At 44.0% G+C, this 72089-nt stretch overlaps 1 protein-coding gene across 1 annotated transcript; it reads left to right on the plus strand.

Moving 5' to 3' along the window:
- The first annotated feature begins 27127 nt into the window (after window positions 1-27127).
- Window positions 27128-54155, plus strand: LOC132583294 (vomeronasal type-2 receptor 26-like). Its single transcript, XM_060254958.1, has 6 exons — window positions 27128-27579; window positions 45240-45531; window positions 46677-46895; window positions 49723-49950; window positions 51298-51424; window positions 53245-54155. The coding sequence occupies exons 1-6, from the start codon at window positions 27128-27130 to the stop codon at window positions 54153-54155; spliced, it is 2229 nt and encodes a 742-aa protein (XP_060110941.1).
- Window positions 54156-72089: the final 17934 nt, after the last annotated feature.

The following is a 72089-nucleotide window of genomic DNA, read 5'->3' on the forward strand; positions in this document are numbered from 1 at the left end:
TAAAAACCTCCAGAGAACCTACCACCTCCCAATGATGCAGCCCTATCATGAAGTTCTTCCTAATATTTAGCCAAAAACTCTTTTGATTTAATTTTTATCAGTTGGTTTTGATCCAACTTTCTGGGGCAACAGAAAACAACTCTGCACTATCCTCGATATGACAGTCCTTCAAGTACTTGAAGATGGTGATCACATCACCTCTCAGTCATCTCCTCTCCAGGCTAAACATACTCAGCTCTTTCAGCCTTTCTTCATAATTGGTCTCCAGACCCCTCACCATCTTAAGTTGACCTCCTCTGGACATGTTCCACCTTGTCTATATTCTTATTTAATTGTGATGCCCAAAACATAACACAGCACTCTATGTGAGGTCTTACCAGAGTAGAGTAAAGTGATACCAGCACGTTGCATGAGCTTTGCCTGTTTAGCTACCACATCACACTGCTAACTCATATTCTGTGTATGGTTCACTAAGACTCTGATTTCCTTTATGCACATACTATTGCCAAGCTACATCTCCCCCTTCCTATAATTATACATTTGATTTTTCCTACCTAAATGTAGAACATAACATTTATCCTCATTAACATTCAATTTAGAATGAATATCAAATATAATAAGCATTCCCTCTATTTCTTCATCCACATCATTTATAAAGATTTTGAACAAAGATCCCAGTCAGATCCTTCAGGCAATCCACTACTGCAGTAGGATAAATCACCAGTCATATGGGTATTGCAGTCACAATCATTGAATCCATTTCTCCTGTGTACCTGGATGGCAGTTTCAAAGGATCAGAATTGATTTAGAAGTTTATGTTGCTTGGAGTAATAAAGTCGATATGCATAAAAAGTATACAAGAAAGGAGGGGGTTTATTAAGCATAAAAATGTGTTTTCTCATCCACTCTGATTAGCTCAGTTATGGATCCTTTCTCCCAGCACTGAGCGATAAAACGCAGTTCCCTCATTCTTTCCGGATGATTCCAAATGAAAATCTTCAACAGTATGGGATTGTTCAACTACTGAGTCACTTTGGGTGGAACTGGATTGGCCTCGTCACAACAGACGATGACAGTGGAGAAACATTCCTTCGAACCCTGAGACCAAGGCTGCTCCAGAGCAATATTTGTATTGCTTTGACACACATGATTTCAATACTATGGAGTCAAAGACTAACACAGCACATGACAGACATGACTGCTGTGGCTTTTAATCTCATAAAGAACAAAATCAGCGTGGTCATTGTCCATGGAGATCTTCAGTATATGCTGGGATTATCACTATTTCTACAGCATTTGGAAAATAATTCAACGAATCCATTTGAGAAAGTTTGGATCACAACTGCTCAGTTGGACATCACTTCTGCTTCTGCAAAACATAATCTGCCAATAAGATCCCTCAATGGCACTTTGTGCTTCACAACCCACAGAAAGGTAATGCCGGGATTCCAAAACTTTCTGGAGAACATCACTCCTATCCACTCTAAGTTTTATTGCATCCACTATTTGTGGTGCAGTGTTTTTAAGTGCTGTTTCCCTGAATACTGTTCATGTCGTTTCACCAAGCAAATGTGTACAGGAAAGGAGAAGCTGTGGACTCTCACTGAAAGTGAATTTGAAAAGAGAGCATACAGTAAGAGCTACCGCATCTACAATGCTGTCTATGCTGTAACGCACGCTCTCCAAGCCATGTATTCGTTAAGAGGGCCACTAAAAGCAACAGGGGATGGAGACAGATGGAATCTTCTGAATGCTCATCCATGGCAGGTAAGTCACAAGTCCACCATGATGGAGAGCTTAGAGTTTGTGGGTGCAAACCACAATCAACATCCATTCAAGTCTGTAGACCACAGTTTCTTTTAGAGAAAACAGCAATCCAAGAATATAAATAAAATGTGAAAATAATACAATATATTTACTTCATTAAAAGCATAAATTTACTTGAAATAAAATTTAAGTAGCAGTGGTGCTGTAAAAATGCACCCCCAAGATTGCTATCTCCTTGAGTTTGACTAAAACTGACATACTCATCTCCTGCAGAGTATATTCTGCACCCTACACTTTTGTAACTTTGGGGCCATGTTTGGGTCTGGAAACCAATCACTGTTTTCTGTGTTTCTGAGCAGAGTCCCAGCATTACGAATATCTGAGCTGCGTCTCTCTTCTCAACCACGTCCAAAAGCACTTCGGAAATAGCTGTGCCCCCACCCTCCCCCTCCAGCTTCAAACTCTGCTATGTTTCCTATGATAGTCACTAAAATATCATAGGAAAAATAGTTTGGCAGACACCGGGGGGGAAAGAGGTGCTGGAACTCTCAAGGGGATCCCCCAGTTTCTGCCAAACCATTTTTAAACTCTCAAGGGGGAAATGAAGGAGAAACACATTTCTCCATGGTGTACACCTTCCCTGCTATTTCCTCCTTCCATTTGCCTATGGAAGGCCCCGTAACCTGCCCCCTCTCCCTGCTTCCTTCTCTCCTTAACACCATGGAACAACCTGCCTTTATCTGCACTCCTTCCCCTTTCTCTCCTTCCTTCCTCTTGGCAGCTTCTCCCCAGTAAAAAATCTGGCCAATTGGATGGTGGTCCTCTGTGCCAGGCCAGGCTCAGTTGCCTGGTAGCTGCTGAAGCTGGACTAGAGTTTGTTGTGCAGTAGTCGCTACCACTAGTGTGGTGGCTGCCAATGAAGGGCAAAGCATTGTGTGTGCCATTACCACCAGACTGGGAGGGATATTCTTGTTGTTGCTTGTATTATGGCCACTTAAAGCAAATGGACTATTGTGGGGGGGAGGGGGGCTATGGTAGATCTCACCTGCGATGGTATATATATGATGGTGACAGACAGGACAGACAGGGAGCAGGAACATTCCACTTATTTCCTTGAATGTCCCCCAGAATCTGCCAAACCATTTTTAAACTTATGTTAGTTAATTTATATGTCTCCAGAATGGTTCTCAAAAGACTTTCCTGGAACAGTCTTCCTCAGGAGGTGGTGGGCTCTCCTTCCTTGGATGTTTTTGAACAGAGGCTAGATGACCATCTGACAGCAATGAGGATCCTGTGAATTTAGGGGGAGTTATTTGTGAGTGTGCTGCATTGTGTAGGGGCTTGAACTAGATGACCCTGGAGGTCCCTTCCACCTCTATGATTCTGTGATCTCGAAGTTTCTTTTGGGTGTGAACTCACAGATTACAGCTCCATGTTAAAAGTTTTTTCCAATAACCTGTAAAGTTCGCAAAGATATATGATGTTCTGAAGCTAAATTTTAGTGGTTATTTTATATACAATATTCCCCTATTGTTATCTTAAGTGTTACTCAAATGCTTTGTCAGTATTTTAGCTTTCTTTTTTAGCTTTCGTTAGCCTGTTCTGATTTGTGCTGGTCATCAACCGTATTAAAATTGAATGAACAAATGAACAAATGACTTCCAAGGCTGCTGGTAGCCCTTTGAACACAACCTATATATGTATACTGTAACAAAACTAATCTCTGGATGGCGGCTTCCACTAGTAGAAATAAGCAAGAGTCCAGTAGCACCTTAAAGACTGACAAAAAATGTGGAAGTCTATGAGCTTTTGTGAGTCTCTGCTCATGGAAGCAGGTAGCATTAAATAGCACACAAGAGAAGAGCATTGTGGAAAACCACTTACTGACTTAAAAAGGTAAAGGTAGTCCCCTGTGCAAGCACCAGTCATTTCCGACTCGGGGGTGACATCGCATCACAACGTTTTAATGGCAGACTTTTTACGGGGTGGTTTGCCATTGCTTTCCCCAGTAATCTACACTTTCACTCTCAGCAAGCTGGGTACTCATTTTACCATACTCAGAAGGATGGAAGGCTGAGTCAACCTCGAGCTGGCTACCTGAACCCACCTTCCATGGGGATCAGACTCAGGTCATGAGTAGAGAGCTTGGACTGCAGTACTGCAGCTTTACCACTCTGCGCCACAGGGCAGAGTGATTACCAGGCAATGAAATATGGTATTGGAAATTGCTGTGTTCTGCAACATCACTTCTGGCATCAACCTATCCCATCCCATGATGAGGTCAGCACCTCATCACAGCGTTCCAGGCTTTCACCAAAACTCTACAGCAAAACTATAGATTTGGGGTGGAATTCAAGGGTGTGGTGCAGGCAACGTGAATATCACTCCTGGATTCCTATTGAAAGTGATATTGCACCTTTCCTGTGACATCAGACCCTGTCCCCTTAAAGCCCTGCAGATAGCCAAGCGATCAACTGGTAACTCTAATGTTGCACCAAACAAAATCAGACAGGGGACCACAAGAGTTTCTGTAACAAATTCATATCAGGACACCTTAAAAAAATTCTAATGATGCTTATAGCTTGGAGTTGGTGCTGCCATACTGCATGATTGTCTTTCTCAAAGAAGGCAAGTTGGACACTTGCTGAGAGTTGCTCCAATACTTGAGGTTTGCTGCCAGGTTAAAGGCCAAAGGAACAGGCTACATACAATGATTGTCATCATGTGTCCCACTCTCTCAGATTACTCTTTTTTGTTCTCCACTTTAGCTTCACTCTTTTCTCAGACACATCCGCTTTAACAATACTGCTGGGGAAGAAATCTTTTTTGATGAAAATGGTGATCTGGCAGATAGCTATGATATCATGAATTTGGTTACATTCTCAGATAACTCCTTTGAAAGAGTCCAAGTCGGAAAAATAAAGCCCCAGGCCCACGTAGGCAAAGAATTCACCCTTAATACAAGTGCCATTGTGTGGAATCCCAAGTTTAAGCAGGTATGATGATTACTAAACTGTTGTTGTTCAGAACTTTGGGGATACCAAACAGAGATATTCCTTGAATTGCTGCCTTCTGTTCCATATGTGCTCTGAACAACAGAGGACTCTAATAACACAAACATTGCTCCAATACATCAACATTGTCTTTGGGGTGCTACTTCCAGCTTATTTATACATGACAAAGGAAAATAAAGTCTTCCTGCACACTGGTAGCAACAGTGTTGCATTATAGTCCAGGCAATATACTTCCTTCAGTGAGTGGCAGTGGTCTTGCCCAAGATCATCTTGTCAGTTCGTAAGGGAAAGGAAATTTGAATCAGGGTGTTTCCAGATCACACACACAGCGACTACAGGAAACCAGAATTCTTGATCACAAGAATCTCGCTAGGGTTTTAGGCTTTTGTTAAGTGACTGCTCAGAGTGTTTTTGAGCTAAGACAAACTAGCAAGGTGGAAAGCATTAGAAACTTTAGAAAATGAATTGTCCACTATTAACAGCATCTTATCTGGTTGCAGAGTCAGGAAATAAAACATTAAAGTAGCTTTGGAGTACCATAGGAGGCAGGGATTTTTCCCTCTAAAATTCAGTTCTTTAGATACAGCCTGTAGTGTATCACTAGGATGCCATTACGATATAACGCAATGACGCTAGACCAGGCAAACGCGGCCCTGTGCAGAGGCAACTGGGCTGCCCCCAGGCGACTCCGCACAGGGCGCGAAACACCCCGCCCATCACCAGCTGTGACGGGAAGTTTAACTGGCCAGGATTGGGCTGGCCAGCCAGGAAGGTTGTCCCGGGAATTGTTTATAAGCGGGACCCAGCCGCGTGTTCCCTCTCTTGTAACGTGCCTCCATTAAAGCATGTTGCCCTACCAACGTCTCCGGTGTCAGTATGTTACACAGCCATTGATTCCTCTGATTTGTTCCCCCATGCACATTTTTAAAGAGGGGTTTCTCTTTCCTTTCTACTTCATTTCTCTTTGAAGGGAAGTTCACACACCTTTTAATAGCTTCAGCAATAGTGTAGTGCTCTAGCCAGCAAACAGGAAGGTTTGCAAAGACAATTCCTGCCTTTTAGCTTCTAGAGTGAAATCCTAAACTCCCTTCCTGCACATTCCTTCCTGCACATTCTCCTTTTGAACGTCTCTTTGATCAAAATGGAACATATTTGAAACTGACTCCAAATTCCTCCAAAAAAGGAGAGTGGAGACAGACAGTTGGGTTCCAGGGAGAAATTGGGTCAATGGAAATTAAGAGAGTTTATCTTGACCACCAGGGGTTGTTTTATAGAAAAATAGGTGGTGGAGCTCATTATCATATGCTGCCCCCCCCCCCCCACCAACCAAAAGCAACCCAATGAACAACAGGCAAGCGAGGCCTGCTTGGGCTGCCTATAGATCCACCCAGCCCAAGCAGGACTTGCTCATCTGGGGCCCTCCTTGGCTTCCCCCCCCCCCACAGTCAAAAGGCCAGCAAGCCTCCCATCACCCAAAATCACATAAGTGGAGAAAGGGAAGTGCGGGCTTCTCCAGGGGTTAATGAGGGCTGCTGGGGGTGTGGCAAAGCGCCGGGTAGCTCTCCTAATCCAGGGATTGTTGTGCAGCTGTACCTACTATTCAGTGGACACTGTAGGTAGTTGAGGGGGGGGGGCATCAGAAAGATTCAGGAGCTGTGCTCCTGTGAGCTCCTGATGAATTCAAGGCCTGTTGACCACATGTCTTTGATGGAATGAGGAAAAAACAGCCCACGCTGTCCTCAGCACCTTCCTTTCTGGTCCTTATTAGAAAATCCCCCAATCCAGGTGTGTTGAGAGCTGCCTCCCAGGACAAAGCAGGGTTGCAAAGGAGGGGAAGGACATCTGTTGCTATGACTGTGCTCAGTGCCCCAAAGGGAGGATTTCAGACCAAATGGGTAAGTAGAAGGCTGTCAAATTACATGTGAGCCAACCACAATGGGCAGCAGGTCCTCAAAACAAACAGTAAAGGAACACAGACAATTTCAGGTCCAATAAAGTTATTGTCATGGCAGCAGTTTGGCAGCAGAGCCAGTTTGGTGTAGTGGTTAAGTGTGTGGACTCTTATCTGGGAGAACCGGGTTTGATTCCCCACTCCTCCACTTGCACCTGCTGGAATGGCCTTGGGTCAGCCATAGCTCTGGCAGAGGTTGTCCTTGAAAGGGCAGCTGCTGTCAGAGCCCTCTCAGCCCCACCCACCTCACAGGTTGTCTGTTGTGGGGGAGGAAGGTAAAGGAGATTGTGAGCCGCTCTGAGACTCTTCGGAGTGGAGGGCGGGATATAAATCCAATATCTTCTTCATCTTCTTCTTCTTCTTCAGAATGCCATATTCACTGGAGATAATTTCAGAGGAATCCTGCAATCTGTATTGTATCAGATTTTGTGTTTGGGCTGGGTTTATTCAACTGCGTCCCTTCACAATGTACGGTCTATAAGATTTTTTGCATACATATAAAGAAGATTTAAAATTACAACAGAATTCAAAGTCCCATTCTACTTTAACATATAAGATATTTCATTTGCCAATGAGATTTTACATGTTGTTATATGTTACCTTGTAAAGGGCTGTTATTTTTTATGGGAGTAAACCTGGTGTCCTGGGTTGGGAGGCGGGTTCTTCCTATGCCAAAAATGGCTCTTCAAAAAGGGACAGAGATACCAACAAACAGTCCTTTGCCAGGTGCACTTCCTCTCTTTTGCTCCCTCCCTCCTTCCCTATTCTTGAAGTACCAGACTTCAGCACATAAACAGCCTCATTCACTTGAAACACATCATGAGTGTTAACCAGAGATAAGTGGCCCCCTGCTTTTTGTTCCAAACCCACATGATCAGCTCTGGAACCTTTTCTGATACAAACACTATCTCTGCAGCTACACTCTGCTTTAAGTTTCCATCTCCCCACACTGACTCCAGGCTCAGGCAATGAGAATTAGGAAAAGGCTCATAACATAATTTATCTAAGTGAATGACTCAGAACAAAAGTGTTAATGAATAAAATGATGTGTAACTGAACAGAAATCTCATTTCTCTGTATAAAAAAATTACAGCAAGAAAACCACTTTATCCAATCATATAATATGTTTAGAATAGTAAGGACTGAAAAGTTATTGATATGTAGTAACCCCTTTTCTACGTTGTTTAATGTATCATGTCTAATACTGCAAGGTATGTTTCAGATTTCTGAAATCCTAGTCCTATTACATTATGTACAGGAAGTATCAATGTATGGATTATATAGAAAGAAACAGTTATATCTGCCTTGCATCATTGTGAGAAACACATACTATAAATAACATAAATAAAACCAAATAACTACATCTGGAGAATTTTTTTTGTTCAGGAATGATTGGCATATGCCTCATTTTTTTTTAGATGCGGGCCAATGTGAAAAGTGCCCAGAAGATCAGTATCCAAACCAGAAACAGATTCAATGCCTCCACAAAACCATCAGCTACTTGTCCTATGCAGAACCCTTGGGAGCAGTTCTGACTTCTTTGGCTCTTTTTCTCACAGTGATCTCCATTGTGGTGATGGGGTGTTTCCTTCTGCACTGGGACACTCCCATTGTTAAAGCCAACAATAGGAGCATCATCTGCATCCTTCTTGTCTCTCTGCTGCTTGGCTTCCTCTGCTGCTTCCTATTCATAGGAGAACCTGGGAAGGTGACCTGCCTTCTTCGGCAAACACTTTTCGCCATCACCTTCTCTCTCTCTGTTTCCTGTGTGTTGGGTAAAACTCTCACGGTGATTGTGGCTTTCATGGCTACCAAGCCAGGAAACAAGATGAGGGCATGGGTAAGAAAGAGGCTGGGAGTGGCAGTTACCATTCTCTGCTCCCTCATTCAAGCCGGCATATGTGCTATGTGGTTGGCAACTTCTCCCCCTTTCCCAGAGTCTGACATGCATTCCCAGGTTGCTGTCATCACAGTCCAATGTAACGAAGGCTCAGAAGTCATGTTCTACACTGTCCTGGGCTACATGGGCCTTCTGGCCACCGTCAGCTTCATTGTGGCTTTCTTGGCAAGAAGATTGCCCAGTAGTTTCAATGAGGCCAAGTTGATCACCTTCAGCATGTTGGTCTTCTGCATTGTCTGGGTGTCCTTCATTCCCACCTACTTAAGCACCAGAGGGAAATACATGGTGGCCGTGGAGATCTTCTCCATCTTGGCCTCCAATGCTTGCTTACTGGGGTTTATCTTCCTCCCCAAATGCTACATTATTATTCTGAGACCTGAACTCAACAAAAGAGAGCAGTTGATACAGAAAACTAGAAAGACTGAAAGTTGATCACTTGATTAGTTTGTCCCAAACTTGTGTGAATGGATGGAGAACGATTTCAAGATCTGTGAATAAATCTTATCTCTCTCTTTCCTCCAAGCATCATGGCTTTTCAATCTAAAAAGGATGTTTTCACATATATGCTTAAATTGTGATATTTTTTACTAACCATAGAAATAGATATGGTTTATCTAAAATTATAACAGTCCTGACCAACCTAATATCAGAAATGGGGCTACTCTCCAGCCCAAAGCCCCCTCCCCAATCTGCATCCCTAAACCCCAGGACCCTTCCTCCACCTTTGGTCTCCCACACAAGGACCACCCTTGCCCTGCCCCTTCACTGCTGGCTGCCTGGAATAGTACTGCTGTTACACCCTGTTCCTGGGAATCTCGAAGGCTCTGGAGCTGAGTCCTGACAGGCCTTTTGCTGTTTGTTGCCTGGTCAGCTGTGTGACTCCTGCCTAGCCTCCAATCCCCTTCCATGACCTGACATTTGTCCTGGGTCCCCCATGTCAACTCATTCATTGGGTGTCTCCCTTCTCTTTCATTTAAGTCCAACTGCTGGGGAACCCTTCGAAGGCAAAAAAGAGGAGAAGGAAATGAAGACCGTATTATGGGGAATTGCACTGCTGCATTTTTATTTATTAATTTATTTTTCGGGACTGTAAAAGTCTCCAGGCTCCACCTCCAAAGTCTTCCAGCTCCTACCCCAAAGTTCCCCGCTGACCATACCCCTCATTTTGAACACTGCAGCACCCCATCATTGTCCTAAAATTGGTGGCTAGTTTTGAAATGTGTACTTTCCTTTTTGTGTGTTATACCTTTCTCAGGCAATTCTTGCTTACAGGGTGCGTCTGTGTAGCAATAATATAGGATAAGATCTTACAAATCATTCCTATTGACTTCAATCAACAATGCAGGGGATAAGGTGTTATCAGGACTGATCGGGCTGGAAACCTCCAACTCCCTTCGCATTTGGCACTGTAACTCTCATGATCATCTCCATGTCAATGGACAATAATTAAGTTCCTAGTTACATTTTCAGTGAACTGGGAGACCAGTTTTGAGACATTGTCTAATGAGTTGTCCAGGCCAAGACAGAAGGACAGACACTTTTATTATTGCACATTTCACCACATTTTTGTTTTTAAAATTAACATTTGCATCCCATGGAGCAGCATAAGGGGGCAGAAGGGCAGTGGTGGGGCCCCTGACCAGAGCCTCTGTGGCACAATGCATCCCCACAAGGTCAATAATGCATCCCCACAAGGCCTGCATGTTCCCCCCACCTTATATAAAATTTCCCACTGATGCCCCCTTCCTGAAACAGCAATAGAGAAACCATGGAAGAATCCAAGCCTGATTAGGTGCATCTTGTTGCTCATCTTCTTGCTCAGTCTTTCTCAATAGGGGAGGAACCATACCTCAGCCAGCAAGGAGGAGCCAAAGTTGTGGCACACTATAAAGCAGGGGTGTCAAACATGTGGCCTGTAGGCCTAATCAGGCCCTTAGAGACCTCCAATGAGGCCCACTAGCATCTGGCCATTGTCTGCTTCCTTCTACCTTGCCTGTTTCTTTCAGTCACCATTTTGTGTTTTTCCTCTGAGATAAGCCAGCCAGCAAAGCAGCCTCTCCTATCTTTTCCCCTCTTCCCCCTCAGCCAATGAAGGAGCTTGGCTCTATAGCTCTGCTAGTTGATTAAGTTTGCCAGGCTCAATCAGTCACACTGCAGAGCTTCTGAGCCAAACTTCTCTTTCTTCTAGTGGCTAAGGCTTCTCCCCCTCATTGTCCTTTGGGGAACGAGCCAGAGCTTCCTTTGCCCAGTTCACTCCACCAGGAGAGATACAAAGAAAGTACTTTTAAGACTATCCCCGTTTTATTGAAGGCATGAGTTTTTTGCCTTGCTACAGAGAGAAAGAGTTTTGTTGGGCTGGTTAGGGGTACAACTGGGTTTCCCTTCTCTTTTTCACTGTATTCATGCCCTCCAGTCTTTCTCAATAGGAAAGCATGTGAACTATTTTGAAGAGAAATAACAAGAAGCCAGGGTTAGGCTGAGAGTGTGTTCCAGCCCAGGTTTACCCAGCAAATTTACCTTGATTTTTCTTTCACATTTTCCTTTGATTGGAGTTTTTGAACTTAGACTTCCCAATTAGTGACACTGACCACTGAACATGGCTGCCTCTCTGTTCTTGCACTGCCACATAGGAATTGTAGTTATTTTGGGGGGAAGACTATAGTTTTGCAGACAAGCACATAGCCCTCAGTCTGTGCCATAGTGCCTTCACATATTCTTGACCAGCACATGAACCAGCTTATATACAATGCCCAGCTGCTTCATGTTTTCCTCTGGGTCTTAGGCTCAAAGCAATTACCATGAGATCTCTGTAATGAATGTCAATAAATGAAAAGTAGATTTGCAACTTACAGATGTGCACACTTGGACTTGTATATTCAAGAATGGCACAGCACATACATTATTTGCAGTTTTTGATGCAATAATTCATAGAAAGAGATGACATTTATCAGAGACTATAAAACAAAATATTGCAAGCATGCTAATGTTTTAAGCATGATTTATTTTAAGTAAAAAATAATAATTGTGTTTGCACCCTTTATACAGTTTATATGTATGCTACCCGGCATTACATTTAATGACGCCCATGGTCCGACCCGACAAGGTCTCATTTATGTCAAATCTGGCCCTCATAACAAATGAGTTTGACATCTCTGCTCGAAGGGGTCAGCTTTGGGTTCTGCATCCCCAGACCTCAGAGTCCCTTGTGGGCTTCCTTTGAGGGATTGGTTTGAGCAACTCATGCGACAGGAATGGCATTAGGGGAGGCCAACCTGCCTGAGAGTGGCATACACCTGCCAATATGTGACACATGGGACTTTGTAGAGCTGAGAAATCCACAAAGGAATTCATTTCCTTTCCCTTTATCATTTAGGGAAAGGAAATTAATTCTGCTATGATTATCCAGTCCACTATAATTCACCTTTTGTCCTTGTGGGAGTTCCATGGAAAGCAAGAGGCAGCTGGAAAACCACAGGGCAAAAAAGCATCCCTTGTCCCTCAGTTCCCTGCACTTAGCCACATGCTGTCTATAGCTGTTCGTCATTAGTGTGTGTGTGTGTGTGTGTGCGGGGGGGGGGGGGTATCTAATGCTGCTCCTTGTTCTATTTAAAAGCGCGTCATCAAAATGAGCAGCAGAAATTGTGTGGAAAAGTGGGAGGTGCTGGTGTTATGGCTCCTTCTCCTCCTGCTCACTCCTGTTTGCAGCAAGGGTTGGAACTCCACCTGCACTCAGAAGCAAAAACCTCAGAGCTTTGCAAGCTCCAGGGCTGACATTATCGTTGGTGCTTTTGTATCCCTTGAGCTTAATATCGTGCAGTTATTGAACTTCACCGAAACACCATATGCCCTGCTGAACAAGTAAGTGGGTGTTTGTTTGCTTTAAGGGGCGCATGGTAATTCTGATGCTATTTCAATGATTCTGATGTAAATCTTGAAGATTAAAATGGAAGAGGGTTTCCAGGTCACTCGCAGCCCCTGTTCTCCACGTGGAGCCTCATCTTACTTTGGAGTCAGGGCTTGCCTGACTATGCTTTTTGGTTCAGAGAATACCCAAGAGCAGGACAAATCCCTTGAGATTAAGATGGTGTTCGCTAAGGTTTAACAAGGTGTTACAGGCAGGGCGGAGGTTATACATCAAAGCCAAAGTGCAGCAAAACTTGGCTTGCAGCATCCCCCCTCTGAAGACTGGGGAGCAGGGCTTTTTTTCATAGAAAAAGGCCAGCAGAAACTCATTTGCCTATTAGGTCACACCCCCTGATGTCACCATCGTTTGCACAGGGCTTTTTTCTAGCCGCATTGGGCCACCACCACCACCACCACCCCCCGACACCAAGGCAGCTGGAACTGTGTTCCTGTGGGTTCCTGCTCAAATAAAGCCCTACTGGGGAGCTCTGCGGTCCTCTTGAGATGTCATTCTGTGAGGTTACTTGCTGGTCTGAAGTCTGACGGTTCCCCATCAGCCAGTGAGATGAAAGACCTCTGGACTTTTAAAAAGGTGCTGATTCCTAATAGCAAACAAGTGTCTGCATCTGCTATGGAGTGAAGAACAAGAGGCAGGCTGTTGACTGCCAGCAGTATCTTTGAGTCTCCGCTCCTAGAGCTGGATAAAATTGGCTGGGAACTGATAGTGCAAGCCTTAAGGCTGGGGGAGAGTGAAGGAGGAATAACAGAAGACATGCAGGGCCATCTGTAAAGAGGTACTGTCTCCTCCCCATACAATTGACTTCCATGTGGAAATACACTACAGGTGTGTACAGATGTTCAGCCACAAGCCAGCAAGGCTCTGTGGGTCAAGTGAAAGGAGAAAAGAGAAGACAGCGTGTCTCAATAGCTGTTTTCCAGATCTATTTAAACCGAGAATACCTAGTTGAATCAAGAGAATTTTCATTTTCCAATCATACACCAATTTTCAGATGATCATTAAGTGTAACCTTTGGGACTTGGAACAGTATACTATAGCCCAACCTCATCAGGCCTCTTAACCGAAGCAGGGTTGGTACTTCAATAAGTCATCACCAAGGAAGACTTTGCCGAGGAAGGCAATGGCAAACCACCTCTGCTTAATCACTTGCCTTGAAAATCCTATAGCAGGGGTGGCCAACAGTAGCTCTCCAGATGTTTTTTTGCCCACAACTCCCATCAGCCCCAGTCAGCATGGCCAATGGCTGAGGCTGATGGAAGTTGTAGGCAAAAAAATCTGAAGAGCTACCGTTGGCCACCCCTGCCCTATAGGGTCTCCATCAGTCTGCTGTGACTTCACAACACTTTACACACACACCCCTGCAACTTGTACTTGGTTTTTTGAGAACCATCCTGTGGCTTTTCAGATAATGTATGTATTAAGTAGCCTACACTACAGTCCTGCACCCTGAACCAAACAAGGCACAGACTGGTTTCCCTAGAGTGCCCCACCCCCTACTAACGTTCTCTCTAAGCTGAGTTAGTGTGTGCTAGCTCACAATTTTTTAGCCTCCAGCTCACACATTTTTGTCTTAGCTCAGAAGAATGACCCCATAGAACAATAATTTATGCCAGTCGCTCACTGCAATACCAGTGGCTCACAAAGTAGAATTTTTGCTCACAAGACTTAGTGGGAATATAGCTCCTAAATTGCTGAGCTCAGAGTGTCCTTCAGTGCAGCCATGGATTTCATACCAAAGCAAAAGAACAAAAACTGTGCTTAACAATGTAATCCAACAACTCTGACAATGTTCAGCACTGTTCTTATTTGGTTTACGCTACAACAACAACAACAACAACAACAAATTTTATTTGTATCCCGCCCTCCCCGCCGGAGCAGGCTCAGGGCGGCTAACAACATGGTTCGGAGTTAACTTATACAAGTGAATAAAACTACATTAAACATTATCAGCATTTACTTAAAATCTGATTAAACATTAAAATTAAGTTAATTTTTAAAAGTGCTAGTGCTATGTTTACTTTTTCTGATGGCGGTTTCCTTCGCAATTTCCATTTCGATCAGGGAAAGCCAGTCTGAAGAGGAAGGTCTTGCAGGCCCTGCGGAACTGTTCTAGGTCCCGCAGGGCCCGCATTTCCTCTGGAAGTTGGTTCCAAAGGCTCGGGGCTACAGAGGAGAAGGCCCGGTTACGGGTGCTTTGCAGCTTCACCTCTCTCGGTCCAGGGACAGTCAGCAGGTTTTTCCCGGCTGACCTCAGTGCTCTCTGGGGTTCATATGGGGAGAGACGGTCCCTAAGGTAGACAGGTCCTCGACCATATAGGGCTTTAAAGGTAATGACCAGCACTTTGTAACGAACCCGGTATGTAACTGGCAGCCTACAACACAGTTACTTTCCTTTTTAATATATTAAAATTACAGGCAATGATACAACTATAATATAAATTCAGAGACTCAGTCCCACCCTCAAAACAGTAAATACAAAATTGGCAATCACATGAAACAAGAGAAAGGATTTACGCAAGGTTCCGCTGCAGCCGAAATATTCATTTCCAAAAGTCTCAAAAGATCTCCATAACACACTCGAGCCCTTTATGCCTGGAAAATGAGACAAAATTCACTTAGGTTGGCTCCTTTTCCGTCACTGTATCCCTCTGATGAGGCCTTCTGCAATCACTGAGGGCCTGCAGCTCAGAAATAAAAGTGGCAGTGGTTCAAAGATTTCCCCATGACACTGTGGGTGAACTGCTGTTGCACTACCTGAAGCTCAGGATGTATGTGAATTAAATGCACTTATTCTTTTATTTTATTTTTAAGAGCTCCCTGGCACAGAGTGGTAAAGCTGCAGTACTGCAGTCCTAAACTCTGCTCACAACCTGAGTTCGATCTCAGAGGAAGCTGGGTTCAGGTAGCCGGCTGCAGGTTGACTCAGCCTTCCATCCTTCTGAGGTCGCTAAAATGAGTACCCAGTAAAATGAGTACCCAGCTTGCTGGGGGGAAAGTGTAGATGACTGGGGAAGGCAATGGCAAATCACCCCGTAAAAAGTCTGCCGTGAAAACGCTGTGAAAGCAACGTCACCCCAGAGTCGGAAACGACTGGTGCTTGCACAGGGGACTACCTTTACCTTTTTATTATTATTATTATGAGGCCTCTACAAAGATGTAAGAGTACATGATATTCTCATTGCAGTATAAATATGGATAATTACATGCACATCCTCGCCTTTGGCTTTGCTGAAAAAGAGATCAACAAAACACCCAAACTCTTACCCAACCATACTCTGAGACTGGAGATCTACGACAACAATTTCCTTGAAACAAAGTCCTACTGGAACACTCTGAGTCTACTCTCCAGAAGACAGGGGTTTCTCCCCAACTATAGTTGTGACAAAAAGAGGAATGTTATGGCCATCATAGAGGGTAGCAGCTCACAAATCTCTATCGAAATGGCCAGGATTTCAATGACCTACAAGATCCCACAGGTATGAGTGTTCATATTAATGCACAGATGGCCATGTAGATACATTCCTACTGTAAGTTCCCTCAGGTCTTTTCTTTTGTAGCAGGAAATCTTTGCATATTACGCCACACACCCCTGATGTAGCCAATCCACCAAGAGCTTACAGGGCACTTAGTACAGGGCCTCTGTAAGCTCCAGGACTGGCTACATCAGGGGTGTGTGGCCTACTATGCAAAGGAGTTCCTGCTACCAAGAAAACCCTGGATCCCCTTCCAATACCCTTTTTTCAGGTCCCTCATAGTATGTCCATATAAGAGACACTAATCAGGGTCCTTTTTCTGACGTCTCACAACTCTTTTGTTACTAATTGCAACAATAACAAAACTGGGTACTTTTGAATCACCAAAAGTGTGAAATTACAACTCATTCCCTATATAAAAAGCGAATAATAAAAGAGATTGCATTCCATTTTGTCTGTAATGTTGATTACTCCAATCTGTGTGAGTGTGGTTGCAACTGTGTGGGGTTTTCACAGAATCAAGAAGTTGGAAGCAACCTCAAGGATCATCTCATCCAAACCCCTGCTCAGTGCAGGAAATTCACAAATACCTCCCCACACACGCAAAAAAGCCCCTCCAGAATCTCTGGCCAAACTAGCCTGGAGAAAATTGCTTCCTGATCCAGAATAGTGATTACCATTTCCCTAGGTTTGTAAGAAGGGGCCATGAGAACTAAGCACAGTTGTAACCCTTCCTGACCTCCTTCTCATGATCTGGCTAAGTTCATGATCTGGCTAAGTTCGTAGTTCTATTTAAAAACCTTCAAAGAAGGAGAACCCTCCACCTCCTGAGGAAGCCACTCCAACTGTCAGGAGGTTCTTCCTAATGTTTAGCTGAAAACTCTTTCAAATAGTTCAGGGGTGGCCAACGGTAGCTCTCCAGATGTTTTTTGCCTACATCTCCCATCAGCCCCAGCCAGCATGGCTGATGACTGTGGCTGATGGGAGTTGTAGGCAAAAAACATCTGGAGAGCTAGCGTCGGCCACTCCTGAAATAGTTGGTTCTGGTCCAACTGTCTGGCAACAGAAAACAACTCTTCACCATCCTACATAATGAAAGCCCTTCAAGTGCTTGCAGATGGTGGTCACATCACCTCTCAATCATTTCCTCTCCTGGCTAAACTACTTCTGTGGATTTAGCCCAAAATGACATTTGCTTTTTTAGCTACCACACCACACTGCTAACTCATATTCAGTATATGGTCCACTAAGATCCATAGATCCTTTTCACAAATACTACTGTCAAGACAAGTCTCCCCCATCCTACAATGATGCATTAGATTTTTCCTACCTAAATGCAGAACTTTACATTTCCCCCCGTTAAAATTAACTTTATTAGTTTTAGCCTGTTTTTCCCTCCTGTAAAGATCATGCTGTATCCTGATTCTGAGTTCTACTGTATCTGTTACCCCTCCCATTTTCGTATTATCTGCAAATCCAATAAGCATTCCCTCTATTCTTTCATTCAACTCATTTATAAAGATGTTGAACAAAACAAGTCCCAGGACAGATCTTGAGGCACTCTACTATCACGGTAGGATAAATCACCAATGATATGGCTATTCCAGCTTCATACATCGAATCCATTTCTCCTGTGTGCCAAGATGGCAGTTCCATCTCAAAGGATCAGAATTGATTTACAAATTTATGTTGCTTGGAAGAATAAAGTCTATAAGCATAAAAAGTAAACTGTGGTTATACAAGAAAGGAGGGGATTTGCTAAGCTTAAAAATGTGTCTTCTCACCCACTCACCCTGTTTAGCTCAGTTACGAATCCTTTCTCCCAGCACTGAGTGATAAAACACAGTTCCCTCATTTCTTCCGGATGATTCCCAATGAAAATCTTCAACAGGATGGGATTATTCATCTACTGAATCATTTGGGGTGGAATTGGATTGGCCTCATCATAGCAGATGATGACAGTGGAGAAACATTCCTTTGGACCCTGAGACCAAGGCTCCTCCAGAGCAATATCTGCATTGCTTTGACACACATGATTTCAACACTGTGGAGTCACAGAATAACACAGCACATGACAGACATGACTACTGTGGTTTTTAATCTCAAACAGAACAAAATCAATGTGGTCATTGTCCATGGAGATGCTCAGCATATGGTGGGATTAACACTATTTCTACAGCATTTGGAAAATAATTCAACACACTCTTTTGAGAGAGTTTGGATCACAACTGCTCAGTTGGACATCAATTCCGCTTCAGTAAGAGGTACTCCACCAATAAAATTGCTCAATGGCACTTTGTGCTTCTCAACCCACAGAAAGGTAATACCAGGATTCCTAAACTTTCTGGAGAATGTAACTCCTATCCACTCTGAATTTTATCGCTTCCGCTATTTCTGGTGCAGTATTTTTGAGTGCTGCTTCCCTGCATATTGCTCGTGTCATTTCACCAAGCAAATGTGTACAGGAAAGGAGAAGCTGTGGACTCGCACTGAAATGGAATTTGAAAAGAGAGCGTACAGCAAGAACTACCGCATCTACAATGCTGTCTATGCTATAGCACACTCTCTCCAAGCCATGTATTCATTAAGAGTACCTCAAAAAACCACAGGGGATGGAGAGAGATGGAATCTTCTGACTGCCCATCCATGGCAGGTAAGTCACAAGTCCACCATGATGGAAACTTTTGCCTTTGTGGATGCCAACCACAATCAACATCGGTTGAAGTCTATATGCCATGGTTGCTTTCAGAGAAAATATCAATCCAACTTTCAGAATACAAATAAAATGTGAAAGTGATACAATATGTTTATTGCATTAAAAGCATAAATTTGTTTGAAATAAAATTTAATGGTGGTCGTGGTAGTGGTGTAAAACTGCACTCCCAAGACTGATATCTCCTTGAGCTTGTCTAAAACCAGCCTTCTAGTCTCCTGCTGAGTATATTCTGCAGTCTACACTTTTGTATTTTTGAGCCCATGTTTGTGTCTGGAAACCAATCATTGTTTTCTGAGTTTCCAAGCAGAGCCCCAGCAAGCAGGTGGGCTTCTTATCCCTCCTCAGTCACAGCACTTGTAAGGTCCCCAAACCACTTTGGAAATAGCCATGCCCCCAACATTATCCCCCACCCACCCCCTACAGTTTCAAACTCTGCTATGTTTCCAGGGATAGTCTTCAAAATATAGTTGGGCCAGGAAGGGCTTTTTTTTCTTCTTCTAGAAAAAGGTGTCAGAACTCTCACAAGAAAAATGAAGGAGAAACATAAAGGTGTCCATTATTAGCTTTTAAACATTTCTTTTGAGAACATTGTTTCCACAAAGAGGTTCTGAACTCCATTCTGCTGCATTTCTCCAGAGAAAAAAACCCTGGATCCAGAATTGGATCCAGAATTGGAACTGGCAGAACTTTTTTTGAGCAGGAATACACAGGAACGCAGTTCTGGCTGGTTTTGCTTCACAGGGTATGGCCTATTATGCAAATGAGATCCTGCTGGGCTTTTTCTACCGAAAAAAGCCTTGGGGTAAGGAAAAAAAAGATATGTTTACCATTACATCTATTCATTTAGAAATCACAGAGACCAATTCTGAATCAGACCCAACAACTTCTGCATTACCATTTATTATTTTGTGCACTGAAACTTTTCTGTATCCTACAATCCATAAAGATCTTTACTAGACAACTGCCGACCTAAGTAACATTTTCAAATAAAACAAAATTAAAAGTATTCGGAATGAAAGCATAAATGGTAATAAAATGCAGTCCCAGAAAGAAAGCACCATGTCACACAAGATGGCCCTCTATCTAACCATTGGCAGACATTTCTGCATGCTGATGGTTGAAGCCATTGCTGCATTTTGGGAATCGTAATACCGATTTCAATCTCAGATAACAAGAGACAAGCAGAGGGAGGACCTACAAGGACCTGAGAGAGGCATCTCATTTTCCCCTGTGTACCCCTCCTCCACTATTTCCTCTTTCCATTGACCTACAGATGGCCCTGCCTTCTTTCCCAACTTCCTTGACACCACAAAACAAGATAACTTTATCTGCACCCTTCCCTCTTTCCTTCCCCCTGGAAGATTCTCCCCAGTAAAAATCAGGCCAACTGGATGGTGGCCACCAATGCAGGACCAAGCTCAGTTGCCTGGTAGCTGCTAGTGCCATACTGAGGTCTGTTGTGTGGTGGCTGCTACCACTGAATTGAATTGTGTGGTGGCTGCCAACAAAGGGCAAAGTTCTGTGTGGCCATTACTGTCAGACTGGGCATTATCATGCAAATGCTACTCTCTGCTGCGCTGGGCAGAGGTGTGTGGGTGCTGAGCCTTTGGTAGTCAATGCCAGACTTGTTTGAGGAGATCCCTCCTCCATCAGTGGACATGAGAGAGGAGCACAAGCAAGTTTCCTCAGGGATCTTTTAGCCTCCAAATCTACCCCTGCCCTTTAGGGATTTGTTTGTTTGTTTTTTAAGAAAGCATGGCTTGGAAGTCTCAGGAATATTTTTCTGGTTGCCTTCCAACCTCAACAATGGTCACTGAGAGTGGCAACAATGGTCACTGGGAGGAGGGTGATACCGTGGAATTCATCTGTGATGGTATATAAGATGATGACATATGGGACAGTCAGGCAGCAGGAACTTTCAACTTGCATCCTTATCAGTCCCCCATTGTCTGCCAAACCATTTTTAAACTTATGTTAGTTAATGTATATATCTCCATAATGATTCTCATAAGTCCCCTAAGGCAGCTGGCAGCCCTGGCATATGGAATCCTGGGAGCTGATTTGCAAGGTGCATGTATCCTAACCATTCTTCATTACATACAGTCATTGATTCCTCCTATTTGCTAAGGCAGAGTCTAAGGCAGTTAGCTTCAGAGGCCCTGAAGGTCAGGGTTTGCCACCTTGGCCCCATAAGCCACAGGCATGGCTGCAGCCTGGGGGAGGCACCTCTGCCATGCCAAAAACATGTGGAAGGTGTTATGGGTGGAAGGCCAGGATGGAAAGGGGCCATCATGACACTGGTCAACCCACGGGGGAAATGGAGTACAAGGTAGGCTTCAGTAGCCATCCCTGCCACCAGATGGTGCTATAGGCAGCTGCCTACCTAGCCAACTTGGTCACACAAGCCTTGGGTATGAGCTTTTGTAGGTAGTGTTAAATAGCACACAAGAGAAGAACTAGGTGGAAAGTCATTGACTGACTACCAGGGGGTGAAACATGGTACTGGAAATTGCCAGGTTATGTAGTGTCACTTCTGGCATGAATGTATCCCACCCCACAATGATGTCAGAACATCTTCACAGGTTTCTAGGGTTCCACCAAAACTCTACAGTCAAACCCAGGGGTCATTTTGTAGAAAAATAGGTGGTAGAGCTCATCCAGGAATTGTTATGCAGCTGCACCCACTATTGGGTGGGTGCAAGGTGGGGAGAAGGAGGGGGAACCCTCAGAAAGGTTCAGGAGCTACGCTCCTGTGAGCTCCTGCTCAATCCGAGGCAGAGTCATACCATAGATGTTGGGTAGAATTCAAGGGTGTGGTGCAGACAATGTGAATGTCACTCCTGGATTTCTATCAGAAGTGATGTTGCACTTTTCCTGTGACATCTATTTGGATGATCCTGTCCCCTGAAAGTAGGGTTGCCAAGTCCAATTCAAGAAATATCTGGGGACTTTGGGGGTGGAGCCAGGAGACTTTGGGGGTGGAGCCAAGATCAAGGCTGTGACAAGCATAATTGAACTCCAAAGGGAGTTCTGGCCATCACATTTAAAGGGACGGCATACCTTTTCAATTCCTTCCTTCCATAGAAAATAATGGATAGGGGCACCTTCTTTTAGGGCTCATAGAATTGGACCCCCTGGTCCAATCTTTTTGAAACGTGGGGGGCATTTTGGGGAGAGGCACTAGATGCTATACTGAAAATATGGTGTCTCTACTCCAAAAAACAGCCCCCCCAGAGCCCCAGATACCCGCAGATCAATTTTCCATGATTTTCTATGGGAATAAATCTCCATAGGGAATAATAGAGTTCCCAGTAGACATTTCCCTCCCCTCTCCCCGCTTTCTGATGACCCTGAAGCGGGGGGAGGGTCTCCAAACCGGGGGATCCCCTGCCCCTACCGGAGGATTGGCAACCCTACCTGAAAGTCCACTGGGTGGTCAAGCAATAAGATAGCAATTCTTACAGTGCACCAAACGTAACCAGAGAGGGGGACCACAAAGGTTTCAGTAACATATTTAGGTCAGAAAACACATTGGAAAAGTCCTGATAATACTTGTAGTTGATGTGGCCATACACCATGAGTGTTTCACCAAAACAAGGCAAGTTGGACTCTTGTTGACAACTGTTCCAATACTTGAGGTCTCCTGCCAGCTTAAAGTTCAGAGGAATGGACTACATGCAATGATCATTCTCATCTGTCCATCGCTCTCAAGTAACTCTTTTTTGTTCTCCACTTTAGCTTCACTCTTTTCTCAGACGCATCCATTTTAACAATACTTCTGGGGAAGACATCTCTTTTGATGAAAATGGTGATCTGGTAGCTGGCTATGATATCATGAACCTGGTTATATTCTCATATACATCCTTCCAAAGAGTCCAAGTGGGAAGAATGGGCCTCAAGGCCCCTGTGGGCGAAAAGTTCACCCTTAATACAAGTGCCATTCTGTGGAATCCCATGTTTAAGCAGGTGCGAGGATTATTACCCTCCAGGAGAATGTCGTTCTTCATATCCTTGGGGATCCCAAACCAAGATACTCCTTGAATAGCCTTCTTGATTACATACAGTCAGGGGTCGCTTTGTAGAAAAATAGGTGGTGGAGCTCATCCAGGGATTGCTACGCAGCTGCACCTACTATTCAGTGGACAAGGTGGGGAGGAGGATGGGAAACCCTCAGAAACATTCAGGAGCTGTGCTCCTGCGAGCTTCTCCTGGATCTGAGGCCTGCGTACAGTCATTGATTCCTTCTATTTGCCTTTTTCACTTTTTTATAGAAAGATTGCTTAATCCTTTCTGCTTCGTTTCTCTTTGAAGGGAAATCTACACGCCCTTTTGTAGCTTCCACTGGTCAAAAAAGAGGAAGGCTCGCAAAGATATTTTCCCCACCTTTTAGCTTCTAGAGTGAAATCTTCCATATGTTCCAGAACCTTCTTTCCTTCCCCTTCTCTCTTTGAACAACTCTTTGATCAAAATGGAATAGATTCAAAACTGGCCCCCAAATTCCTCCAAAAAAGAGAGTGGGGACAGATCCTTGGATTTCAGGGAGAAACTGGGTCAATGGAAATCAGAGAGTTAGCTTAACCAGAAATCAATTCCTATGGAGTGAGGAGAAAGCAGCCCATTCCATCATCAGCACCTTTCTTTTTGGATCCTCAACAGGAAATCCCCCAGTCCAGGTGTGTTGAGAGCTGCCTCCCCGGGCAAAGCAGGATTGCAAAGAAAGGGAAAGACGTCTGTTGCTACGCTTGTGCTCAGTGCCCCAAGGGGAGGGTTTCAGACCAAATGGGTAAGTGGAAGAATGTAAAGTTACACACAAATCAAACACAGTGGGTAGCAGGTCCTCAAAACAAACACCAAAAGAGCACAGACAATTCCAGGTCTGATATACTGGTTGTCATGGCTGCAAAAGGCCATATTTACTGGAGATAATTCCAGAGTAATCCTACAATGTGAATTGCATCAGATTTTGTGTTTGGACTGGGCTTATTCAACCACCTCCCTTCCCAATGTCTGGCCTACATCATAGTTTTTTTATGTCAATCTAAAAAAGATTTAAAATTACAACAGAATTCAAAGTCCCATTCCACTTTAACGTATAAGGTATTAATAGCACAATCCAGAGGGGGAGGGCGGAAAGTCTTTTGGGAGCAGAAGAGCCGCTACGTGAGCGCAGGAAAGGTTTGCGCCGATGTACGATGGGCGCCGGCACAGTGGAGGGGAGTTATATGGGTGGAGGGCTGCCTGAGCACCGCTCCACTCGAGGTCAGTGGCGCCTGAGGGCTGCGCCCAAGCATGGGCAGAAGTGAGGTGGAGCGTGGCGTTCAAGCAGAGGAGGGGGTGGAGTTGGGGGTGTGGCCAGGCTTAAGCGGCTTCCTGAACAGTTTGGCCCATGACACACCCTCCCCAGAAGGCGCAACGTTATGCCTGCAAAAATAGCAGCGTGGCCCATAGGCACTCGTTGAAACAAAAAATGAAGGTCACCTCTACCACTGCGGAAGCTCACAAACCACTTAGGTAGCGGCGTGATTGCCTCACCAATCCCCTCGCACCTCGGCCTGGCGAGCCCCCTCCCTGGCGCCCAATCGTCTCCCCCCCCCTTTGAAATACTTTCACTCTCCCTCACGGAATTTAGTTGTTAGGGACGGATTCGTGCAGCAGGAAGCTCTACCGGCGAACTCCCAGCCATACAGACTTAGAGTGAGGGACAGGCAGATACGCTGGTGACAGGTTTTGCACCACGCAATTGCTTTGACAGTATCTTTGACCTGCGAGGGGGAGAGAGAGGTCTTTCCCCTGGGGCTAACTGTTCTTGTTTCCAGGTCTCCACAGGTTCCAGGCTCCCGGAGGCTCTGCATGAGAGGACTGTTGCCTATGGCTGGGTAAGTTCCACTGTTCCCCCCCCCATCCTCCCCCTCCCCTTGCTCTTGACTGCTCAGTGTGCAAGCGTCTCTGGCACTTGAACCTGGCAGTGGGCTCCAGCAGGGGGCATTTGCTGAGCCCACTCCCCTGTGCTGCTGCCTGCTTCCTTCCCTCCGTCTGCCCTCTGCCGCATTCCCAACCCCTGGAAGGGCATGGGGGGGGGGGGTTGTGGCAGCTGCCCCGATGTGGGGAGGTGGGCCAGACACTGTCCCTTTAAGAGAGCGCCTGGCTGAAATGCAGCCTGCTCTTCCAGCTGCCGCCCCTGTAAGGTGTTCTTGATGTCTGTCTCAGTTTTGCAGGTGGGACTCCAACACAGAGGCTTTCCCGTGTGTTGCTCCATTGCCCCCCACTCCCTTAGCTGCTTCTGCCTGCCGCTCTGAATGGAGCCCCGCCCACAGCGAGACTGCCCAGCACGCACCAGGAAAACTGTTGCATTCTGTTCCGGAAAAATAAAGTCTGAGCTGTGCCCTTTGTTGTCTTTCCTGCTTGGCATCTGCTGCATGTTTCCAGGGCAACCCCCCCTCTGTCAGTGGCCTCTCTGAGGGAATGCCTGGGAGGGTGGGCAGACTTGGTTCTTAGGGGGAAAATGGTCTATGAGCTGCCACACTGCCCTTCACGGGGCTGGACAGGGGAGGGGGGATGCAGCCCCTCAGCCTGCCCGGGCTGACGACCTACCCGACCGCACAGGGCTGTTTTGCGCTGGGCACTTAGGGGGGCTGCTGAAATGGATGCATGCCCAGCGGCTCGCAGTCTGAGTTCTGCGCCCCCCCCCAGGGGAGGTGTTCCATGCACATAGCATTGGGTGGCAGCAGGGCAATACCGGGGGGGGGGGCTCCAGGGGGTGTCTTTCGAACTTCATCTGGCTTCTCCCAGACACACATTCCAGCCACTGTCTAGGACAGCAAACTCCTGCACTTGGCACTTCCTGCTTGTCTGCACATGCCTCTGCCCACCTGTCTGCCATTGGCAGAGTCTCTGACAGCGGAAGGAAGTGGAGGGATTGACGGCCTCTCAGGCACAGGCTTTCCAACCCCTTGCCCGGTCATGTGCAATGGGCTGGGCAATCCCATAGTTCCATGCAAGCCTGCGCCTCCCCCACCACCACCTCGACAGTGAGTCAATGGTGTGCACTATGGCGACTGGTTCTCTCTCACTCGGGCCGCTCTTCCCCCTTCAAGTGTGGCATAACGTCTTCCCTTTGGAAGCCAACAAGCGGTGCCATAAATTCACCCATGCCCAAGCGGCCACCCACCACGTATGTCTGGATTGGGCTGCCCGTTTACCAACGAGATTTTTTTCATGTTGTTATATGTTACCTTCTAAAGGGCTATTATTTTCTATGCAAGTAAACCTGACTTCTTGGGTTAGGAGGCAGGATCTTCCTATACAAAATAATGGCTTTTCAAAAGGGGCCAGAGATGCCCACCATCTGTTTTTGACATCTTGTTTGTTGGACAGTTCTTCCACTTGCTTGCTTTAGATGATGCCTTTATGAGCAGTAGCTGGTTTTCAAATCTTGTTGACTTTCATAAATGCGGCCCTTCATGCAGTCCTCTTCTAGCTGTTTGCAGTGCTCATCCCAGTAAACTTCATTGTCTTTCTTTCCTGCCCTCTGGAAATCTGCATTCAGTCTTCTTGCTTCTTCCCATTTTTTTGTGCTTTTTGGCTGTTTTTCTTCACTCTGCTATTTTCATTGTTCTGTCTGAGAGTCACTTGCACTTTTCTCTGGCTTCTTGTATGGCAGGGGTGGCCAATGGTAGCTTTCCAGATGTTTTTTGCCTACAATTCCCATCAGCCTCAGCCATCAGCCATGCTGGCTGGGGCTGATGGGAGTTTTAGGTAAAAAAGCATCTGGAGAGCTACCGTTTGCCACCCCTGGTGAATGATATATATTCAGCTGCTATTTTGACAAATCAGATGAATTTCCTACAATCCTAGTCCTATTATATCGTTTATTAAATGTCACATCCTATGGATTGTATAGGTGGACACTAAACTTTGCCTTGCATCTTTATAAGAAAGGCAAACTATAAATAACATCAATTAAACCAAATGGAGAATGTTTTTGTTCTAGAGTAATTGTCATGTACACATTCATTTTAGATGCAGACCAATGTGAAAAGTGCCCAGAAGATCAATATCCAAACCAGAAACAGATTCAATGCATCCAGAAAACCATCAGTTTCTTATCCTATGCAAAACCCTTAGGAGCAGTTCTGGCTGCATTCGCTCTTTTTCTCTCACTGATCTCCATTCTGGTGATGGGACTCTTCATTCTGCACTGGGACACTCCCATCATCAAAGCCAACAATAGAAGCATCACTTGCACCCTTCTCACCTCTCTGCTGTTTGGCTTCCTCTGCTGCTTCCTATTCACTGGGGAACCTGGGAAGGTGACCTGCCTTCTTCGGCAAATGTTGTTTGTCATCACCTTCTCTCTTTCAGTTTCATGTGTGTTGGGCAAAACTATGACAGTGGTTGTGGCTTTCATGGCCACCAAGCCAGGAAGCAAGATGAGGACATGGGTAGGGAAAAGACTGGGAGTGTCAGGCATCATTCTCTGTTCCTTCATTCAAGTGGGCATCTGTGCTGTGTGGCTGGCAACTTCTCCCCCATTCCCAGAGACTGACATGCTCTCCCAGGTTGCTCTCATCACAGTCCAATGTAACGAAGGCTCAGAAGTCATGTTCTATGCTGCCCTGGGCTACATGGGCCTTCTTGCCACCATCAGCTTCATTGTGGCTTTCTTGGCAAGAAAATTGCCCAGTAGTTTCAATGAGGCCAAATTGATAACCTTCAGCATGTTGGTCTTCTGCATTGTTTGGGTGTCCTTCATCCCCACCTACTTGAGCACCAGCGGGAAATACATAGTGGCTGTGGAGATCTTCTCCATCTTGGCCTCTAACGCTTGCTTATTGGGGTTTATCTTCTTCCCCAAATGCTACATTATTATACTGAGACCTGAACTCAACAACAGAGAGCAGCTAGTAAGGAAAACCAGGGAAATGAGCAAAATTTGTCACTAGAGTAGTCTAGATCAAACCAGCCTATCTTAAATCCAACCAATCATTTGTGAATGGTGGTCGACAATTTGTAGGTCTGTCAACAAATTTTATCATTTTTAAAATCCTTTCTTACAATTTATGCAATAACTTCATTATTTTTCTAAAATTTGTGTTTATAGATACACTTAAGTAATTATTAAGCATATTGGGCTTTGTTGCAAGCCACTACCTATAAAAATAAATTTGCTTTATCTAAAGTTATACTAAGATGTGTCTTTCTCTCTGTCACACTATGGCATGCATAACTCCTCAGAAAATGGTGAAGATTCTCAAAAGGAGCCAGCAGCTTTATAATGGTCTTTGGATTTACAATGCCAAACTTAAAGGAATCAGAACATCGTAGGCCACATAACCACCAGATACCACAAATTTCCCCTTCCTTTTAGCTACAGAAGACTTTGTTGTCTCTGAAAAGCAAAGCTCATCAGAAAATAAAGCTTGTTGTTTAAAAAGTGACCATGATGATGGTGGTGGTGGTAAGTGACACTGCCCCGCCCTATGAGTTGAGGGATGTGGGGCCTGTGCCAGTGGGAAGGTTGCCTTCACTGGCCACCAGAAATACTTATGTGATTATTTTTATGCAATTATTTTTACAAGTGTAACTTTCCAGCAGTTCTGGGGAGCATTCACAGGCTGGAAAAGTTTATGGACATGAATAACACACTTTCTGGAAGGTGGTCCCACTGGGGCTGCTATGGCATTTATGCACATTGTGGCAGTGCCCAGGTACTAAGCTGGTGAGTCTCTAGATGATGTCAGTGTTTCTTAGAGATATGCCAATGTATCAGTCAATTGCCTTCCTAAGTGCCCTTCCCTCCAGCAGATTATATTGTTGGGTCATTCACTACATGAAAGAAAAAGAGGAGATTCAGTTCAGGTTTCCTTCAATTTATTCTATAACTCTACTGTTATATAACTCTACTATTATATAGTGAGTTCAGCTTGAGGTAAGCAAGAACATTTATTGAACGAGAGCAGAACTGAACACATATTGTTATTTTTATTTCTTTTTATTACTTTAGATTTCTATCCCGCCCTCTCTACAAGTGGACTCAGGGTGGCTAACAATTATTAAAACAACAAATTTGTGTTACAATTTAAAAACAATAAAACTTAATTAAAACTACATTTATGATGCTACTCGGAAATTTTTGATATAGGTGGGATCACAACTTTCTTCAATCAGCAGTCCGTTTAATTAATGTCAAGGCCACCTCACTCTTTATATCCATTTGGCCTGAGTTAAACATCCCACCTTATATGGGCAGCAATCCACCTTATTGGTCTCTCCAGGAGATTTCATTGGAATTTCCTGAGAGAAGTTCCTCATATCCCGATTGGCTGGTTCTAAAAGAACAGCCAATTGGAATATAGGGATCAGGGTTCTGGGGAGCAATGAAGTATGCTTCAGGGTCAACTGACAGACGTAACAAAGCAGCAGTCAAAACAACCAATACACAACATCTGCATTCAGTATTGGTCTAGATAAGATACTCACCCCTGAAAATCAACGCATTTAGAGGCTTTTGTGCCAGCATGCATATTGAAGGCCATCTTAGTAATTTCTTGTCCTGCTGACCAGTGTTCTCATGCAGGCACACAGATACAATTTCCAGGCATCAAAATACAGTTCCAAGGTTCACGCACAAAGCAGACAACACTCACAGCTACAAATCTGGCAGGCAAACTGAGAGCATGAATCCTAAGGTACAGGCCTTGGTCAGAGATGCAAAGGACAATCTAGAGCAGGGGCAGCAAGATAAGTAGCTATTGGACAAGCTTCTTGCACACAACCACTCCCTTCTGTGTTGATTTAAAGCACAATGCTGCTCTGCAGCCTGTATTGTGTCGTGTATCTGCTGGCTGCCTCAGTCCTGCTCCTGCAAGCACTCATCCTCGGTGTTGGTGCTGGGCAGGTGCTGTGCTGCCATGCGAGTATTATGCCTCCTGTCTTGCAGGTCTCTCTTCACCTTCCTCCTACAACATTCCCAAAGCTCTGGTGATGGGGGAGTGAACTGGTCAGCAGTTGGCTCTCTGCTGCCAGCTCAAGGCTGGGGGGCTGAGAGGCTAGGTCACAGGTTTCTGGCTGAGGCTCTAAGTCTGGCCTCTCAGAGACTGCCTTCTCCTGCAAAACCTCTGCCACTGTCTGAGGGTTGGAGTCAGATTTGCTGGCTGACTTCCTCAAAGGACTCTTCAGCATCTCTCTGCTCTACTGGGCTTGACTGGGCCACAACATTTCTGCCACTCTGCCTGTGAGGTGACAAAAAGGAAATATAAATGGATTTGTAGCCCTGGCTGTATCTCTTACTTCATCAAAGTCCACTTTCTTACTTTGTTTTTCTGTTCCCTTAATCAGGGCTTTTTTTAGCAGGAATGCACAGGAACACAGTTTTAACTGGCTTGGTATCAGGGGGCATGGTCTATTATGCAATGAGTTCTTGCTGGGCTTTCTGTACAGAAAAGTCCTGTGTGAAACAATGGTGATGTCAGGGGGTGTGGCCTGATATGCAAATAAGTCCCTGCTGGACCTTTTTCTACAAAAAAACCCAAACACCTGCCCATCATTCATAATCCTAGAGATACCTAGTTGGAAACTCAGGCCTCATAGCCTCTGTACCCAATGTTCCCCAGGGAGTGAACTGAACCACATCAAGACCCCAAAGCTGCTCTTGGCTGCATCATCATTCCCAAACATGTCTCTTTTCCCTTGCTGAGCAGTGGCTTGGGAATTAGGAAAAGCAATTACTTGCTTTACAGTTATCCAATTCACTATGATTGAGCATTTGTTCTTGAGGAAGTCTCCTGGCCAGCAAGAAGCAGCTTGCAAGTTACAGGGCGAAAACATCCCTTCTCACCTCATTTGCATGTGCTGTGCTTCAAAGTCTATAAAACTGCTTATGATTTCTGTCAGGGGGCGCATTCTCTGTAACACTGCTCCTCGTCACATTGGAGAGCTTGTCATACACACAAGCAGATGGAACTGTGGACAAGATTGGGAGGCCTTCTTGTTATGGCTCCTTATCTTGCTCCTGTTACCACTTGTTTGCAGCAATAGTTTGAACTCTGCATGCCGATGGAAGCCAAAACCTCAACGTGACTCCGTGCACTCCAAGGATGACATTATCATTGGTGGTTTTGTATCCTTCTTCTTTGATTCTGTACACTTTTTGAACTTTACTAAATAACCAGACACTGTGCCACAAAAGTAAGTAGGCCTTCATTTATACAAAGAATGTCATGGCGGGAGAGGGGGTCGGGGGGGCGTCGTGCCAATAGGAATGGACACCTGAAAAGTGAACTCTTCCCCAAACTGCCAGAAAATACTCAATAAAACAAACATTCCCAGTACTGTATGGGAAAGACAGCAAAAAGAAGACCCTCTGCATCTAAGGCACCTAAAGCTGACTTGAAAAGCCAAGTGGTAAGCCTTTATTTTTCTAAACAACAACAGAGAGAGAGGGTGGAGAAAGGACCTTTTAGTGATCTTAAAATGGCTGCCAGCTCAATGGACGTACCTGTAGAAGATGCAGCAGTAACAAAGGCTGACTTAAACAAGCTAGAATATAACCTATTGTCACAAATAAAAACGTTGCTGGAACCTATACAAAGTCAGTTGCAGGAATTAACTTCCTCTCTATCTGAAGTAAAAATAATAGCAGACTCAGCAAAAAGTGTGGCTGAAGTACTACAAGAGGAAGCTTTTACAATGCAAAAAGACTCTGAAATTATGGCATCAAAACTACTTGCTTTAGAAATGGACCAGAGACAGAATAATCTTAAATTGAAAGGATTTTTGGAGGACTTACCTGAAATGAGTGATCTGCAAGCTTTTATGGCTGCTTGGTTGGCAAAACAACTTCATCTAGAGGACGATGTTGTACCCATAATAACTAAAGCATATAGATTTGGCTCTCCAATTAATCCCAGAAGGAAAGGTCCAAGAGACATTGTACTGACATTTCTTGACTTCAGAGTCAAAACTAAAATACTTTTAGAGGCAAGGAAACGGGGCTCGTTTTAATACAAGGATACAAAAATTGAAATATTTCCAGATTTGCCCCCAGAGGCTATTTCCAAGCGACGAGAACTCAAACCAGTGACTCAGCAACTACAAAAGGCCCAACAGAAATATAGATGGGTTGGACCAGCTACTCTACAAATAGTGCATAATGGCAACAGATTGCAAGCACAAGATATAGAGACAGGACTTAATATGCTAAAAAAAACTAGGCCTAAAAGAGCCAATTGACTTAACAAAGAAGAATACTAAAAAAAAAAGTTGTTCCAACAATCTACTCCACCGAAGACAAAAACTAGTAAAATTCCAGTACTTGCTTCTCCTGGACAGACTGAAATAAGAGGGACTAGATAAAAGTTGGTATAAATAAGTGAAATGGAAGTACATATATGATATGTTTTTATTAATAATATTTTAAAGGCAGTACGGGGGAGAAGATATAAATTGGGCTAAAAAGAATACAATCTTTTTTTGTATTTTTTTTAATAATTTACTAATAAAACAGTATTGTGTTATTAACAAACCCCCAATTTCTACTCACCCAGGATTGGTAGTGGCATTGAGTTCACTTTCCTATTATTAGGAGCCAAAGGGTAGTTTAAATTTGTTGACTAGAGTTATTATATAGGTTAGAGAAATAGATAAATAGTTTAATAGATTTTAGGATAGTATAAGAGTAGGTTTAGATAATTTTGCAGAACATAAACAGTGATATATCAGTTAATAAATATAATCATAGGTTTAGATTGGTTGTTGTTAAAATAAGTAGCAGTTAGGAAGTTATTAATTTAGATTAGGTAAATTGATAAGGTAATTGTATTTTTTTGTGACCATCTTAGTTAGTGCTATATTTAGTGAAGAATTATTATTTTTGTCTTGATTTATTAAGTCTCATCATTTGAAAGTTTATTCTCTGAATGTAAGAGGCTTGAATAATTGTGTTAAATGAAAACGTATATATTCTAATTTACTATCTCTGCATCCAGATGTTCTTTTTCTGCAGGAAACCCATTTGAAGGATAAAGGCAAATTAATTTTTAAAACTAATTGGTTTAATACACAAATACAGGCAAATGGATCATCTAAGTCCAGAGGAGTGGCTGTCATGGGTGCTGGGGACCCTGCAGAAGAAGCTGAGCCTGCAGAAGAAACTGTGCCCTTGCCACCTGCACCAGTGCCCCTGCCTCCTACTGGAGAAGATCCAAGCACCCCTGCCTCACCCTCTCGGATGGCTCGTGTGCGTGACCGCCTTCGTCAGGACCTCAGGGATCGGAGGAGGGTGGCACGCTCACAAGCAAGACACTCCCTGTAACCATATTGTAACCATATGTTATTAATAAATTGTTGAAACCTGAGACTTCTAATTTGTGCCTGTCTCTCCTGCCCTGCACGTGGAACAGGTAGCACTTCTGAGAAGGCTACCTTGGAGGTCCTGGCCTTAAGTCTCCCGCCTAGCAGCCTAAATTTTTCCTCCAGGACTTCATGACTGCATTTCCCCACATCGTTGGTGCCAACATGCACCACAACCACAGGCTCCTCCCCAGCACTATCAGCCTATCTACTACTCGCGTAATGTCCGCTACCTTTGCACCAGGCAGGCAAGTCACCATACGGTCAGTACGCGGTTTTGCCACCCAGCTGTCTACTTGCCTAAGGATAGAATTACCAATTACCAACCCCCCCCATCTCCCCCTGCCCAGGGATGTTCCTTGGCGCAAAAGGATTCCCGCTCACCAACCGAAGAAGAGGTCCCTTCTGAGGGCGCATTCCCCTTATCCTCAGCACGGTGCCCTGTTCCCTCTTGACCCTCACGCTCTCTGGCAGCAACGGGGCTGCTACGTTCAGAGCGGGGCTCATCTAATATGCCCCCGAGAGTCTTTCCCAAGTGTCTAACTGACCGTCTCTGCTTCTCCAGGGCAGTCACCTCGGCCTCAAGGGTACGAACCCTGAGGACCAGGAGCTCCTTGCATCGAGCACACACCCAAGACTTCTGTCCTTTGGGCAGATAGTCGTACATGTGACACTCAGTGCAAAACGCTGGAAAGCCCCCAACCCCCTGCTGGCATTCTATCTTCATGATATAGATATATTAAAATATACAGTCCTCTTTAAATGCTGTTTGTTTAAGTGGCTCCCCTTCTGGAGGGTCAACTTACCTTATTGGGAGAACAAGGAAATCACGGATCTGGGTTCCTGGTCCTTAGGGAGCCCCCAGGCGAAGAGCCACAGGCCAAGAGCCCTTTAGCTCTCGCCCTTTGGCTCACGCCTTTGGCAAGGCGCAGCTTAAAATGCAAAGAAGGTGGAGCAGAGGCACTCCTCAGCAATCAGGAGCAATCACTCTCAATCACTCTCAATCTCTTTCTCCTTTAGCCCACTCAACCAAACAAAGAGCAAACAAAGACCAAACAAACAGCAGTTCCCCAGCTATCACACCTCAGAATTGTAGGCAGCCCCACAAACCTCAGAATGAAGTCTTTCAAAACTCAAAAATTCTCAGCAACTTCTCCAGCTGTCTCAGCTATGAGAGCTGCTCTGCTCTGTTCTGCTCCTCTCAGACCTTTCTCTTCAACCTCCTTGACTCTGTTTTTAACCATACCTAGTTCATCTTTAAAATCTTCAACTTCTTTTCTAAGATTTCCAATATCCTTTTTAAGTTCTTTTTTACTGGCTGTTATCATTTTCTCCACACCCTTCATAATCCTGGCTTCCATGGTATCAAATTGGCTTTGCATTTTGTCTAAAGAATGGGACCTTGCACGAGTTAATCTTCCTTCTGACATAAAGAACCCCCAAAAAACTCAAAGGTCTCCAAATCTAAATTCAGCACCAAGTCCAGTAGCTTAGAACTTGCAGTTTAAAATAAGACTAATTTCATTTTTCTCCTACCTTCCTGGGCTGAGATATTGATTTTTAACAATTTTTGGCAATTTTCCGTCTTTCAAAATGGCGATCGTACTTTCTCTATGGTTAAAAATTCCTAGCAAGGACCTCCTTCTTGGTCTTCTCTCCTTCAACTTTTGCTTCCTGGTTCACGTTCTCCAACTATCGCGATCTTTGTAATCCTTGTTACATTGGCTGTCAATGCACCATCAGCTTTCACTTCCTGGATCACTAAGCTCAGCTCTCATTCTCCAAATATCGCAGTCTTTGAATGCTTGTTATGTTGATTGCAAGTACAGAGCCAAAACACAGAAGCCTACGTCACTGACCACAGGTATTCACAACAATTTCCTTCTTTCCCAAATTCTATCAATGCCTTTAAATTAACAGAGTCCAAATTAGACAGTCTCTCCTCTCCCTCTTACTTTCGTTCCTGATCAGGCTTTTCCAGCTTCTACTGTTATTTAAATTAGCTTAGAAATGTCCTGGAATGGTAGATAATAATCAAAGTACCTTAGCGGCTATGTTCTTTAACCTTCGGTCTTCCTGGTCTTTCAAATGCATATCTGTCCCAAAAGAGAGTGAGATCCAAGCATGCTAAGCCAGTTGAATGGCTCTTAATCCTTTGTATATGCTGAACGACGCTCCTCTTCCTTGCCGGCTCTACAAAGCCTCAGAAAGGCAACCTCCATTATCAATCATTAGCTGAGATCAACGGCTCCAAGAATTTCTGGCGTCATCTTGGGCAAATCTCTAACTGAGAAATGCCGGCAGAGAGCCCGAAAAGGCTCTTTACTACCCTGAACAAAGGATTAAGTTCCCCCCTTATTCAGAGGGCGGCAGCTCTGTTGAAAACTCACACCGGAAGTCCCGTATCCAGGTGATTTTATGAATCATTTTGTACAGTGCTGCCCTATTGCCTGCATGGAAAAGCCCTCTTGAATAACACCCCTTGCCCGGCCCTCTCTCGCTTCAAAGGGAGCCAGCTGCCTCCTTCTTTCTTACATATATGGGACCCCCTGAGCCTTGTATGCACAAGGGAGAGTGATCTTAAAAATTAATTTATAAATAAATAAATAATATAAACATCACCCAGGCAGCTTCTATAGCTGAGGTGGGATATGAGTCGATTGTCCCTAAATCCTAGCTACTACATTGGCTGGGATAGCTCATCCCCCTTTGTTTTCTATAGGAAAGGACATGGCCCATGATCCTTGCACTGCCTTTATCTCCAATGGGGACTCCAAGCAGCTTACATCATTTTCATCTAATGCATTTGTGATGAAAGCAGCCCAATGTGACTTACAGACCCAGTTCTATCAGCCCCTTTCTGGGCTTGAGCCACTTCTTGGAGGTGCTATCCCACTTCTTTCCACTAGGGTATGTTGCCACCACTGTCCTTTTGGAGGTCTTCTTACCAGGAGGGACAGCTTCTCAGTTCTGAGGTCCTTCTTCTGGTCTCCTGTTCCCCAACACCAGGTTAACACAGGGACTAAATGCCTTCCTCCCAAAGAAGAAAGTGGAGAAGGGTGGGGTTTCTGGAGATTATGCAAGCCAGCATCCTTCAGTGTCCATCAGAGCCAGTTTGGTGTAGTGGTGAAGTATGCAGACTCTTATCTGGGAGAACCAGGTTTGATTCCCCACTCCTCCACTTGCACCTGCTAGCATGGCCTTGGGTCAGCCATAGCTCTGGCAGAGGTTGTCCTTGAAAGGGCAGCTTCTGTGAGAGCCCTCTCCAGCCCCACCCACCTCACAGGGTGTCTGTTGTGGGGGAGGAAGGTAAAGGAGATTGTGAGCCGCTCTGAGACTCTTCAGAGCGGAGGGCGGGATATAAATCCAATATCTTCTTCCTTTGTGTCTGACATTTCAACTCCCAGATTCATCTCAAAATCGTCCTAAAGCCCATGGTCACTGTGGAGACACTTTGCTTTACTTCTGGAGGAATTACCCCTGATGCAGCCAATCCTCCTGGAGCTTACCGTAGGTTCTGTACTAAGAGCTCTGTAAGCTCTTGGAGGATTGGCTACATCAGGAAGCATGTGGCCTAAAATGCAAAGGAGTTCCTGCTACAAAAAAGGTCCTGCTATCCCACAATCATTCTGAAGCCCATGCCCACTGTGGAGACACTTTGCTATAGTTCTGGAGGAATTACGCCTACCACAGACCTACAAGTAGCATTGTGGGCATTGTGGCTATAAACTAGCTCATGGTGTTTTGATTCTGTTCATCTTGGGCCCTGCAACTCCCAACTTTATTCTGAAGCTAGTGGCCAATTTTGAGCTTCCTAGCTTGAAGACCTTTGGATGAGTTATGCCTCCTAGCATAAACTGTGACTTCCAATGAAAAATGTATGGAGCCAGGATATTCCAGGTCGCTTCCTGTATAGCACTGCAGCTCCCACAGCCATCATGCATGCCACAGATGGACAGATCCTTTTGTGGACAGTTGCTGAATGACTGTGAGCCAGTCACACCCCCTCAGTCGGACCTACCTCACAGGATTGTTCTGAGCATAAAAAGGATATGGGAGAACAATGAATGCTGAATTTTTTTTTGGGGGGGGGGGTCAATGGCAGCGTATGACATTTGTTGTGAACCAAATGTGGGCTACAATTTGTAAACAAAAATTATTGTTCTTGCTGTTGTTTCTTCTGATCTTACAGCAGCTTAAATGAAGGTTGAAATGTAGCACAAGACATCACCGCTGGATCTAGGCTAACACACAGCCCATCAGAGGTCATGACAAAAAAGCTTATGAGTAAGTTTAGGTTTCCTCAAATAGGCATATATCATGTGCTGTTGACTCAGTGCCGGGGACGGTGGTGCCAGGAATTTGCCTTGCCTAGGATGACGGACAGTCTTGGGCTGGCTCTGGGGGGAGGGTTTGATTGCTTTTAGATGTTAAAGAAGGAAATCTGGAACCTGTCTGGGTGCTCTTTCCTGCACAGCCTTTAGTATTTTAGTGACAAATAAGCTTACACCTTTTCATTGCAGAAGTGACAGCCACATGATCTCTCTCAATAGTTGTAAAGTCCTGTCTGTAGAACAAAACAACTGCACTATTATGACATACTATTTATTGAATATAGTTATACAAAGTTTCTCACATTCATGTTGCCGGTTCACCTGAAACCTACTTGACAGTCTGACTGGCCCATTGCCCTCTGAAAGTGAAATCAAACTGTTTCTATGTTTTGAATTAAAGTCAGCCTCTCGTGTGCCATTATCCGCCCTATACCGATGAAGGGGTTGATGGTTCCTCAGCATCCAAGGCCGGGTCAAAATATATCAGGAGATGTTTGTCTAATTAGTGGGGACAGACAGAGAAACAAAGAAGAAGAGAAAAAGGACTGCTGAGCAAAGAAAAAGAAGTGAGGGATCATTATACAGGCATAGTTAAATGAATGTTTCTGAAGAAGAGTTGTGGTGAAGTGATTTATCAATCAGCACAGAAATACTTAGTAGAGCAGCAGGGTTCTTTTTATGCCCTAATCTATTTTACTGATAGGAAGAAACTTTTTAACCTGCTTCATGTTGTTTTTAAAGTGCAGGCTGGAAAGAATTAGCCTGGAATCTTCTCAAGAAAGCTGTTAGGATCTGTTCTAAAGTGAATTTTAAGCCAGAATTTAAACACTGCAATCCAGGCTTTTGTCTCCACCAAAGACTGACCCACTTCAGAGCAAAGAGCAAAGTAGGACACACATTTTGGCAAACCAAGAATTTGTCTAAAGATTGAGGCTTGAATGCCCTCCACATTCCTGGTAAAAGCTGGGATCCATATAGGGATACCATAGAGAATTTGGGCAAGCGTTTTGGCTTTGAACACTTTAATTGCTGCTGGAACTAATTGGTTGCCCCTTGCAAAGAAAAACTGTTTAATTTGAGCAGCTGAACATTTAGCCAAGTTGACGGTGTTGTTACGATGTGAAACCCAGCTTAACTTGTGATTAAAAGTGATCCCCAAGTATTTAAAAAAATTTGTTTGCTCAATTGTTGAGTTGCCAATAAACCATCTCTGTGGGCACCAGCAATTTGAAAAAACAACTACTTTAGATTTGGCATAATTGATAGAAAGTGAATTACAATTACAGTAGTCGTAAAAGGCATTCAGATACCTTTGCAGGCCCACTCTAGTACAAGAGAGGATGGTAGTGCCATCGTCATAAAGTAATAAGGGGACCACTCGGCCTGCAAGTTTAGGCGGATGACCATTAATAGGGTTCAGAAATTGAGCCAGATCAGTTAAAAATAAATTTAAAAGATGAGGGGCCAGCACGCAACCTTGTTTAACCCCCTTTAACACTGGGATTTTACTAGTCAAGTCACCGCTAGAAGAAAATTTCACTTGGCAAAAGGTATTAGAATGAAGTTTCCTCAAGAGAAACAGCAGATGAGGGTCCATTCCCAGGTAACCTAGCTTGATCCATAGTTGGGCTCTATCTATTGAATCAAAAGCACCCTTCAAATCGAAGAAGGCAGCGTATAAATTTTTTTGACCCGGTATGCATATATTTTTCAGCAAGGAAGGCCAGAGTGCAGCAGTGATCCATAGCAGATTTGCCTTTGGAAAAGCCAATCTGTTCAGGACCTATGATGTAGCCTAGGTGCATCCAGTCAGTTGAGGGCGATCTGGCTGCAACGTCTGTCACCCCATTGATCGCCAGGGTTGATTCGGCTGATCTGGCTGGCTAGGCGGGTGTCCCCTACCTTCCTCACCGCTCCATGTGCGTCCCTCCCGAAGCTGCGCGCTCAGTGGAAGAGGACGACCATCCCAGATAGAAGGAGTGTACCATTCTTCATGTTCTATCTTGTCCTGGGCTACATGGGATCTCTGGCCATCATCAGTTTCACTGCAGCTTTCCTCGCCAGAAAGTTGCCCGATACTTTTAACAAGGCCAACCTTCAGCATGTTATTGTTCTGCAGTGTTTTAGTGTCCTTTGTCCCTACCTACCTGAGCACCAAAGGGAAATACATGGTGGCCGTGGAAATCTTCTCCATCCTGGCCTCGAGCACTGGCTCCAGCTCAAGCACCTGGATCAAGGCAGCTCAGCAATACTGATGTTGTTAGACCTATCGGCAGCATTCAATACAGTCGACCACCGGTTGCTGACCTGCTGTCTCGCCAACGCGGGGATTCAGGGATTGGCCTTACAATGGCTTTCCTTTTTCCTTGATGGCCAGGGACAAAGGGTGGCAATTGGGGATGAACTGTCCTGGAGACATACGCTTGACTGCAGGGTGCCTCAGGGGGCGGTGCTCTCCCCAATGTTGTTTCACATCTACATGCGCCCCCTTGCCCAGATTGCCCAGAGGTATGGGCTGGGTTGTCACCAGTACTCTGATGACACTCAGCTCTATCTGCTGATGGATGGCCAGCCTGACTGAATCCCAGAAAATCTGGACCTGGCGCTGCAAGCCGTGGCTGGATGGCTTAGGCTGAGTAGACTGAAGCTAAATCCAGCGAAGACAGAGGTCCTTTGCCTGGGTCGTGGTGGTCTGGGAAGGGAAATCCCCCTACCGGCCTTTGACAGGGTCAGGAGATTGGGGGTACTACTGGAGCCTGCCTTGACAATGGAGGCCCAGATCCGCATTTGTTCATCTTAGGCGGGCAAAGCAGTTGGTTCCCTTCCTAGAGCACGGCAACCTGGCAACAGTGATCCATGCAACAGTCACCTCGAGGTTGGACTACTGTAATGCCTCTACATGGGGCTGCCCCTGTGTCAAACCCGGAAGTTGCAGCTAGTGCAGAACACAGCGGCCCAGCTGTTATTAGGGCTTCCCAGGTGAGAGCACATTCAGACGGGACTCCAGGAACTGCACTGGCTGCCAATAGTATACCAGGTTCATTATAAGATGCTGGTTATCACATTTAAAGCCCTATATGGCCTAGGACCTACCTACCTTAGGGACCGTCTCTCCCCACATGTTCCCCAGAGAGTACTTAGATCTGGATCACAAAATCTACTAGTAATCCCCGGGCCGAAGGAGGCCCAACTAAAATCAACCAGAGATAGGGCCTTTTCAATCACAGCCCCCCTGCTGGTGGAACCAGTTACTGGATGAAGTGAGGGCCTTGCGAAACCTTGGACAGTTCTGCAAGGCCTGCAAGACTGTCCTCTTCCAGTTGTTATACAACTGACTGGCATTTAAAAACTTTGGAGGAAGGCCATCACCATCAGATTAGCATCAGATTAATAGACTGTCTCTGCTTCTTCTGTTTAAATTGTTTTAACTACTGTAAATTATTGAATATGTATTTAATGTTTATTAATTTTATTGTTCTGTGATTTTATGTTGTAAACCACCCTGAGCCCGCCTTGGTGCGGAGGGCAGGATATAAATCAAATAAATAAATAAATAATTTCCCCTTTATCTTGGACAAGACAATAAAACTATTTGATGATCATGTGTTTGTCTCCCTTCCATCTCACTCTCCACAAAGATTTAGTGCACCAAACTGGGAACCATGTACACAATGGACAAAAGACCCTTTTTGCTCCATAATATATTTATTAGGTTTTGAAATATGCTGTCACATGACATAACTGGCATGTGAACTGATTTGAGAAACATATTTAGAAATGTATTACAATAAAATGAAACTTTTATATTATACCGAAGATTGGATGGTTCATAGTCAAGGACAGAATGAGTAGGCACATTGATGAACACGGGTTATTGAGGAAGACTCAGCATGGGTTCTGTAAGGGAAGATCTTGCCTCAGCAAACCTGTTACATTTCTTTGAGGGGGTGAACAAACATGTGGACAAAGGAGACCCGATAGATGTTGTTTACCTTGACTTCCAGAAAGCTTTTGATAAAGTTCCTCATCAAAGGCTCCTTAGAAAGCTTGAGAGTCAAGGAGTAAAAGGACAGGTCCTCTTGTGGATCAAAAACTGGCTGAGTAATAGGAAGCAGAGAGTGAGTATAAATGGGCAGTCTTTGCAGTGGAGGATGGTAAGCAGTGGGGTGCCGCAGGGCTCGGTACTGGGTCCCAGGCTCTTTAACTTGTTCATAAATGATTTAGAGTTGGGAGTGAGCAGTGAAGTGGCCAAGTTTGCGGATGACACTAAATTGTTCAGGGTGGTGAGAACCAGAGAGGATTGTGAGGAACTCCAAAGGTCTGTTGAGGCTGGGTGAGTGGGCGTCAACGTGGCAGATGCGGTTCAATGTGGCCAAGTGCAAAGTAATGCACATTGGGGCCAAGAATCCCAGCTACAAATACAAGTTGATGGGGTGTGAACTGGCAGAGACTGACCAAGAGAGAGATCTTGGGGTTGTGGTAGATAACTCACTGAAAATGTCAAGACAGTGTGCGTTTGCAATAAAAAAGGCCAACGCCATGCTGGGAATTATTAGGAAGGGAATTGAAAACAAATCAGCCAGTATCATAATGCCCCTGTATAAATCGATGGTGCGGTCTCATTTGGAGTACTGTGTGCAGTTCTGGTCGCCGCACCTCAAAAAGGATATTATAGCATTGGAGAAAGTCCAGAGAAGGGCAACTAGAATGATTAAAGGGCTGGAACACTTTCCCTTTGAAGAAAGGTTGAAACGCTTGGGACTCTTTAGCTTGGAGAAATGTCGACTGTGGGGTGACATGATAGAGGTTTACAAGATAATGCATGGGATGGAGAAAGTAGAGAAAGAAGTACTTTTCTCCCTTTCTCACAATACAAGAACTCGTGGGCATTCGATGAAATTGCTGAGCAGACAGGTTAAAACGGAGAAAAGGAAGTACTTCTTCACCCAAAGGGTGATTAACATGTGGGATTCACTGCCTTAGGAGATGGTGGCGGCCACAAGCATAGCCACCTTCAAGAGGGGTTTAGATAAAAATATGGAGCAGAGGTCCATCAGTGGCTATTAGCCACAGTATATATATATATACATTTTGCCACTGTGTGACACAGAGTGTTGGACTGGATGGGCCATTGGCCTGATCTAACATGGCTTCTCTTAAGTTCTTATAGTCACCTTCTGGAACAAGTTTTGTTTTAAATGTATATGAATATTGCATTTCATTCCTCTGGCAAATGAACTTCAAGTTGGCAGTGGATACAATAGAGATCCAGACCAGCCATTCATGCCATTTTATCATGTCAAAACTGGATGCACTGCTCCCGCTACATTAAGGTAGATGGACTCAAAGTGGGGTCAACTAATTAATGTGATTCCTAATTGAATAGATGGTTGTGATGAATCTATAGAGATTTCTCAACCTGTTCTGGAGTCCAGACTCAATATATACAGTACTAAGATTTTTATGAACTGTAAATTGTATGAAATGACTTTTATAGTATATCTGTTTTTAATTTTTATGTTGTTTTAACTGTTGTTAGCTGCCTTGAGCCCATTTGGGGAGGGCAGAGTCTAAATATGATAAAATAAATATGACAATTTAGGAAATGGAATTAACTCCTATGCTTCTCATTCAAGCCTGCCCATTGGATGAGTACCAACTTAGCATGATTAGGAGAGCCAGTTTGGTTAAGTGTGAGGACTATTATCTGAGAGAACTGGGTTTGATACCCCACTCCTCCACTTGCACCTGTTGGAATGGCCTTGGGTTAGCCATCGACCTGGCAAAGGTTGTTCTTGAAAGGGCAGCTGCTAAGAGAGCCCTCAGAGCCCCACCCACCTCACAGGGTGCCTGTTGTGGGGGGAGAAGATATAGGAGATTGTAAGCCACTCTGAGTCTCTGATTCAGGGAGAAGGTGGGGGTATAAATCTGCGATTATTATTATTATTGTTATTATTCCTCATATCCATTGGAAATCTATGGGCTGGCAAATTGACATCCTTGAATCTATAATAGCCATTAATGGTATCCCTTAAAAGAACAAGATGAAGCATTTTTTATAACATGCAACTGTTTCTAATCAGTAGCGGATGATCAGTTTGGGGGTCCACTCCTGTGCCAAGATTTGTTCTGTCTCTATGATACAACAGAGGGTAGCGTTTGGGTGTGCATGTGTGAAACAAAGGACCACAGTAGAAAGGAAATTTTCTTCATATTGCATATCCCTAAACTTCTGAGCTCCCAGTAGCACATTAAATCCCTAAGTAAAGTCACTTCAGGTTTCCAAATTGGCTCATAATCTGTCGATAAAAAAGAATGGTGCCACTGTTCTCACTGGGGGGGGAGGGGGGGATATTGGCTAAGGTGTTATCACTCCAGCAAGTTGTCTTGGGCTATGCAAGAATTTGTGGCTTTGGGGGACTTGATGGCAAACCCTATAATTATGACAATGACTGTGATTTTGCTCAATTTCTTCCTGAATCCTACAAGCAGCAGTGGCCTGCTGAAAACAATTCAATCACTCAAAGTGGTTAAATATCAATGGAGGACTAGATGTGGTAGATTACATCAAATAAAAAGGCATGTAAAAGCTCTATCCAGTGCATGAGGATTAAGAGAAACAAAGTTCTGCCAGCCTCAGCTCTCATCTCTTGGCCCAGATGATCCAGGATAGAACAGAAGCTGGGGTGCAGTCTGCTCAGTCTTCGTGACTCTTGGGGATGGTTGCCTGTGGTTCCTTTCAAGATTGATGTTGCCAGTCAAAGCACTGAGGTCTGTGTTGGTGGCGATGCAGGCATTTTGAAGGAGGTGGGCTCCAGAGTTTCAGACACTTAAGCCCATGTTGCTGCTGCTTTTCTTTTGGGTGCTGCCTCCTTCTTTCTGTTTGCATTTGCATTCTTCCTTGAATACTTTCCATGGTATGGATGAACTGCAATCATATGGAACTGCAGATGATATCATACTTGGGGAATTTGTGTCCCTTCTGAATCTTGAACAACCTTCATTCACCTTTACAAAAACTCCACCTTTCTCCAGAATCAATGGGTGAGACATGTTTTAATAGATGAACTCTTTACACCACTCTTATGATTACAATGGAAACATAATGAATGAATGCAGGGTGGAACCTGAGCAGGCACACAGTTCATGCTTGCAGCAAAAACTCCTCACGAAAGAGAGTGAATGGAAGTGTTTCTAGGAGTGACAATATTCACCGACGAAGGTGAAAATCACAAAAGCATTGTGATGTACCAATATCAGCAAGAGCAGCCATACAGTTTATGAAGGCTTTGTGCATAGATATTGTCCTGGTATCATTAAGGTATTAAAGATGGTACCTTAGAAATCTCACTGGTAAACTGACAGTGAAATCCTAAGAGCTAACACCCTTTCAAATGCGCCTCAGTCAATGGGCATACAAGGGTAAAAATCTGCCTAGAATTGTACTGTAAAAGAATCACCAAAATCTTCCACTAGTCATTTAATTATTTGTGCCTTTCTTCTTCCCCTTTCCAGGGAGCTTGGTTCTCCACTCCTCCACCCCTCCAGTGATCCAAATCCTAAGTAGGCAGGACTAGCAGACTGTGACTGCCCCCAACATATTCCATTGAGTTTCACAGTATTTGTGATTTGAACATAAATTTTCCTAGTTCGACTCGAACTCTTGAATCACTACACCACACTGACATGCATTTTGTTATCATAAATACTCATTTTAATCTACTTTTTCTCAGTTGTTTAATATGTTTTCATTCTTAAAACTTTCCCCTAGCTTGAACAATTCACCATCTTTTCCATTATTTACTCATTGCAGCCCAGTCCTCAAAAACTACCAGCATGTATTAGCTTTCCTGTTTGCCATTGATGAGATTAACAAGAATTCCATGCTGCTACCCAACACTACACTGCAATCCAAGATCTATGATAATGTTTTTGATCCAGTTGCAACCAGTAGGAACACTCTGTCTCTGCTCTACAGGAAATTGGAGAAACTCCCCAAATACTGTGGAATCAGAAATAATAAGGTATTAGCTATCATTGGTGGCCTTACTTCTGAAAACTCCATTCAGATGGCGAACATCTTTAATATCTTCAAGCTTCCCCAGGTATGACTGTTGCATGTGTTCAAGTTTGTCTCTAAAACAAAACAAAAATTCGGATAACTCTAATGGTTTAGGTTCAGAGTGTGTAGCTCAGTTTATTGAAGGCTGCTACTTCAATATTTGGAAACAGGGATCCACTACATTGCTCCACCAAATTAAACATTTTCATCCAAACAAGGCTTTTAAACCCAGGGACTTAGCTTCTCCATCTTCCTGTCCAGAATTCTAAGAATGACCATGACGATTGAAAGTTATTAGGGTTTGTAGAATCTTTCGGGATCAAGTGCCGTGTTCTACTGGAGAAAGTTTTCCTTCCTTATTGAAAGTTTTCCTTCCTTATTGAAAGTTACTTTACTTGGACTTATTGCAATATTGTGTGTCCTAGATTGTCCTAATACGAGGGTCAAATAGAATGAAATATTGAGATAGGACAACGGTGTGGAAAATTTACTTTCAATTTCTGTGCAAAGGATTCTTTTTTCCCCTCTTCTCTAAAAGCATTTTGTATCTCCTGTTAGTTTGGTTATGGATCCTTTGACCCATTGTTGAGCAACCGAATACAGTTCCCATCATTTTATCGAATGGTGGCAAGTGAAAATGTTCAGTATGTTGGGATTATTGGTCTCCTGAAGCATTTTGGATGGACCTGGATTGGCCTTCTTGTGTCAGATAATGAGAGTGGAGAAACGTTTCTGAGGACCCTCATTCCTCTTCTCGCCCAGAGCAACATTTGTGTTGCGTTTCTGGAGAAGACTCCAGCACAGGGTGTACTATCCAAGTATGCTGAGGAATTCATGAGTATACTTACACCAATACTTCGTGCTCTCTGCTTCTCCACAGCCAAAGTAGTTATTAACTATGAAGATGCTGATTTTGTTGTGCTCTTACAAAGGTTAATGGAAAATAACCAGATGTCTCAAACGTTATGCGGAGAAAAGGTCTGGATCAGAACACTTCGGTGGGATTTTAATAATGTAGTTTCAGACCATAAAGTCCCCTTGAAATCCTTGAATGGCACCTTGTCTTTCACTCTCCATGCAAATGTGGTGCTGGGATTCCAAGACTTTCTTCAGAAAATAAATCCCAACAAGCCCATGTTTTCTTTCCTCAGTGGTTTCTGGCAGTCAACATTTCGATGTCGTTTTCAGAGTAATAATGATCAGACGCCGAAATGCACCGGGGAGGAAAAGCTGGAGAGCGTCCCTGGTTTTGTGTTCGAAACACAAATATCTGTCCAGAGCTATGGTATCTATAATGCTGTCCAAGCTGTAGCACATACTCTCCATGCCATGCATTCATTCAGAACCAAACAGAAAGTTATGGAAAATGGAGCCGAGGAAAAGCTTCCTAACATTCACCCCTGGCAGGTAGGATCTTTTATTAGCTATAACCTAACAAATTGTCTCACACATATGCAGACTAAGACCACTGGTTGGCTTCACATTTCCTTGTCATTTCCATCAAGGAACTTATAGATTTAAAAATCTTCAGTTTAATATCAACTTCTGGATTTGTCTATGTCAAATTAACTTAATTTTTAAAAAAACTTAACTTAAAAAGAGTCTTTTACACCAGTGGTAGAAGAAGAAGAGATTGGAATTATACCCTGCACTTCATTCAGAGTCTCAGAGCCACTTACAAACTTCTTTCCCTTCCCCTCCCCACAACAGACATCCTGTGAGGTAGGTGGGACTGAGACAGCTCTCCATGGACTGCTCATGCAAAAACAGCTCTGTGAGTGTTATAACTGACCCAAGGTAACCCCAGCAGGTACATGTGGAGGAGTCAGGAATCAAATCCGGTACTCCCAGTTTATAGTTGCACACTAAACAACCACAACACTTCTTGCTTAGGTTTATCACTTAAAATGTCTGTCAATATGTGCATTTCAGCTGTTTCTAATTTTTTTTTTTTTCAGTTCTTCTATAGCTGGTATTTCTCTCTTCTTCCAGTGTTTGGCTAAGATTATTCCAGCTGCAGTTACAATATGTATTGTCAAATGTTTACAATTCTTATTGGTTATTTGTGGCATGATATTTAACAAAAATAATTCAGGCTTAAAGGGCACAGTCATCTTTAAAACTTTCTATAAAAGTTCCTGTACTTTGCCCGATAAGTCTGCAGTGTTTTGCATGACCACCACATATGATAAAAACTACCCACATGCTTTTTCACATTTCCAACATTCATATGAAACCTCAGTATATATTTTTGACAATTTTTCTGGTGATATATACCATCGATAAAACATTTTATACAAATTTTCTTTAAAAGATACAGATTTTGTAATTTGAACATTCATTTTGCACAATTGCAACCAATGTTCTAATTCAATATTATGGCCCAAGTTTTGTGCCCGTATAGCCATAGATTCTTTTATGATTTCTTCTTCCATTCTAATTTGCAACAAATATATATTTCAGATATGTTCTCATCCCTCCTTCCCCTTTCCCCTTTTTTCCATTTTCCCTCCCCCCTTGATTTCACCCCCAATTACATCTATAATAATAAAATTCTTTGGAATGTAAACCACCACACTAAACTGGTACTCATTTCTTGCCACAAAGACAGCAAAATGGGAAATGGCCATCAACCAAAAGAGCCACATGACTACCGTATGCCCTGAACGCTATTCCCAAACACAGCTCCAGTATTCATAGACAGTAATGTTCTGTCATTACTGTCAATATGAATATATAACTGTAACCATTTAGGGAGGGAAGTCAGAATGGCATAGCCCAAATTCGGTAGACTTTGAAAGCTCTGGCTTTTGCATAGGAGAAAACAAAAAAGACTCTGTGGAGAAAGGCCATGGCAAACTACTTCTATTTCCCACTGGCCTTGAAAGCCCATCTCTGGGGTGGAAATGAGTCAGTGCAAATTAACATCACATGCAAAAACATATACATATCTGTGTGTGTGAAGTGCCATCAAGTTGCTTCTAACTTAAGGCAACTCTATGAATCAATATCCTCCAAGATGTCTTCTCATTAACATCCTTGTTTACGTTCTGCAAATTTAAGGCCATGGCTTCTGTCAATCCATCTCATGTTGTGTTTTCCTCTTTTCCTGCTGCCCTCCACGTTTCCCAGTATTATTGTGTTCTCTGGTGACTTTTGCCTTCTTCTAAAGTGACCAAATAGCCTCAGCTTAGTCATTTTAGCTTCTAGGGAGAGTTCAGGCTTGATTTGATCTAGAATACACTTCTTTGTCATTTTTTGCAGTAGCTAGTTCAAGGTTGCCTCAGCCTTCCATCCTTCTGAGGTCAGTAAAATGAGTACCCAGCTTGCTGGGGGTAAAGTGTAGATGACTGGGGAAGGCAGTGGAAAACCACCTCATAAAAAGTCTGTCAAGAAAACGTCATGATGTGATGTCACCCCATGGGTCTGTAACGGCTGGATACTTGCACAACAGATTGCATTTTTATCTGTAAAAATCTCCTCTATCACCACATTTCAGATTATTCTATCAGATTATTTATATTATTACTTTCTATCAAATTATTTTTCAGCTAGTAGGGTTAATTCTGTGTATCTGGAGTGAGGAGAATGGTTTCCCTCTCTGCCTTCTCATTCTGTCCTCAGAAAGAGAAACAGAATTCCCACAAGTGAGCAGGCAGGTCATGGAGAAAGGGGGTTAAACCACCTCCACCCCACTGTGGGCAATTTGTATTTTCAGATGGCGGGGGGGGGGCTGCACTCCTTCTCAATGGCAACCTATTCTCTTCCTGACACCTGCCTGGGTGCTGAGTTTGGAGTGCACAAGCTGCAGTGAAGGATGGTAGGACAATGGGATCTTAGCATCATCCCTGGCATGAGGCTTGCAGCTCATGGCAGTGGTGGCAAGACGATGGAAAGGAAGTTATTTTAAGAATATAATATTGGGGATAAGAAGCTTCATACATCTTCAAGGAACTACTGGATCGCTCCATTGGTTGAAGACTTTTCTGTCTTGTCTGACTTTCCCTCACCTGTTCTCATTGACTCTGCTCCACATCTACATGTCTAAATTTGTCTTGTATATATCTAGTATATTCCTTGGGGGCCTCATGCTGGGAAAACAGGTAGCAAAATGTTTTAAATAAAAACATACTTGTGGTTTACGGTCATCTCAGCAAATTCAAAACAGAGATTGCTAATTCAGTTTCCACCAGTGTACATAGTCTGTAACCACTTTTTTCTTTCTCCAACCTAGCTTCACTCCTTTCTGAAAAATGTTCGCTTCAACAATAGCGCTGGGGAAGAAATATTTTTTGATGAAAATGGGGAGTTGGCAGCTGGTTGTGATATCATAAATTGGGTCACATTTCCAAATCAGTCCTTCCAGAGAGTCCAGGTTGGATGGGTGGACCTCCAGGCTCCTGAAGGTGAAGAGTTCTCCATCAACAAGGACCTCATTGTGTGGAACCAACGTTTTAACCAGGTGGGAATGATGGTGCCTCTATTGTTCTACCAATGGCAAAGCTGGAAAAATTTCAGGAGCTCTGGAAAAAGCTCCCATGAATTTTTTTCTCTTTTAAACTAAGTAGAACAGTTCTTTAAGGCAGGGGTTTTCACACTGGCAATGTATATCATAAAAAATCTTGAGAACTTTCTCCATTTTTCCAATAGAAAAATTGAGAAATTCAGGGGAGTACTGGAGGGGAAAAAACCTTATGCTGTGGACATATGGAATAATGCCAAGATTTTAAAATGTAAATATAAGGAATTTTAATAATAACTAAAACTGGACTATGGGGAGTTGTAACCCGATATTGCCACTGACCTGTGAACTGCCTTGTATCAATTGTTCATATTATAATACTTAGAACTCCCTCCATATTTAGGACGGTTTTTCAGATTGCTTCCTTATCAGTATCTGCTTATGTTCTCATGCCTGTACTGTGAAAAAATTGTGTTTGTAGTTTGTTTATTTTTATCATCATCATCATCATCATCTGGCATTGTGTGTCATATAACCAGGAGATCCTAAAACTGTCTGGCAGTCAGACATACTAGCTGTTTTATCATAATACACCACTAGGTGGTGAGCTAAACTTGTGGGTTTTTTAAAAGACAAGAGACATTTCAAGTCGTTTGCTATTGCCTGCCTCTGTATCATGTCCCTGGTATTCCCTGGAGGTGGCCCTTCCAAATACCAACCAAGGACAATCCTGGTTAGCTTCCAAGATGTAACAAGATCAGGCTAGGGATATCCAGGTAACAGCTATTTTGTACAATTCATTTGTATCATCCAGAATACAATTGTCCTGTGTTTAGAACAATACAAATAACACCTATTTGAGCTTCTTTTAGTCTCTGCCCCCTTTCAGAGGAAATATTAAGCCTGAATTGTATTTGTGTATAGAACGGAAAGATCTCTGGTGGAAAAAGTCAGGACATGATACTTGTGGGGACATTTACAGGAGTACATCCCAACATGGGTCTCCTTGTGGGTAACATTCTATCAATGGGTCTCCTTCTGGGTACTATTCTGTCAATGAACAGGTGGTGTCAATAGATAGGTGGAGAATCTTGACTCAACAATCCAACAACCATGTCTTTCTGCTGTTACCATCTCTCGGGGCTTTTTTTGTAGCAGGAACTCCTTTGCATGTTAGCCAGACAACCCCGATGTGGCCAATCCTCCAAGAGCTTACAGGATTCTTCTTACAGGGCCTACTGTAAACTCTTGAAGCATTGGCTACATCAGGGGTGTGTGGCCCAATGTGCAAAGGAGTTTTTGTTACAAAAAAAAAAGCCCTGCCATCTCTCCTTCTTGTTTTGTTAGATTCAGCCCCGTTCCACATGTGTCAAGAGCTGCCAGCCGGGATACAGCAAAATTGTTCAGCAGGGGAAACCGGTTTGCTGCTATGATTGTTCTCTGTGCCCTGGAAGCATGATATCAGTCCACACAGGTAAGTGAAATAATCTAGTGCATACTGGCGTGACCACATGTCATCTACAAAATATTGTCTCTGAGAAAAAAATCATCATGTCCCCCAATGCTTTTCATACAACTGGTTGAACAAAGCCTTACGTTACTCTTCTGAATATGTCTACTTGATATTCTATGTCAGATTCCACTGGAGAATGGGGCATAATGACATCGGGGAGTTTTACAATTTAAAGTAGAGTAAAACAAGGGAATTGTAGGATGAAAGTGTCCAGCTGCACTTTTTTGTCTGGGATAAATTGCATATGGTTAGTCTACAGGAGAAACTGTATTATCTATTTGGGGTTTTTGCAGTCAGAGAATTTACACCGGCATATATATAGTTCCTGCATGTCTCTGATCATTGAACTGTCAATGTCCAGGATGGCTTAGAATCAAGAAAAGAGCCCTGATGTCATGCTGTGGAAATTTTGCCTGTTTCATATTATGAAAGTTGTTCTCATATACAACAGATTGATTGGTTGGTTGATTGATTTCAGTAGTCTTCATGCACCTTCTTTATTGCAACACAAGGTGAATCTCCTCTAGAAGTTTTCAAAAAGAGGATAGATGGTTAGCTGACAGCAATGCTGTTTCTGTAAACTAAGGGGAAGGTATTTGTGAATTCCTGCATTGTGCAGGGGGTTGCACTAGATGACCCTGGAGGCAGGGCCAAATCTAGCGGGGAGCAGAGGGGGGGCTTGCCCCAGGTGCGGCCACAGGGGGTTGCCATATTGGGTATGGAGTCCATTCTATTCTATGGGCCCATAAGATAGAATGGGCCCTTAAGGGGGCATCATTTTTTTAATTTCGTCCCCCCTCAAAAAACATGTAGATACGGTCCTGCCTGGAGGTCCCTTCCAACTCTATAATTAAATGATTATATGACTGCAGCATTATAAAAGGCCATGCAAAGAACAACATGATATCCCCACCCCCTCCCGGTGGAATAAAGAGACAGACAACGATGAGTTGGGTAAACTAAGGACCTCTTTATTTTACGTTTCTAACAGCAAAGGGCAAACATTAACTGGTGGCACAATGAAGGCCAGGGGACCTTCCTGGACCCCTCCCTTGTTGAACAGTGGGTGAGACACCTTGCCCCTAACTGAGTCAACTCCAATTGGCTCACATCCAGCCGGCACCTTACCTGGGATAAACCCGAGAGATCCTCCCCCCAAATCTGCACAGCTTAAGTGGACATAAATATCAGTTATCTCATAGGTGGTCTACTTACTCCTCCCCATGCCACAGAGTCCTGGGGGTGACTGCACAAGACTCCCAAGCCCAAATGGGGCTGCTGAATGGTGCTCACTGAGTCACCAAATCCAATACAACCTCTGAACCACAGTGCAGGGTAGGCAAAAACATCACCTCCAACCAACCAATCAGGAAAGCCCCCTTGAAACTGGGCAACCAGAAGAGCCTCCACTATAGCCAGAGTGGGCTGAGCATGAGGCAAGATTGAGAAGGGAGGGGGTGAAGCCACCTGACCAAGGGCTGGTTCCACCCCCTACAGAAAACTGGCTGCTATAGCAGCCCAGCTCTTCCTCCTTCCAGGGAAGCAAGAGTGGCTGCTACTGCAGCAGGCTGAAGCCAGATGCAGGAAGCAGTCAAAATACTATGAATAATGCAATAAAACTGGATAAAATAAACAGTGAAATAGAAACAGTATACTGTGTTCCATCATTTTTCAAGATTACATATCCCTTCAGTGAGGTTGTACTCCTCATGCTGAAGTCACAAGAAGCAGTTACTATAATTATTTTTCTCAAACATTTGTGTTTTGGGTTTTATTTTTAGATGCAGACCATTGCAACAACTGTCCGGAAGATCAGCATCCAAACAAAAACCAGGATCGGTGTATTCGCAAAGAAAAGACCTACTTGTCCTATGCAGAACCCTTGGGGATGGTTTTGGTTTTCTTTGCCATTTTCTTCTCTGTAATCACAGTGGTGGTGATGTGGAGCTTCACATGGAACCGCAATACACCCATTGTTAAAGCCAACAACTGGACCATCACCTGTACGTTGCTCTCTTCCCTCTTGCTTTGTTTTCTCTGTTCCTTCCTCTTTATCGGTCATCCAGGAACAGTCACCTGCCTTCTCCGGCAAACACTTTTTGGCATCATCTTCTCTGGGGCTGTGTCTTCTGTCTTGGCCAAAACCATCACTGTGGTTCTGGCCTTCATGGCCACCAAGCCAGGAAACAGGATGAGAAAATGGCTAGGGAAGAAATTAGCAGGACTGGTCATCATTCTCTGTTCACTTATTCAAACTGGCATCTGTACTGTGTGGTTGACAACCTCTCCCCCCTTCCCAGAGTTGGACATGCATTCCCAGAGTCATCAGATCATAATACAATGCAACGAAGGGTCTGACATCATGTTCTATCTTGTCCTGGGCTACATGGGATCTCTGGCCATCATCAGTTTCACTGCAGCTTTCCTTGCCAGAAAGTTGCCCGATACTTTTAATGAGGCCAAGCTGATCACCTTCAGCATGTTGGTGTTCTGCAGTGTTTGGGTGTCCTTTGTCCCCACCTATCTGAGCACCAAAGGAAAATACATGGTGGCCGTGGAGATCTTCTCCATCTTGGCCTCAAGCGCTGGACTCTTGGGCTGCATCTTCCTTCCCAAATTCTACATTCTTTTACTGCGGCCTGAGCTGAACACCCGGGAACAGCTCGTAAGGAGAAAGAATCGTGTCACTTGACTCAAGGTTCTGGGGGTTTTTTGAGAGAACCCTCTCCATTTATATCTTATTATGTCTTAATATTAGTGATTCAGGATAAATGTATAGTACTCTGTTAACCAATTTTTTCCCCCTGCTGGTCCGTAACCATATCAAATTATTGACTGATCAATTGTTTTCCTTTGGACTAGCAATGTCAGAACACAACTTGAAACTTTAACTAGGGATATAGACTAAAAAATGTGACTTTTTAAAGTATGAAGCCTTATACTACTGTCTTGATTTCCCCTCTATCATGGACAGGACCATAAAACTATTTGTTGATCATGAGTTTGTCTCCCTTCCATCTCACTCTCTTCACAGTGCGCCAAACTTGGAACCATGGACAAAAAAACCCTTTTGCTTCATAATATATTTACTAGGTTTTTAGATATGCTGTCACATGACAAGACTTGAGCAGCATATTTAGAAATAAAAGATAAAATGAAACTTTTATTTTAGACAAGATTGGATGGTTCATAGCTACCTCCTGGAACACATTTAGTTTATATGAATCTGAATATTGCATTTCATTCCTCTTGCAAATGAATTACACATTGGCAGTCCCTGCAAGTGAGATTCAGACAACCCATTTATGCCATTTTATCATGTCAAATATGGATGCATTGCTCCCACTACATTAAGGTATATTGGCTAAAAGTGGGGTCTTAACTAATTTATATGATTCCTAATTGAATTGATGGATGTGATGAATATACAGAGATTTTTCAACCTGTTCAAGAATCCGGACTCAATACATAAGATACTAAGGCCATATAGGAAATGGAATTTCCTCCTATGCTTCTTTTTTCAAATCCACCAAATGGCAGAGCACCAATTTAGCATGATTAGTAATGCCTTATGTCCAATTGTAAACGTATGGGCTGGCACAATGACATCATTGAATCCATAACAGCCATTAATGGTTTCCTTTAAAAGAAGAAGATGAAGCATTTTTATAACATACATGTCAGGTTCTGTATAGCTCTCATCAACTCAGCCTCTTTGATTTGAATCAAATAAGGACTTTATTGAAAAGATACATGTTCACAGCAAGACGCTCTTTTGTTAGAACTGACCTCATAGGGTAATACCAGACACTTACACTCTAGGTATGACAGTTGATGACATCAGCACATCAAGGGCACAAAAGTGGCAGCAAAAAGCATTTGAATTATTATGTACTCAACCACACATACACCCCAAGTCACTCAGTGTCTTTTTGTGAAAATAAAACTCCAAACCACCCTTTCCAGCAATTCAGATGGCCACCTGCATTTCAAGATCAAGTGCCTCTGAGTGCACTCCAGTTCACTCTGAAATTGCATGGGCTATATAATGAGCAGTCCAAAGCAATACCAAGCATTGCCATTCAGCAAGTGGATTATAAAAGCTAAAATGTAAAATACATATTTGAAAGACTTATATGAAATTTAGATTTCACAATCACAATATTAACAATCAACATTGGCAATTGGCATAAAATCAATGGCAATAAGCCTCTTCTTGACATCGTAACTATGAATGCGCATGGAAAAATATTAGTTAAAAATCGGTTTTGGGTTGATTAAGCAAAAAAAAAAGTGTTATTCCCTTGGAAAGATGAATCTCATATTAGGTAAAGGGGGAAAAACCTGGAAAAAGTCGGTATTCCCAATTTTTTTTTTTTTTGCTCTATTATTCTCTACGTGCCATTTTAGTCAATGGCAAAATCCCTCAGAGTACATTCCATGGGATGGGGGGGATGGGGGGTTTGAGCGAGAAGCACCAAATTTGCTGAGTACCTGCTGGAGCCTCTCTTCAAAAGAACCCCCAAGTTTCAAAAAGATTGAACCAGGGAGTCCAATCCTATGGGCACCAAAAGAGGGTGCCCCTATCTCAATTGAAATCTCCCTCGGCTTGACTTTGCGAATGAAGATTTAAGAAGGGTGCAGTAGTCCACGTCTGCTGCAGGCTCACTGGTGGCTGACAAGACCAATGCAGGACAGGCAGATCCAGCCACAGTGGCTGCAGGGAAAAGTCTGATTTGGGGTTGGTGCTGTAGCAGTGCGATTCTTCCTCAATCTCCTTTTGTCCTCAAGACCAGCTATGCGTGCGTTCTCAAAGGAAGAGACAGCCTGGTGGATGGTATGCCTCCATGCTTTGCGATCTGAGGCTAGGTCAGACCACTGGTGATGGTTGATGCGACAGGTGCCAAGGGATTTCTTCAGGGAGTCCTTGTACCTCTTCTTTGGTGCCCCTCTATTTCGGTGGCCGGTGGAAAGTTCACCATACAGAGCAATCTTGGGAAGGCGGTGGTTTTCCATCCTAGAAATATGCCCTGCCCAGCGCAGCTGCGTCTTCAACAGCAGTGCCTCGATGCTTGTAACCTCCGCCCTCTTGAGGACTTCAGTGTTGGTCACAAAGTCACTCCAGTGGATGTTGAGGATGGTGCGAAGGCAGCGCTGATGAAAGCGCTCAAGGAGTCGCAGGTGATGACGGTATAAAACCCATGATTCGGAGCCGTAGATGAGGGTTGTCATCACAACCGCTTTGTAAACACTGGTCTTTGTGCCTTTTTTCAGATGCTTGTTGCTCCACACTCTTTTGTGCAGTTGGCCAAATGCACGGTTTGCCTTTGCCAGCCTGTTGTCAATCTCCTTGTCGATCTTGGCATCTGAGGAGATGATGCACCCCAGGTAGCTGAACTGCTGGACTGTCTTCAGAACTGATTCACCCACAGTGATTCAGGGAGGGTGATAATCTTCCTGGGGTGCAGGCTGGTGGAGAACTTCTGTCTTCTTCAGACTAACTTCTAGGCCGAATAGCTTGGCAGCCTCTGCAAAGCAGGACGTGTCAATAACTAACCGGGCTCCGAGAGGTCGTTGCAGTGTCTGACTTGGCCTCGCTGGTCTTCATGTAGCTGGATGATCATGCTGAGGAACCTTGGGGGACATCCTAAACGTTCCGAGATTTGCCACAGGCCTTTCCTGCTAACGGTATCGAAAGCTTTGGTAAGGTCGACAAAAGTCACATACAGACCCTTGTTCTGTTCCCTGCATTTCTCTTGGAGCTGCCTGAGAACAAATACCATGTCGGTGGTGCTCCTGTTAGCTCTGAAGCTGCACTGGCTCTCTGGGAGGAGTTCTTCTGCAATGGTGGGCACCAGTCTGTTGAGGAGTATTCTGGCAAGGATTTTGCCTGCGATGGAGAGCAGGGTTATTCCTCGGTAGTTGGAGCAGTCTGACTTTTCCCCTTTGTTCTTGTGTAGAGTGATGATGATTGCATCGCGAAAGTCCTGTGGTAGTTTGCCTTGTTCCCAGCAGGTGACAAGTACTTTGTGAAGTGTGCTATGTAGTACTGTGCCCCCATGCTTCCAGATCTCTGGTGGGATTCCATCAACTCCTGCTGCCGTGCCACTTTTCAGTTGCTTGATGGCTTTAATAGTCTCTTCTAGGGTGGGGATCTCATCCAACTCTGTTTTCACTGCTTGAAGTGGGGTGAGGTGGATTGCTGAATCTTGAACTACACGGTTGGCACTGAAGAACTTCTGTCTTCTTCAGACTAACTTCTAGGCCGAATAGCTTGGCAGCCTCTGGCACTGAAGAACTTCTGTCTTCTTCAGACTAACTTCTAGGCCGAATAGCTTGGCAGCCTCTGCAAAGCAGGACGTCATATGCTGCAGAGCTGAATTGAAATCAATGGCTGCAAAAACTCCATTGGTTTCAATTGGGGGGGGGGAATGATTAAGGTCAAATAAGAGAATCTCTTACCTAAAAAACCAGTGTTTTTTCAGTCAGCAGCAGAACCAGTGCATGTGCCCAGCAGAGGCAATGCTACTATGGCATTGCAAAAAAAAAAAAAAAAAACCCCAAAAAACCCAACAGGACAAAGATCAAATTGGGTAGGAGGAATTTCCTGGGGAACCATTGTGCTCTCCAGGAGGCAGAGATCAGCTCCCCTGGAGAAAACAGGTGCTTAAATTAGGGTTGCCAGCTTCCAGGTGGGGCCTGGAGATCTCATGCTTTTAAGATCTTATCTGGCCTACTTACAGGAGAAGTGCTAAAGCTCTATGCCAATGTTACTCTAAGAATTTCCTGTCTCAGACCCTAATTATTTTTAAAAGCCTACTAATAGCCCTAACTAAGTTGTAAAAACTCAGAAGCACCCACTGAACAACTCTCAGACCAAACAGCTTGCCCCTGAAAAACAACCTTCTGGAAGTCAAAACTATGCACCACAACAAAGCAATTAAACTTTTTTAAAAAATGCCTAGGCAAGGGCAGCCTTCCCCCCACCCAAAGTAGCCCCCCCTTAACAGCCCTCCCTTTAACCCACTAGGCAAATTTAAAAAGACCTAACAGGAAAATATTTTTAAGCATTGCCAGGCAAACCAGGAGATGTCTTCTTCCTGCAGCCAGGGACAGCACAGGAGTCAGGAGTATTCTTTCAGAAATGTTCAAGGAATTCAGCAGCAGGGTAATGCTCTCCGGCCATCCACAGAAGATTTTCAAAATGTGAAAAATCCCCTAAGGCTGGCATGCATTTCTTTGGCCCTAATTGGCCAGACTGTCCATCTCTCCCTCCCCACCCCCCTTCCTGCTGGCTGCTAGGCCTTACCATGGAAAGCAATTTAACTATACTGTATAATTAAAGGAAGCACAAAGGCATGATAAATTAGATAAATTACATACTAGCCTTGTTTTTAGCTATTGGTTTATTTCAGAAGTCCATTCCTTTGCTAATCCATTCCTGAGTATGTGTGAAATTATAAATATTAACCATTCTAGAGCATTTATTCTTATTTGCAGTAAAATAACTTGCTGCAACAAATCCCTCCCTTCCCCCCATTGCCCTGATTGAGTTCACACTGATAAAACAGTTGTTAACCTGATGGCTGAGTGATTGAGAAGAATCTTCACCTCTTAATGATTCTAAAGACAAAAGACAAAAGAAGATGAAAGATTCCCCTGAAGAATACAAGGAAGGAGTATTCTTCTCCCCTTCCCCCCACCCCCGCCATTGTCCTGATTCCCAAAGGAAAAAAAGCCGATTTTTTTTTTTTTTTTTTTTTTTTTTTTTTTTTTTTTTTTGCTTTTTCTCTGGTATGCTTCATTCAGCTTCCAGGTCAGATCAGAGAATCTGACTCAGCGTTATGAAAGCCTAAAGTTACCGAAAAGGACATTTTCCATTTTTTTTTTCGCATGTTATCTTTACCGAATGCACACTCCTAATTGTAACTGCTTCTACTTAGTAGTGGCAGATCAGTTTGGGGGTCCACTTCTATACCAAGATTTGTTCTGCCTCTGTGAGTACAACAGAAGGTCTGTGTTTCAGACATCTTATAAATGCAGATGTGTGAAAAGAAATATGTAATTAGCATTTGGGCATGCATGTGTGAAACAAAGGACTACAGCAGAAAGTGAATCTTTTTCAAATTGCATTTCCTGAAACTTATGAGCTCCCAGTAACGCATCAAATCCCTGAGTAAACTCACTTCAAGGTTCCAAGCTGACTCATAATCTGTCAATAGAAAAGAATGACGCCACTGCTCTCATTAGGGAGAAAATATTGGCTAAGGTGTTATCACTCAATCAAGTTGTCTTGGGCTATGCAGAAATGTATGACTTTGGGGGAGTTGATGGCAAACTCAGTAATTATGAAAATAACCCAACTTCTTCCTAAATCACTCAAGCTGCAGTGGCTTCTTGGGAAGAAATCATAGCTAAAAGAGTCATATATGCATGGAGAACTAGATATGATAGATTACATCTCATAAGAACTCGTGAAAACGTTCTACCCAGTGCATGGGGCTGGGTTAAGAGAAACAAAGTTCTGCCATTCTCAGCTCTGATCCCTTGGCCCTGATGTTCCAGGACAGAACACAAGCTGGGGTGTAGTCTACTCAAATTTCATTACTCTTGGGGATGGTTGCCTGTGGTTCCTTTGGAGAATTATGTTACTAGTTGCAGCACTAAGGTATGTGCTGGTGACAATGCAGGCATTCAGGAGGAGGTGGGCTCCACAGTTTCAAGCACTCAAGTCCATGTTGTTACTACTTTTCCTTTTGGTGCTGCCTTCTCCTTATCCTTTTGCTCATGTAACTGGGTCTCCAGACTCCTCACCATCTTTATTCCCCTCCTCTGGACATGTTACAGCTTGTCTATATCCTTCTTAAAATGTGGTGCCCAAAACTGAACACAATACTCTAGGCAAGTTCTAACCAGAGCCGGGACCAGGGCCAGGCTTGCTGGCACCCTAGGCTGGGAAAGTGGGGGCCACCTAGGGAGGGGCACCAGAAGTGCAAATAAAGTCTGGAATGAGATCCCTGTCTGAAACCAGTCTGAAATGGGCAGATATGTCATTCAGGAAGCCCTGCAGCTGCTCAGCCACAACATTCTCTGTCACTTTCCCTAAAAAGGGTAGACTGGAGACTGGCCTATAACTGGCCTGAACCATGTATGCTACTCTCAGCTCCTCAGAGGAATTATGGGATCTAAAACTAGTTGAGAGATTCTACTCCAAGAGTGCTGGTTAATGGTTCCTCATCCTCTTGATTCCACCCCAAGAGTGCTGGTTAATGGTTTCTCATCCTCTTGGAGAGGAGTGACTGAGGTTTCTCTCCTGGGACCTTTTTAGCTACTGCATCACACTGTTCAGTGTATGGTCCACAAAGACCCCTAGATCCTTCTCTCACTGACAAGCAGGACTGTCAGAGGCAGGGGTAGACTCACGTTTTTTTACTCTCCAATTCCTCCTATGAGGCTATGTTTTCTATTCTCCTTCAGATAACCTAACGGGCCTCGTGGCACAGAGTGTTAAAGCTACAGTACTGCAGTCCTAAGCTCTGCTCACAACCTGAGTTCAATCCCCAGCGGAAGCTAGGTTTTCAGGTAGCCGGCTCAAGGATGACTCAGCCTTCCATCCTTCCGAGGTCGGTAAAATGAGTCCCCAGCTTGCTGGGGGGAAAGTGTAGATGACTGGGGAAGGCAATGGCAAACCACCCCGTAAAAAGTCTGCCGTGAAAACGTTGTGAAAGCAAGAGTTGGAAATGACTGGTGCTTGCACAGGGGACCTTTCCTTTCCTCAGATAACCTACCACCACCTTGGGTTTACTTCCATTTGGCTCCCCCTGCTCCTGGAGGCTTCCCAGCCTTACAGCTCCCAAGTATACATAGAAGATATATATAGAAGATATTGGATTTATATCCCACCCTGTACTCTGAATCTCAGAGTCTCAGAGAAGTCACAATCTCCTTTACCCTCCCCCTCCCCATAATAGACACCCTGTGAGGTAGGTGGGGCTGAGAGAGCTCTTACAGCAGCTGCCCTTTCAAGGACAACTCCTATGACAGCTATGGCTGACCCAAGGTCATTCCAGCAGCCGCAAATGGAGGAGTGGGGAATCAAACCCAGTTCTCCCAGATAAGAGTTCGCACACTTAACCACTATACCAAACTGTGTGGTGAGCCGTTATCTCAGAACTCTCTCAGCCACACCTACCACACAGAGTGCCTGTTGTGGAGAGGGGAAGGGAAGGAGCAGGGCTTACTTTCCAGCAGGAGCTCCTTTGCATATTAAGCCACATCCCCCTGATGTTACCAATCCTCCAAGAGCTTACAGGGCTGTTCTTACAGGGCCTACTGTAAGCTCTTGGAGGATTGGCTACATCATGGGTGTGTGGCCTAATATGCAAAGGAGCTCCTGGGTTGGAAACTGTAAGCTGCTCTGAGACTCCGAGTGAAGGGTGAGGTATAAATCCAATCTTTTCCTCCTCCTCCTCTTCTTCCTCATTGGTATGCAGAAATATACTCCGCAGTTCCCAATAGAAAAACCAGAGGGGGTGGAAGGTGTGGAGTGCAGGCACAGTGTTTGAAATACAGCCCTACTGACTCAGCTTCAGTGAAACGCAGAAGCAAGCTGGGTGTGCATAAGAAAACTGAGATGCCACATTTTCTGTATATAAAAAGGTTGATCATAGCTATGCCAAGCCATATAGTGGGAAACCTACTAGTATTCTACTGTAGTATGCCGCTGTAACGGGAGATCTCCCAGTATCCCTTCTTGTTGCCTGAGTCAATGGGAGAAACAAGCACCAGTGAGCTTATGCTACTTCCTGTGACAACCGGAATTGACACAGCAGATACTCTAGCATTTGTTTTTGCAAAATCCTAGCATATCCACATCACATCCAGTTTTCAACAGCAGTGATCGAAGCACCCCAGTATTATAGAAGCTTCCCAGGCGCCCACCACCCATTTCCTCCCAGGAGTTTCTGGCTGTGGCCTGGCCACCCTAGTAGATCACCATAATATAATATAATGATATAACCATTGAAACCTTTTGTGTGGTGGAGGATGAATGAGGAAAGCCTGGCCTTGAGGCCCATATGCTTCTGTTTTCCCAACATCAAATGTAATATTGTGAAATACTGTTATGTATCCCACCAGTCCACTAACAACATTCTAAAACTTCTTTTTAGCCTAATAAGCCTTTATGTAACAAAGACTTGTGGAAGGCTCCTTAGCTGGAAAAACTTCCTCCAGCAGGTGGTAGGATACACACTACTATATTTGAATGGTGTGACTTTGACTGTGCCCATTTGTTCATTTAACAAACACAGTTACTGAAACAAATAAAATATAATCTGGTGTCCCTCTCTGCTTTCTGCCACGGATCACATGTTCCTCTACAGAGTTCTGTATAAGATCTTCCAACATTCAGCTAATTTGACAATGGATGACTCAGGAAATCATGCAACATAGTAAGGCAGACTATTAAGTAAACAGTCCTAGAATATGAGGGAAATATATGCAAAATGATATGGCAGCTGCTTAGTCATGTAGCCTTTCTTTTCTCTTGCCATTTGGGTGATGGTCTTAGGTATTCCACTATCCATATGGAAAGGAGATTGATCAAGGATAGGAAACACTTAGACTCTTAAGTGTGACACTTCTTCTTTCTCACTAGTTGACCCTTAGTGTTCAGTTCAGGTCTCAAGATAATAATGTAGCATTTGGGAAAGAAGATGCAGCCCAGCACACCAGCATTGGAGGCCAAGATGGAGAAGATCTCCACGGCCACCATGTATTTCCCCTTGGTGCTCAGATATGTTGGGACAAAGGTCACCCAAACACTGCAGAACAACAACATGCTGAAGGTGATAAACTTGGCTTCATTAAAAGTATCAGGCAACTTCCGGGCAAGGAAGGCCACAGTGAAGGTGATGATGGCCAGAAAGCCCATGTAGCCCAGGACAGTATAGAACATGACTTCTGAACCTTCGTTACATTGGACTATGATCTGACCAACCTGGGAATCCTTGTCATACTCTGGGTATGGAGGAGAATATACAAGCCACGCAGCACAGATGCCAGTTTGAATAAGGGAACAGAGAGTGGTGAGTGATGCTGCCAATCGATTCCCTACCCATTTCCGCATCCTGTTTCCAGGTTTGGTGGCCATGAAAGCCACCACAGTAATAGTTTTGGCCAACACACAAGAAACTCCAGTGGAGAAGGTGATGCCAAATACTGTTTGTCGGAGAAAACAAGTTACCTTCCCAGGTTGACCAATAAATAGAAAGCAGCACAGAAAGCCAACAAGAAGTGAGCAGAGGAGACCACTGGTGAAGCCCTTGTTGTTGGCTTTGACAATGGGGGTATTCTGATTCCGAATGAAGATACCCATCACTGCAATGGAGGTGAAAGAAAAGAAAAGGGTAAAGGAAGCCAGAGCTGCTCCCAAGGGTTCTCCATAGGATAAGTAGGTAATATTTCGAGGGATACATTGATCTTGCTTCACATTTGGATATTGATCTTCTGGGCAACTCTCACACTGATCCGCATCTAAAAAGCATGAGCAAGATCTCAGCATTTCCAAAAGGCAAAAACATTCTCCAGATTTTACTATGATATGTTGAACTTGGAGTAGATGAAGCACTGATGACTAAAGGGTGCCACTCTTATCTGAGTTCAGCAGATAAGCAGGCTGGCCATGGTTGGTACTTGGATGAAAGATCAACAAGGAAGTCTAGGGTTGCTATACAGAAGAAGGCAAGAGCAAACCATTTCTGATCATTGCTTGCCTTGAAAACCCATTGGTCCTGGAGTTGCCATAATTCATTTATGACTTGACAGCACACCAATACAGAGTCAGCAGGGGGTTTTTTGTAGCAGGAACTCCTTTGCATATTAGGCCACACAGCCCTGATGGAGCCAATTCTCCTGGAGTTTACAGTAGGGCCTGGAATAAGAGCCCTGTAAGCTCTTGGAGGATTGGCCACATCAAAGGGTATAGCCTAATATGCAAAGGTGTTCCTACTACAAAAAAGAGCCCTGGGAGTCAGTATATAATTTAGAACTCTTCTACTAAGATCCTATACCACCAGCATTTGTGGGAAACTGAGATTAGGAGCCTCATCTTTTTATTGTAATCCAATGGTGTGTGTGGGGGGGTATTTCACTCAATTCCTTATTCCCTGACATGGTATAGATTCAAAATGCTGCCTTCACACTCTCTTTGTATCAAGGGTTTTGTATTATTGTATGTATAAATTCCCATCAAGCCATATTTGACATGCTGCCATCATTGGGTTTTCAAGGAAAGAGATGGACAGAGGTGGTTTGCCATTGACTGCCTCTATATAGACTTCCTTGGTGGTCTCCCATCCAAATATGAACTTGGTCTGGCCCTGCTTAGCTTCCAAAATCTTATGAGATCAGGCTACCTGGGCTATCCAGGTTGGGGCTGTGTATTATCATTGTCATGGCCATCATGCATACCAGGGGTGGCCAAACTGTGGCTCAGGAGCTACATGCGGCTCTTTCACACATATTGTGTTGCTCCCAAAGGTCAAGGAGGAACTTAATGCAGGCTTATTCTCAAGTAAGCATGCTTGACATTGGGACCTTAGTCAGCCTCTGAATGCTGAGCCATAGGTAGGTGAATATTTTTGCATGTGTGAAGCAGGGAAGGAGGGAGATATAGGCAGGCTTGTAAGCTCTTCTCCACCACAGAGGTTGCCTGGAGACCTAGAGTGGGGAAAGAGAGTGCAAGAGCTGAGGGTGCCACTGGGAGGAGAGATGGAATTCAAGAAGACTGCACAGGGCTCCCCCTTAGTTTCATAGCTCTTATAGGAACTGTATTTACTAACCTTCGTGTCAAGGCAAAGAAAGATTCATATGATGCAAAAGGTGATCAGGGCTTTATATTATCATTGTAATGGTCATTCTGCATACATTATTTCTGATTTTAATGTGACTATAGAAATATGATTTGTGTCAAAAGTTTTACAAGGGCAATAATAGAGGTGTCAGAGGAATACAAAAAATATCTTGCATTGCCCTGGAACTAAAGTCAATAGAAAATTTCCTAAATGAATTTGTATGAGGACAATGGGCAGTGGGGAACTGGAGAGAAAAGCATCTCCAGGGGAAAGCTTTTTCAGGTTGGACAGGGCCCATGAATCTCTCATTGCTAGCCCTGGTCAACAAGAGAGGTATTACTACAACAATGTATAACTGTATCAAAGCAAAAAGTGATTAGAATGGGAGCAGGCCCCAGTTTAAAAGATATGGATTTTATTTACCAATCTGGATTGAAACTTTCCCAACAGGGCATTGAGCACAATCATAGCAACAGAATTCTTTCCCCTGCTGAACAATCTTGGCTGATCCAGGCTGGCAGCTCTCGACACATCTGGAATGGGGCAACATCTGGCAACAATGATAAGGAGGGTAGAAAATGAGTTCTTTCCTTATCATGGCTATAATTTCCAACTTCATCTCTTAAAACCTGAACATTTTCTGCATCAGTCAGGCAAATAACAATGGCCCATCTGGTTCTCCAGCTGTTTCATTTGCTTCTTACCTGATACCACCTTGCCTGATTTCCACCCTCACAATTCATCATCCCACATTTCAGCCTTCTGTCTCATAAGAATGTAAGAGAACATAAGAGAAGCCATGTTGGATCAGACTAATGGCCCATCCAGTCCAAATCTCCATCACACAGTAGCTAAAACCCAGGTGCCATCAGGAGGTCCACCAATGGGGCCAGAATTCCAGAAACCCTGTCACTGTTGCTCCCCCAAGTACCAAGAAGACAGAGTTTCACTGCCCCAAACATACATTGTTAGTCTCTAAGGTGCAGCTGAATTTAAATCTAACTGTACTAACTTCATCTCTTCTAACTTCTGTCTATGGACAGCTGGTTTGGTGTAGTGGTAAAGGGCAATGGACTCTAATCTGGAGAACTGGGTTTGATTCCCCACTCCTTTACATGCAGCCAACTGGGTGACTTTGGGCAAGCCACAGTTCTTTCAAGAGCTGTTCTCCCAGAACTCTCTCAGCCCCACCTACCTCACAGAGTATCTGTTGTGGGGAGAGGAAGGGAAGGAGAGTATAATCCACTCTGAGATTCTGAGTGAAAGACGGGTTATAAATCCAAACCTCCTCCTCTTTCAACTGAAGATCAATATGGCTACCTTCTGAAACAATCCAATTTTCATGATTCCTTCTCTTGTTCCCACCTACCAGCCAAACTATCTTTATCTACCCTTCTATCTTCAGCTTTCCTGCCTACCCTTCCTAGGGTTGCCAAGTCCAATTAAAGAAAAATCTGGGGACTTTGGGGGTGGAGCCAGGAGACTTTGGGGGTGGAGCCAAGAACAAGGATGTGACAAGAATAATTGAACTCCAAGGGAGTTCTGGCCATCACATTTAAAGGGACAGCACACCTTTTAAAATTCCTTTCTTCCATAGGAAATAATGAAGTATAGGGGCACCATCTTTTGGGGCTCATAGAATTGGACCCTCTGGTCCAATCGTTTTGAAACTTGGGGGGTATTTTGGGGAGAGGCACTAGATGTTATACTAAAAATTTGGTGCCTCTACCTCAAAAAATAGCCCCCCCAGAGCCCCCAATACCAACGGATGAATTCCCTATTATTCCCTATGGGAATCGTTCTCCATAGGGAATAATAGAATGCCCAGTAGACATTTCCCTCCCCCCCCCACGCTTTCTAAAAGGGGGGAGGGCCTCCAAACCAGGGAATCCCCTGCCCCCTCCCTCTCACACACACACACACACACACACACACTTACCAGATCTTCTTCCGGAGAACTCTTGCTGTGAAAGTGAAAGCAAAAGAAAGGGCGGGGCTGTTCTCCCAAGCCCTTCCTGCTCCCTGCCCAGCCTTAAAGCGGCAGACATTTTACAAACGGCTCAGGAGCTCTATAATGAAGCCTACATGTATGTTCTCCCCCCCTCCACCCCCCACCCCCCGCTTCCCACTTCTTGAAGACTGGGAGATGAGGCTGCAAACCCAGGGGACTCCCGCCAGAGCAGGAGGGTTGGGAAGCCTAACCCTTCCCCGTCACCCTCTTCCTGGGGAAAAATCTGGCCAAGCGGTGCAACACCAGCCGAGCTGCTGGGCTGAGGCAAAAATTTGTTGGGGGCACCTTACCTTCCCCTGTATCTGTCTACTCGCACTATCTCCTTCTGGTAGCCCCTATGTTCTCAGCTTGCCCTGTTTCCTTCTCTCATTCCTGCACAATAACCAATATACCATTTAGCTCCACCACCACCCCATTTCCAGCTATGTTTATAATATTGTCTTCATTTACACCTCAACTTTGTCCTCAATGGGAACCCAAAGCCACTGATATCATTCTTCTCTGTTCCATGTTATCCTCACAACAACCTTCTGAGGTAAGTTAGGCTGAGAGTACACAAGTGGCCCAAAGTCACCCATTATTTTCAATGGCAGAGTATGTGTGACTGGATTCCTGCGTTACTAAGCTGTGTTTATTATGGCATAGGACATGGAGGATAATCAAGACTTTCTGCAGGAATATCCTACTTTTGACATCGTTTTCAAAGGTGTCAACATCCTAACCATTCGTCTTTATCTCGTATTCTACCATGTATAATTCAGTTTACAAAACTATTCACACCTGCTTGAACTTTTGGTTCCACACAATGGCACTCGCATTAATGGTGAACTCTTGGCCCATGGGAGCCTGAGGGTCTATTCTTCCAACTTGAACTCTCTGGAAGGATCCGTTGGGAAATGTCAGGAAGTTCATGATATCATACCCAGCTGCCAGTTCCCCATTTTCGTCAAAAAATACTTCCTCCCCTGCGCTATTATTGAAGCGGACATTTCTCAGGAAAGAGTGGAGCTAAATGGGAAGAGAAAAAGGTGTAGAAGCTCTTTCAAAGGGTGGGAAAAATTGATATTATCTTTGTATTCATATCATTAAATGTGAATGGGAAAGGCTTTGTGCAATTCTGAAGAATGCCAAAACCTTTAAAAAGTTCTGCCCTGAGAAAGAATAAACTTAGAGATATCCAGATGTTTCCGTGAAAACAATTTTAATGTCTGATTAATGATCAAGTTGCATACTAGATAAAAAGGGATCTAGCTCAGTGTCAATGGATTCATTTAGAATAATGCACGTGCCACCGAATACTCCTAGAGATGAGACAAGCACAGAAGGTAGCTACAAGACTGATTAAAAGTTTGAAGCAATGCTCCTCAAGGAAAGGCTACAACACTGCGGCCACTGTGGCCACATAGGAGAAAGTAATTTTAAAAGTATGGTGGGAGTAGGATTTTATTATGACAATTACAATTCAAGAAGCATTTTAAGGTAGATGCTGAGCTGATATTTAGTACACCTTCCGTGTGGCATATGCAAATTAGTTAGGCAAATGAGTTGTGCTAATGAGCTCCAGCACCTCTTTTCTATTAAATGACCCCTGGAATTACTGATGTTGATTAATGGAGTCTCCAGGTAAAGAGGAACCTGCCATATTGCTGCTAGTCAGGCAGGAGTAGGGCAGGCTGCTGCCTTCCTATAGCCAGAGCACAAAACAAAATGTTGAAAAGGGGGTTTTATTATATTCTTTTGTTCTTGAAAGAGCCCCATGGTGCGGAGTGGTAAGCTGCAGTATTACAGTCCAAGCTCTGCTCACAACCTGAGTTTGATCCCGGCGGAAGCTGGGTTCAGGTAGCCGGCTCAAGGTTGACTCAGCCTTCCATCCTTCCAAGGTCAGTAAAATGAGTACCCAGCCTGCTGGGGTGGGGGGGGGGGAGTGTAGTTGACTGGGGAAGGCAATGGCAAACCACCCCTTAAAAAAAATCTGCAGTGAAAACGTCATGATGCGACATCACCCCAGAGTCGGAAACGACTGGTGCTTGCACAGGGGACTACCTTTATCCTTTTTTGTGTTCTTGAATGTAGCCTCTAGGTCACCTCTCAGAGCAAACACCCTAAGATGTTCATTACAGCAGAGAGTTACCTGCCAGGGTTCAGCTTTCAGAAGATCCCATCTGTCTCCATCACCCATTACTTTCCATTTGGCTTTTGATGAATACATGGCATGGAGAGCGTGTGCCACAGCCCAGACTGCGTTGTAGATGCTATAGCTCTCCCCAGACATTCTCATTTCAAACATAGTTTGAGGGAGGCTACTCAGCTGCTCCTCTGCTGTGCAGTTCTTTTTATTTGGCAGATAGAGATCATAGGCCGGGAGTGAACACAGAAATGTGCAAGTCCAGAACTCCTGGATATAAGGAAGTTTGGAGTGGAAGGGATTTATGCCCTCAAGGTATTCCTCAAACCCTGGTACCAGATGTGCGTGGAGTGCAAAAGACAAGGTACCATTAAAGGTCTTTACTTCAAACTTTTTGTAACCTAATTTATCCATGAAATCCCACTGAGGGGTTATAATCCAAAGCTTCCCTATCACATGCACGTTGAAAAATTCAGAACTTTGTAGGTACATTTTTAAAACTGCCAGAGATATCACATCTCCATTAACAAGGATGACATTGGTTCTGTTTGATTGGATGTGAGAAGCCAGCTTTACAATGACTGTTTCATCTACATCATATGTCATATGAGGAATTGGATGTGCAAAAGCAATGCAGATATTGCTCTTGAGGAGTCTTGGTTTCAGTGTCTGCAGAAAAGTTTCACCGCTATCGTCATAAGAAATGAAAATCCCTAACCACTTCCATCCAAAATACTTCAGCAGCTCAACAATCCCGACATACTGAGGAGTTTCATTTGGAACCATCCGATAGAAAGAAGGGAACCGTGCTCTGTCACTCAGTGCTAATTCTGAGCTGCCATAACTGAGCTAATTAAAAAAAAACAATTAAAATTATAAAAGATATGCCCTTGCAGAGAGACAGTTTGGTGTAGTGGTTAAGTGTGCAGACTCTTATCTGGGAGAACCGGGTTTGATTCCCCACTCCTCCACTTGCAGCTGCTGGAATGGCCTTTGGTCAGCCATAGCCCTGGCAGAGGTTGTCCTTGAAAGGGCAGCTGCTGTGAGAGCCCTCTCCAGCCCCACCCACCTCACAGGGTGTCTGTTGTGGGGGAGGAAGGGAAAGGAGATTGTGAGCCTCTCTGAGACTCTTCGGAGTGGAGGGCTGAATATAAATACCATATCTTCTTCTTCTTTTTGGATCCAGTGAACCTGATCTTTCAACTACTATACCATCAAAATCCAAATCTTATCACTAGAGCAGGAACCACTGGTTCAATCTTAGGCTCTAAGGAAGATGGCGGAGATATCTTGTTACTCATGTCTAAACCATAGTAATGTTCAATTGTGGGAGCAGCAAAAGCACTCCAGGAAAGAATGAGGTATAAGAAGATATATATTTCTCATTCCAGGAGTAGTTATCAGATGCCAAAAGGATCGTGTAGTGTGAACAACCAGGAGATTGTTTGTTTTGGCTTGCAGTCATGAAGCTGCATACTGTTGTAGATATTCAGTTTTGATCTGCAGAAATTTAATCCAACTTCAGAGACCTCTTGCCTAGGATTCATGCTTGCCACAACACTAAATCTAATTCGGATCTTGCCCCTGGATTAGGATTCAGTTGCCTCCCAGATTATTTGTTTTCTGCAAAGAGTGATACCATACTGGGAAGCTTCTGTGAGCAGAATCTGAAAGAAGTTTTGTTTTTGTCATGAAGTCACAACTGACATACGGCATCCCTGTAGGGTTTTCAAGGCAGGAGGCATTCAGAGGTGGTTTGCCATTCCCTGCCTCTGCGTTGTGACCCTGGTATTCCTTGAAGGTCTCCCATCCAAATACTAACCAGGGCTGACCCTGTTTAGCTTCCAAAATCTGACAATATCAGGCTTGCCTGGGCTATCCAGGTCAGGATCTAAAAGAAGTACATATTCAGAAACACAAAACCTGGACTTTTGTCAAGTTCATGTTTTAATGTGTTTTCCCCCCAGTATGTTCTGGGGCTTCTTTTGAGCAGGAATGTACAGGAACGCAGTTCTGGCAAGCTTGGCATGAGGGGTGTGACCTAAAATGCAAATGAGTTCCTGCTGGGCTTTTTTCTACCAAAAAAGCCCTGGTATGTACCTTTCAAATAGATTGTTGTATTTTTTTTTATTTTTAGTCACCTGCAGCACATGCTTATGTCATTCTTTTGGTCCCACTTTTCTTTTCTTTTCTTTTTTTGTACTGTCTGTATTGGAGGACCTCCATTCTTGGTCGTCAACTAAGTGGAGCCATTTAATCTCACACATTTTGGGGAGAATACAGGTATTGTCCCAGATGGGGAACTACCTTTCTCTGTTTCCTAAAGTTATGCATATATTTGAAGACATATACCTGAGGAATGTGGTAGAGAGTTAAGATGTGAGCCATTTGAATGGAGTTTTGAGGCACGAGTGCCCCAATGACAGCGATTAGCGTCCTTCCCCTGTCACAGTGGTAATTGGGAAAGTTTCCTTCATGCGTAAAAAGTAGATCCAGAGTGGATTTATAAGTCCATATTGAATTAAAAGCATTGTCATTGATCTCTGGTCGCAGCGTGACGTTGGGTAACAACTTTGCATTCTTGTTGACCTCGTTGATGGCAAAATCAAAGGCAAAGACATGCTGATAATTTTT

The sequence above is a fragment of the Heteronotia binoei genome, chromosome 15 (genome assembly GCF_032191835.1).
Source record: "Heteronotia binoei isolate CCM8104 ecotype False Entrance Well chromosome 15, APGP_CSIRO_Hbin_v1, whole genome shotgun sequence".
NCBI lineage: Eukaryota > Metazoa > Chordata > Lepidosauria > Squamata > Gekkonidae > Heteronotia > Heteronotia binoei.

Coding starts and splice junctions, on each gene's coding strand:
- LOC132583294 (XM_060254958.1), top strand. CDS start 27,128: ATGACAGTGGTTGTGGCTTTCATGGCCACCAAGCCAGGAAGCAAGATG. Junction 45,532..46,676: donor ATATCTTCAAGCTTCCCCAG/GTATGACTGTTG, acceptor TGTCGTTTTCAG/AGTAATAATGATCAGACGCC. Junction 51,425..53,244: donor CATGATATCAGTCCACACAG/GTAAGTGAAATA, acceptor TTTTATTTTTAG/ATGCAGACCATTGCAACAAC.